The sequence below is a fragment of the Emydura macquarii genome, unplaced genomic scaffold (assembly GCF_026122565.2).
Source record: "Emydura macquarii macquarii isolate MOO-44397 ecotype Brisbane River unplaced genomic scaffold, CSIRO-AGI_Emac_v2 contig_320, whole genome shotgun sequence".
Taxonomy (NCBI): Eukaryota; Metazoa; Chordata; order Testudines; family Chelidae; genus Emydura; species Emydura macquarii.
The window spans coordinates 8,279,583-8,351,671 of record NW_027130457.1 but is presented as its reverse complement, the minus strand read 5'-3'; positions in this window follow the sequence as shown (position 1 = coordinate 8,351,671).

The window sequence follows — 72,089 nt, the reverse complement described above, 5'->3', positions numbered from 1 at the left end:
CACGCTCTCACTAGCTAGAGTACTGCCCCTTTAAGAACCATTATCTGGAGCCTAGGCTGTTATAGGTGGCACCAGGGGTGTTGCTGGCTCAGCTGTCCACAAAAAACCAGAGCACTATAATGGACTCCATCACAGTTTCCCTCAAGCCAAACCCATGAAAAGCAGATCTTGGCATAAGAGAGAATCTAGGCTGGAGTATTCAACAATTTAATTCCTTGTCTAAATATACTTGACTGGGTGTACCAGAGAAGGGAAAAGTTTACAAGGTGCCTTTTTCCCTCTAGTGTACTCATACAAGAGACCTTAACAACATCCCTCACCTTGAAGTCGTGTAAGCCCTTTTGGCCCCATGTGTTTATTTTTCAACAACGTAACTTCAACCCTGATGAAGCTTGGAAAGCTGAATGGAGTTTGCAAGAAGTTACAAATAAACACCTTGTAAAAGATCCAACACAGAAGATCCCTGGCTTCGATCTCCCAAGAAGCTCATGGGCAACACTAAACCGCATCCGCACACACCATGGCAGATGCGGATACTTGCTGCACGCATGGAAAATTAAAGACTCTCCAGTGTGCGACTCTGGTCACCTAGAACAGACCATGGAACGTATAACAACTCAAAGTATTCACAAATACAAAGGAGGTTATCACAGAAATACACTCTGCCAGTCCAGATGCAATTATTTGGCTTAATTATCTGAATGTAAAATTATAGTTGTTGCTCTACATTTACATCAGCCATATGAAGACAATGACACAGGAGACAGGCATAGACAGACTGTGCGGGGCTGTGCAAGATAGGACTACTAACACTGCTAGCAGAGACCATGGCTAGGTGAGGGAAGAACACGCCTCGCTCCCCAGATATCTGCACTGGAAGGAGTTCTGGCTACATTCATTTAACAGCTATTGCAAGAAGCAGATCCCAGCACAAACCCCAGTATCCTGGAAATATTACACCTTCCCAAGCATCCAGGATTCCACCAGGACACATCAGCTCAGCCATGGAAGGCACATAATCGAGCCAATAATATATTGCTTCACTTAAAGCACACTGTTGTTACAGTTACATCTTTTTTTCAAAATTGGCCTCAATTGATTAATAAAAAAAATGTCAACTGATTTTCAGAATTAAATCAGAAAACATATATCATTGCTGTTCATTTTATTCATAAAAACTGTCACTCTCAAAATCTTAATACACTCATTTTTTCTAGGGAGATTTTGTTTCCAGTTGTGCTCTGACTGAAGTCAATGTCAAAATTCTCCTTAGGGAACACCACAACCACGAGGGTGAACAAAGCTAAGTACAAAGGATCAGATTCTGCTCCAGCTAACATCAACATTGTCTTTTTAAAACCCTTAGCAGAAGAAAATGATGACAATACACAACTACTTTTGTGGTCCACTTTGGAATAATCTAGCTCACCTTATTGAACAGTTGCCATCTTGTCAAATGGCTACGTAGTGTATTGTGTTGGCATTATTTGATATTGCCATGATTCCACGACAGTATGGATCTTTAGAAGTCAGCAATGATAGAATTCATGACAGTCTTCTGCTCCATTCACTCATCTGTTTATTACTTGAGCTAAAAGACAATATTTTATGATACAATTAGGGCTTTTATTCTCTATGGGCCAGCAACCCCCTGCATTAGTTATCCCAAAGCATATTTTCTTCTTTTTTAGTATTCACAACTATGAATGCTATGGTCATAAAATTACTACATGTTATTTCACAGGGATATAAATTAACAGTTTAATTTATTTATACTATAAATACTTCCTAAAAGCAGAATATGCAGAGGGAATCTTTAAACAAAAGCATATAGCATTAAGGGCTCAAGAGAGCAGATCCTTTGAAACTGCTGATGTAAGTAGGGACTACAAGGTGTGTAAACAGTTTGCAGACCAGGGATCCAAATACATACAGCAACCTTAGTAGTTCTACTGAAGTCAATGGGACTATGCACACAAGTGAAGAATTTATAAGATTAGACTCATTTTTCAAGCAGTCACAGGCAGAATTTCAACTCCCTACCATAAAATCTACTGCAACAAATTGTATTACATAGACCTGCTATATTTGCATTGAATATTAAGAACTGCTAATTACCTTTTGAAGTTAATATTTTCCGAAAGAATTTCACTCTAATTTAAATGCAATAATCTATCATAGAATTCTTCTAATGTTTCTTCAGTGGGAATCACAGAGTATCTGTTCCTCTATACTGTGCACTATGGGACAATAAAAACAACTCTTTAACTGTAGGAAGTGGGAAGTGAAAAAAAATCCTGCAAGACAACAGGGATGAAAAAGCCAGATGAAAGACTGAACCTGCACACCATTTTTTTCTTTTGCTGTTTGATACTTCATTGTTGGAGACTGCCAAAGGTAAAAAGAACTCCATTCATTTTTTGTTCAACAGAGATTAATTTTCACAGTAAAGTCTCCATGGAATCACTCATCATTTTGATAAGTTACTAGGTGGAACTGTTATTTACTCTATTCATACAGTCAAGCAGCAAGGCTCATTCCTCACTTGCACATTACAATTTACATAGCAAATATTAATCAGCAACATTCTACCCAGCTTCATGTGTAGTATAAGCTACATTTTGCTGAATTATGATGCACATTAATAAAGTGCAACTCTGGAGAATTTTGATACATCACTGGTGGCATTCTGCTTTTTACTGATCATACATTAAATCATGTTAGGGTGGGCAATACCTCTTAAATAAGTAAAGGTTTATTTTGCTTGAATAATTAGTGCTTTAACATGTTTTACTGTCTACTACCGATCAAAGCTCTGATTTAGGAGAAACACACAGTACACTCTATATTCTGCTGCCCTCTGGCTGAAAAAATATGCTAACAATTATTAAGTACTATAAATATTCAATGTAAATATATTTTTTTTATTTTATGACTTTTTGCTAGTTAATTCATAGCTGCAGGGAAAGTGTTAAAATCATAATAATTTTCCAAACAATTAAGTGTTTAATTCTATCACACTTACTCACACTGATTAAGACCTTACTCTGCAACTAGCCCCATTGATTTCAGTGTAGCATCTTAGGGTAAAATACTATTTAGCATGAGTAAGAAGGGCAGAATCAGGCACTTAAGTTTAAACTGTGATGTTAGGAATGGGTGACCTCAAGCAATTCAAGGTTCTGAACAGCTTGAATTTTTTGTTTGTTTGTTTGGTGGGGAGTGAGCTAATATTCGTCTGAGTTTGCAAACACTTTTGTTTCCATAACAGAAATGCTAATTTAAATCTTCCTGCCTTAAGAGTGATTCAGTTTATAAACAACTTCTCCCCACCACCCATGATTTGCTAACTAAAAGGAAGATTGCTACATATTAAAAAGAGGTTTCCTTTTAAAAAAAATTAAATTAATAATAAAAAACCCATCACTCCACTAGGCTGGCTAACTCATATACATATTTAACTTCATTGAATTCAATGGGAGAAAGAAAAAAAAGCTATGAAAAAATTCAGTGTAGGGCCTGATCTATCTAGATTTTTGCAGCACACTCCTCACCATGATATCCAAGTGCCTTATTCTGTTTTTGTGTGTGTATGCTCGCGTGCCCACATTTGTGTTTTTTTCCTTTTCCCAATATTTATTTATTTCAAATTCCTCTCACTCCAATTTTTTTATTGTGTGGAAGCCAACTCAGATGTCTCTCCTCCCAAGCTGTCAGCATGATCCAGATGTGTCTTATACTCTGGTTCCTCTCTACTCCATTTTTCACCCTATTTCTGCCCCTCCCCCTCACAAGAATTTTCTAGTCTGTTCTTTGTCCTGCAATCTCTGCTAAGAGCACAAACGCAAATAACACTCAGTTTCAACTTCAACTTTCAAACATGTGTAGTTCAACTAGGTCTGATATTAAGAAAAACTCATTTTGCCATCTCCAGGGATGATTCCTTTTTGTAATTTTTGTATGTATGTTTTATTCTTTATTTCAGTTTTCACCAAAGTTTACCAAAATCATTTTCTTCTAACACTGAACTAGGAATTTTTTTCTGAATTCTAATACCATATTATCCCTAAAGCTACTGTCTCTCTGCTCTATTGGATCAGAAGTGGCAGATAAGGTTACTACAGCTATTCATGTAATAATGTTTGTGATGTCTTTAAATTCATGTTACAGACTTGAAAAATGAAGTACTCACAGCAGCTAGTTGGAGATGCCGGTCATATAAGGTTTCATGCTGAAGTATGACTCGGTCCTGGAGCTTGGATGAATGAAGTCAGCCAGCCCAATCTAAGCCTATTGCAAACAATATTGCCCGTTCATGAACAAAATGCTACAGGAGGTCAAAAAGACACAGCACTTCTTACTGAAGCAAAATGAACCTGATAATGTAACCGTTTGAAAGTTGGCCAATCAACTGAATGGAATTCCACTACCTCACCAAAGCTTAAACTCTATCTCTTCCAGGATGGTAATGAAGGAAGGAAGGTGGTATGTGAATGTGTGTTTTGGAGAGGGGAAGAAAAGCTTGCTGCTTTCCCCTTTCCTATCACCTTTCCTTTCCTATCACCATTCCAGGTGGAGCCCTTCCACTCATACTGGTCTAGGTAGATGCAAAATACTCATTGATACAAGCAGATGTTCAGACAACAGAAGGCAGTTCAGAACCTCAGTCTAATCCATTCACTCTTCAACAATAAGAAGTGGGGGTAGGAGCCTCCTATTTTTGGAATTATTTTTTTATTTTTAAATACAGCATTATTAGACCAATACTGGAGTAGAACACTATGTATAATGGTATCAAATAAAGTAAACACAATTAAAATTTGAGCAAAAGTTCATGTTGCGTTTGTGTGAGACACAGACATTCATTAGCTTCTACTACAGTCTCTGATTATGAAACAAATGTGTCGGTCAGAACCAAGCAGTTTCAAGCCACTTGATCACCTTATTGACTTAATAATCTACTGATTGGCACCTTGTCAATTAACACCTGTGCAAAGTAAGCATTTTATGCCCCCTTTTCACTTCTATATGCTAGTTCATGGTTTTTCAGCTCTCATTGCCCAATTTTATGATTTACTATTACTACAAGCAGAGAATTTCATATTTGCAAAATCACTGTTAAGAGAGTTTTTCTATGTCTGTGTATATGTAAATAGTTGCTAGATACAGTGCCAACAGATGATGCTTGAGAATACGTAGCATTGTTAATGGTTTTTACCAAGCTAATAAGTTTTGCATGTACTGGAAATCACTTTCTTTTTGCAGTTCTTTGTATGGGATCAACATCCACTACCAAGAAAACTCTTCCACCAGCATTAGTCATTAGTTGCTGGATGATGTTGTCCCATGATTTTAAAGTGAAGAAGCTCTGTTATGTGTGGGAGTTGAAAAAGCAGAGATGTGGCGTATGCAACCTTGTCTGAGCTACACTTTTGGATCACACTAGCATTTGAATAGGTTAAATATACTTGGTGTAATGACTGATTAATGGATGTGAACATTACAAAACCCAGATTACTTGGAATTCTGCGGTTGCTTAAATAATGCTACAATAACCGTATCACTTTTGTTTATACTGTCACAGAAATGCCACTTAATTCAGTCATGTCAGAGTTCTTCCCATGCTCTGTCCTCAGATTCTGACATATTCCTCAACAACAGAGGCTTTAAAGGAAGAAAATCTTTTTCTGCCATTTTAATTTACATATTCATTTTCTAACAGAAGTCTATCACATCTCAGATTTTCTTACTTACTTCTATTCCTAGTCATGTTACACTCTGATTTTGACCTAATCAGATCAAACAAAAATCATATTGTCAAACCTGCAACTATTGCATGACATGGCAAAAAAAGTGGAATTGGCCTACACATATTCTTAAATTCTACTTCAGGACAAAAGTGTTCATTTGTTTAAGGAAAAACAATTTTGCTGTCTCACTTTGCTCTCACAGCTGGACCTTCATAGAGGATGATCAAGTTTAAGATACAGTATCAGAGACAATAGACACGATTATACCAGTTGTACATATGGATAAACTAAGCCAAAGAGACATTAGTTAATTTCTCAATGCCATAGCCCAAATCAATGGAGGAACTGAACTCAGTAACTGAAGCCAAGGGGCCCAATTCCAGCCCTTCAATCACTAGACACATTATATATGAGTGACATACATTCTTGTAGTTTTCCACCTTCGAGACAACACACCGAAATAACATGAGCAGTCCCATGTTTCAAGAAACAATGTAATAGTGTGTTAATTGTTATGAAGGAATTGAATACACATTCTTCCATAAAAGTCAAATCAAAATGACATCAGACAGTTTGTGCCTTTACCTTAAGTGGCACTTGAACAGCTTGGATGGATAGATAAGACCCCCCATTTTGTAATATTCAAAGAAAGTTAAGTTATATTGTATGGATAGAGCAAAGAAAGCCACTGAGCCCACAGAATTGCCTCCTAAAGAGAACCTTTAATAGGACTTGTTATTTTAAATTTACATTAAAGTTGTTATTTTGATTTAATTTTCTCAGGGACCACAAATGAGGGGGTGGAAAGAGTGAAAGCCAATTCTAAATTAAGTATTTATAATGCAGTATGAATAGAAAGCAATCAAAATTCAAAACTGAATTTATTTTAATCTTTTTGGCTGTCAATCTATGCTAATCGGGAGCTGGGGCTACAATCACCTCCACTGCTATTGTTATTCCTTAAAATGTACAAGGTTAGAAATTTTACCCATTCTTATTGGAATTGAAATGGGTATGTGTAATAGAAAATGTTCACATTCCGATTCTAAAAATGTATTAAATAGTTAATCATTTATGCCTCCCCCCCACACACACACATTTACATTTGAGTTTTAAATAATTCATAAGGAACATGGGAATAATTAGTTTAACTTGGTTTTGATTTCACTGGACACAACTTTGAGAATAAAACATTTTGCCAAAGGAAAACAACTTCTTGCTACATGTTTTTGAGGCAAGCCTCTCATTTTACAGGCAAGATGAAATATTTTGCACAAACAGAAATTGTAACAGGCAATTGACTTTGCATATGGTGTATTTCTCTTTCAACATTTGTAGGACACCAATACAATATATGTGGCTTCTGACACTTTGGTAGTACATTTTACATGTAAAATATACATCAGATTTTTATGATTCAAAAATAAGACCAACATAAAAAAATGCAATGTTGTAAAGATGGTGGCAGCAAATAGATTTTGAAAGACCAGCTGGATGATGACTAGAAGTCCCCCATGGTCCTGCTTTGAGGTCTGTTCCCAGCAGTTAAAACCATTTCCTTGTATTGTTTTTGACAAGCATAACAGTCTGGTAACAGGTGTGAAATCTGCTTAGAAGGAGAGAATGAGAGAAAAAAGATGCAACAAAAATCTGGCAGGCTGGACAGAATCACATCCTTTGTCACTTTGATTACATTTTTGTAGACAGCAAATTATGTATAAAAATGAAACTACATATTTTACAAAACTAATAGATACAGATAAAAATCATGCTTATTTTTCAGTTTCCAAAAGACAATCAGTACCCAAAGGATTAAATTTATGACTTACTATCAAGCATCAATGAAGGAGTTGACAGGATTAATATCACCTTTAGGGGAAAAAAAAATCTAAATAGGTGTGGCATCTTAACTTTTCAACAGCCAACACCACATACCCACTTTAGTCTTTCATGCACCACTGACAAAACTGATCTGTCAAGTTCCCAAGAATACTGGGAAAGAAAATAAATGTAATGCTTCTTAGAATGCACAATTGAAAAAAAAATCAGCAAAAGCAATGGGTGACAGAGATAGGAATAGAGACTCCTGACACTCAAACTCGAAACTCATTTTGCTGAGACGGATACATGCTTTTTTTTAAAAAAGCCTCCAACATCATGATCATTTGAAAAAACAGAATTCAGGACCTTCTGCTTCCAAATATTGAGCCCTTTCCATGTAAGCCAAGGAAGAAGCTGGACCACCTGGACTCTTCGGATTTGCAGGATGATCTTTTCCTATTAAAATAAGGAATTGTGTCATTTACTTTAATTTGAAGACCTGTGGAAGGCATCCTCAAGTGGAATATAAGATCTCACACATTAAAGCAGCTGTGACACATTATTTCTCATACAGTTTAGTAGTGAATAAAAACTACTAGTCAATACATTACACCCTTTCGGAAAAACACAAATTTTATATGAGAAATGGACCATGTCCTCTTATGAACTTAAGTCAATGCCATCTATGACTTCACACAGGGCATCCTTCACTTGGAGCCTCCATGCACATACACACATGACTTCTCAGCTACTGCCACTAATAGACATCATTTTACGTTTGAACCCATCTCCCCTGTGGAGTTCTTGAAATTCCTTATTGCTGCCTTCTTTTCAGTCACTTTTTGGTAACAAGTAGATTGTTCATCAACAAGGGGGTTCATCAGGGGCTCCAGACCTGCCACAGGCAAAGAGGGAATCACCAGAGCCTGAGGTTGAGCTGGAAGAGGGTGCTGAAGACAAAGAAGGGGCTGTTGGGATTTTTCTAAGTGGAGGAACCTGGCTGGAGATGTGGAGAGAGGCTGGGTGAGCTCCAAAACTTACTTCACATAGAGACTCAAAACACAGGCAGGGCTGTGCTTGTCCTCATTGATCTCATTTGTAAATTATGAGAGTTTGTCACTGTGATCTTTTGAAGGAACTACTAATGAAACAAGGCTTAATCAGATAGTGTATTCCACTGAAAAGTTTCAACTGAATTGTTCCCCGTCTTTTGTCTATGGCAGATGACAAGCAAGCATCTCTGCTTCAATGGCAGCTCCTTGGCATACACCTATTCAAAATTAGTACAGAAACCAAAAATAAAAATCCTTCACCCAACATTTTGCTTTTATCTCCAAAAATTAAGTCTACCTAATGGCAATTAAAACTGATCAGTTTCCTGAAGTAAACAGCCCTTAATGTCAAGGACTGTATACAATGTCACTTGGTACAAGCCCTTTTTTCAGTTAACCATGCTATATATTTTTATGTTTTCAGTCTAGTTATATGGTTCGTATATGCCACAGCTATGTAGGGGGAAAATATGAAAATGGTAGATTAGAATGATATTCCCATTTAGCATTGAACTGGAGGAAAAAGTGACTCCAATTTGAAGAGATGCAGGTCATTTATTAGAATATCATGGTTAATGTCAAATAATGTGGTAAGCTGATACTGACATTAAGTGGGCTTGACTGTATCATCATCATACTATTACCATTATTATTTGAAAGCATGTATTATGGTTTTAGGTCAGATTGCTCCAATTGTCAGGGAGCTGATTCATAACCTCATTTCTCCAAGTAGTATCATTATTATTGGGTAGATCTTTCTCTAAGGAAAAGAAGATTGGCAGGTCTGTGAGTTTGACTTATTATTCAGCATAACAAGTACTACAGATAACACTATAGTATTCCGCTTGTAGAAAACTGGATGATCCTTACAGCCCTTTTCAATAGTCGCCCCACACACATACACACTTCTCCTGTTGTACTATGCATGCTGATTTTAGTAGCAGCCAATATGCTAGACCAGTTTGTTAGAGATGCAGGCAAAACAAGAGATTTCTGCTTCAAAACAGATCATTTCAGCTAATTTCTCAGAAGGTGCTTTTACAATTATTTGGTGATGCCTCTCAGTACCCTAGCTGTACAGTAGGAAGTGAATGTAAAAGCGAGTAAGTGCCCTGGAACCCATGTCACTTCTTCAATAAGCAGTAAATAGATCCAAATGCATTAGTTTCAGGAGGTCTTGCTCTAATCAGTTTTCTAGTTTAATCTAATGTGGCACCATAGAAGTTGGAAATTGTGCCACATTAGCATTAAAGGGGAAAATACAAGCTTTATGGGTTAAAGTCAACAGCATAGCATGTTTGCAGTTTGAAACAAGCTCCAGACTTTATTTAACATCATTAAATATATATCAAATGCAAGTTCATGTCTACTTGTGACCTGGCGAATGGAGCCTCAAAAGCAATATCAATAAAGATGGCTCAGCCTCATAGGAAGGGGAAAAGTCAAAGAGCTTTAAAAAAAATACCCTTGCTTTTGATGCATCAATACTTTATAACTCAAGACAACTACTTTACAGTCACATCTGTGACCAGAACAGATGGCACCAACAAAATAGTTAATCTTGTTTCACTGTGAAATTGGAATGAGAAAAGCCAGAGGAAATTTAAGGAATGAGGAGTGCTGTGAAAATCTCAAAAGATCACAGGTTTAGTGCAGTTCAGACTGAATAACCACCGAAAAAACCTCTAAAACACACCAGTCTGGGCTAAAAATTCAATAGGAAGAGACTTATGTGAAACACTGCCTTCCCTTTGGGCCAAAAATACCTTCCTTGCTGTATTTCAATTCTTCTGCTTCTGGCTTCTGAAAGCTCAAAGAAAGTGACAGTGACACACAGGACAATAAGAAAATGGAATCTGAACCTTTTTGAATCTCAGTAGAGGTTTGTGTAACATACTGACTAAACATTTCACGCTCCTTCTAGATTATGTCTACACCAGAGGGATGCTATTTTTTTAAACCTTGAGTTAATTTATTGCCAGTTTACTCCAGATACATAATGTCTTTGTAAAAGCTTGTCCAGACACTCCATGATGGTTTGCCTCAAGCTACAGACATTTGTAATTTACTCTTGGGATCAGTCTAGGATCAATTACAAATATTAGTCGCTTGGGACAAATGAGTGGGTAGCATCCAGATTAGCATTTACAGAAGTGTTAGCTACCTAGAGTAAACTGGCAATCAATTAACTCAGGGTAAACTAAAAAACCCCAGTGTAGCCAAGTTCCTAGTGATTTGTTCGGGGCATAGGAACTAACTACTGTTACCATTATTAGCATTACTTTGTTAGCTTAGTCCTGTCCTTTGATGTTGATGGTCCCTGGTTCTATCCCTCCATAGGAGTTGTTTCATTTGAATTATGCTAGAGTCTAGAAGTGGGTCTGTGGAAGAACAGGTTTAATGTATAAAAGCTTATCAATAATAAATTATCAAATTGTATACAAATAGAGTTCCAAACTTCTGGTGCAAGTATATTTCAATGCAACTGTTACATGCAAAATGTTTATGGCCAGAAGAAAATAGGCGTATGCAATTTGCATGTAAGAGCTGCATTGAAATGCATTTGAACCAGAATTCTTCAAATGACAATTTTCCCACCTTACATCATTTTAATAAAGGCTATAATGTACTTTGATATCATTTTACAAACCCTACAGCTAAACTGGAACATTAATGAACAGCTAGCTATAAGCTACTATGAAACAAATTGATTGCATATACTCCTAAATATTGATTACTTCAGTTAAAGTCTGTAACCAGTGGCAGTTATGGTGCTGTAACCATTAGGCCCAGTTTATTGCCTATTTCACCAGTGAAATATAAAAAATTCTTGTGTTAAAACACCCACCAGTCTGGGGTGCTTGTAAACGTGCAAATATTTTGCAGACTTCCTGCCCATACCCTTTTCTACATTGCATTTTCCAGTTTACTTATATCAGCTTGCTTAAGTCCCTTTTCCAGCTGTAAGCAACGCTCAAACTGGGAAAACAAGAAACCGAAGCATTCCATTGCTTTCTTGGATGGAATATCACATTTCTTCAGCGTTGTCCTTTTATTAGCCAGCAGCAGTAAGTGTGGCTACGACAATTTCTTTTGGATCCCAACTGACATATTATGTCTTAAGTCTCTTTAAGATGTCAACTAGCTATCTTAAGACCCAGTTCAGCCACTTGTTTTGGAGTTGCTCATTAGTAACCCCTGAGAAACCATACCTGTAGTTTTTAATTTTAATTTGCAGAGTAGACACTGATTACTGGAGTCAGAGTCGGTCATGGTTAATCAATGAACTAGTGCCTCAAATGAAGGTTTTTAAAAATCAGGTTGTATATGTTTATATACTTTCTGCAATCATTTGAAAAACTTCTGGTTCTCAATCCTCAGTCTTTGATCTAGCTGTTTTGTACTACCTGCGATGTGTAAAGCAGACCGAAAGCTGCCCTAAAGGCCCAGCCAAGGATTGCCTCTGAAACGGGGATTTTCAGGTGGCAAAGAGAAATGTGTTGAAAAAAATGCGTTAAAAAGTATTCATGAAATAAACTCACCAGTTTGTGAATTGACTGAATGGACTTTGTTAGCACTTGCCCTCCCCATTGTTATGTTTCTTACCCTTGGATGTATATATATACCGCCTATCTGTGATTTCCATTTCATGCATCTGATGAAGTGGGTTGCAGCCCATGAAAGCTTATGCCCACAGAAATTTGTTAGTCTTTAAGGTGCTACAGGACTCTCATTGTTTTTCCAATTTAAATAGATTCTCCATTATTTGTGATTTTTTTTAATCATCTTCAAAGAATTATGAGTTTGCCTAACCCAGGTGTTTTGAATACAGAAGGAAGATAAGGCAAATTATGACAATCAATTCTTGCATCCCTATGAAGGACACAACATTTTATTTTACAGAATATAGCCTTCTTAGACAAGAACAAAGTCAAAAACAAGAACAAGTCATTACCTCGTTTTTAATACTATAAAAATATAGAAAGGTGGAATCATAATCTACTCAATTACAGTCTATATTTAACTGTGATTATAGAGCAACTGCCACCAATAATTTCCAGCCACTCAAATAAATTTGGTTAATTTACAGTTATTGGAAGAGAACAGCATAGCAGGGTGTATAGTTATGGTATGATTGCATCACAAGAGTTTTGTTATCCAAGCACCTTTACTTGTCCCAGGCATTTAGCTATTAGATAACTACTGTAGCATTGTGAGACCTGTCAAAGAAGTTCTTAAAGGTTGCCAGACATATGATTTAGGAATGAGAGTAGTTTAAGCTAAAGTAACTGAAAGGTCAAAATGAAAAATATAATAGATCAGAAGCCAAAATAAACCTCTGGCTTTGTTTTCATTATCTAATGGATCCATTTAACTTATTCAGTGAAAATGATAGGTATGTAATGAGTTCTGCAGATGAATCAGCTGTGTCACACATGCAGCTGTGTATATAATAGAACTAGTTGGGAATTTCCCTCAGGAAAGGTGTTTTCTACTAAGTAAGAGTTTTCTGTGGGGGAAACAGTCTATTTTGCCATAATTTTTCAATTTTCCATCAGGAAACAAGATCAAAATTTTGGTTTCAAACCAAATTGAAATATTACATTTGGGGTCAGTTCCATTTTAACCTGCGTGTGCCTGAGCTACTACAATGTCTTGTGGAACTGCAGTATTGGTGACTCCTGCCCCCATTTTTCCCCAATGGAAAGGCTTCCTGACCAAACTATGTCTCCCACGATAAACTGTGATGCTCCTCCCTCTGAGCTGCCTCTGAGCATCCTGGAAGTCCCATAATTACTGCACATTTTTCTCAATTTGGTATTCAACAAAGAGTTTTAATCAGTTGACTTTTCCCAAATCAGGATGAAACCAAGGTTGAAATATCAGAAATTCCTGCAGGATAGAAATTTCAATTTTTTGATCAGCTATAGTATACCTTGCATGGAAGCATCTGATATGGAGTTTGCTAGCTATCTGGATTCTGGAGAAGGAATGCAGAAACAATTCTGGTACTAAGTGAAAATTCTCCTTTAGCATTAACATTCTACCACCACTCAACCACCCGCCCACCCCTCTCCCCCCCCCCCCCCCCACACACACACGCAAACATACTGTCAGTGAACAAAGGGCACTAAAATCATGTCCCATCCTCCCCTCGCCTCCATAAATACTTCACACTTGATTTTACAAGAGTCCGTTTTTATTTGGCAGTAAAACAGACAGCAGGTCACTAGCATTACTCATTAGTAATATTTCTTCTTTTCTCAGGTTAGGAGCCTCCCCCATAATAAGTGGCTACCATGCAAATAAGAAACCAGAAGCCAGGGAAATCCAGGTTTTGAGTCCTAAAAACTCAGGGATAATGTACAAAAGGTGGAGAAGGAGAATTGGGAGTATAGAATATTTGTACATTAAATGCCAAAATCTATTTTTAATATTATGATTCAAATTTTAAGAGTCGGCTTTCAGTGGCCTATCCTTTCTGCTCTTAAAAAAATACCAAGAGGTATTTTGAACCTACAAAACTTGATGACACATGGAACAATCCAAGTGAGAGCAAATCAGGACACTGCTGAGATGCGCAACCACATTTCAATTAGGGAAACAGAGGAATCAGTCATTGTGCTCCCCAAACGCACAGAAGTGACTAGTCCATGCTGCTGCATGGAATGCCCAAGTGGGGTTTAAAGATGGGGGTGGGAAGGGAGAATGCTTTTCACCTGTGCAATGTTCAAGGACAATCTTTGCCAGTGTTACCCAAATAGATTATTTTAAAAATAGAAGTCAACAGTGGTGTTGGAACAATTTTTATAATGGGGGTGTTGAAAGCCATTGAACAAAACCGTAAACCTTATAAATGATGGAAATGATGTTAAACCAGGGAGACACTACTCCCAGCACCCTTGGAAGTCAGGAATTGCTATTGATAATAACAACACAAGACCATTTTATAAAAACAAGTCAGAATAAATATTTTCATCAGCTCTGAACACAGAACTTGCATGCAGAAATATCAAAATGTATTCTGCTGAAAGGGAATAAAAGTGGTAGCTCAAGTGCTTTACAATGCCAGAGTTACACGTAAAACATGTACTGATTTTCTTGCATTTTCAATATTTAAGCAATTGAAACAATCTGCTATCCCATTTAGAGCTAATGCAGCCGAACTGCAGTAATAGCAAGCCATCAAAATAATCATCCCTTCCAGTGTTGGGAAATCACAGTAATGAGCCTGAGACAAGGTGGGTGAGGTAATATCTTTTATTGGACCAACTTCTGCCGGTGAGAAAGACAAGCTGTAATAAGCCTGTCAGTTGAAGTGTCATTGGAGTGTCAGTTTGATGCTTTTGGGGACTTCTTGTGGCACACAAGCAAGTTTAATTGAGATACAGTGGTGAAGTGTTCACACTCACCACAGTGAATTTGACAGATCCCTACTATAAGACCTCATTGTAAATCGTCAAGGAGTTGTCACTTCGCAATGAACTTGAGGAACAGCTGCCCCCAAAGACACTGGGACTGTCTCATCAACTACATTATCCATAGACAACATATGCACTAGTAATTGAATCCATCTTAATGAACAGTTTCAAAAACCCCAGTGACATACATCTTCTGAAATGCAGTAAATGTCAATGTATCAAAATTAGCAAGATTAGGTCTCAATTATGTCATCCCCAAGAAGTATCTTTAAGATATTCACAGAACCACTTCGAGCTGAGAGGAGCACAACCCTCTATGGCTGCTATGTTGTTTACACAAAAGTTTCCTCGTTTCATTTCAACTATGGTAAGGTACAGGAGACAGACACAGAGCAAGTCCAGTCTAGTATTTCATATTCAGACACAACTAAACTGTCACAGCAAATCCTAGCTCACATTTTATTACCATACTGATTTTTTCCTCACCCAACCCATTCTTTTATGGATTTGTGGAAACAGCACAAAAACTAGAAGATACCTCGCAACAGGAAGGATTCATACTAGCTATTGGATTAAGACATCCTGGCATTAAACAGGCAACCTAACATCCAGACCAAGTCAACAGACTAACTTTGCAGATGATATGTGAAGACAAACACCATAAAAGCTCAGCAGAAGACTGGCACCTGACCTCTAACAGTATTCTCCTTTGTTTCATCTGTAACAAATCATTCATAAGCTATCATGACCTGTGCTGTCAACATTAGAACCAGTCACCTAAAAAGTTAATGAGAAACAATCTTGCACTTTAGTCACTGGAGTGGCCTGGTGGGAGTACCATATATTCTCCCTCAGATTTTGAAATACTTAGGTTTTGTTATCTTTCAGGTCCATTGCCCTGCCAGGACAAATAGCCCCTCACATCCAACTGCAGGAGTCAGTGAATGTCCATGATAAGTACATGAGATAACCTTTCCCCATCTCTAATTTTACCCAAAACACCAGATTCAGAACATGGCCACCCCATGACATTTTCAGATGAGTCAGGGCCTCCCACAACACCATCGTGAGGAGTTCAGTAGGATGTACACACAGCTACATCTCCTTGCCTGTCCCTTTTTGGGTCATACTGGCCTAATAAAGAGAAGGAACCAACTGTGTCAAAGTTAAGTCCTCCATTGTTGCCCAGTGAGCTCTTAGTTATACATGCCATGTCCGGGGTCTGATATCTTATTAGACCGTGGACAATGGGTGGTTTATTAACCACACACCTTGCATATTACAACATGAACTAAAGACAAGGATCCTCATTTAACATCCTGTCAAGAGATAAGATACAGCCAATTACATCAAAGCAAAAACTCTCTTCCAGGTGTGTGCCTAATAGATCAAGCATTTTTCCCTCTTGTGAACTGCATACAGTCACCGGGATTGGAGAACACCATGGCTTTGCCAACCACACATCCAAAGACTTCTTATCTCCAGCATACATCAGTTTTGTTTTGACCTCTCAGCCACCCTAAAGTAGCCACTGAAAGAATGCAGCTTTCTCTCCTAGGTGCCCAAGTCATTAACCCCTATCCAGACTACTAAAACTAAAATTATAACTAATCATCTCAATCACTGCCACATAGCACCATTTTAAACAAAATTCCACAATATACCTCAAAAGAGGAAACTCTCCTCAGTTATATCCTAACTAACTCCAGCAGACAAAGTTGGTGAGATAATATCTTCTATTGGACCAACTTCTGCTAGAGAGAGAGACAATCTGTCAATAAGCCTGTGAGTTGAAGTGTCAATTGAGTGTTGGTTTGATGCTTTAGGGGACTTCTTGTGACACAAGTTTATTTGAGCTAAAGTGGTGAAGTGTTCATTCTCACCACAGTGAATTTGACACATCCCTACTGTATGACCTCACTGTAAATCGTGAAGGAACTTATTACTTTGCAATGAACTTGAGGAACAGCTGACCCCAAAGACATTGGGACATTCTCATCAAATACACTATCCACAGACAACATAAACTGATACTGTACATTGATATCACCTCCAACTTCAAAGCCGTCTGGACTCCTCATCGGTATGCAGCTGATTTAGCAGTAGCCACTTTTCCTTTTTAGTATCATAAGGGATCCTGACAACATTCATGTGAACAGCATTTTCACTTCCATGCTGTAATTTTCAAAATTGCCTTAGGGTCACCCAGCTCCCATTAGGATTCACTGGAAGTTGGGTGCCTGACTCCTTTAGGCACCTTTAAAAATCCCAGACCCAAATGACCACTTATCACCTCCTTTCTACTACCCACAGGAGACATTTTCCTTCAATTCACTTTAGTGTAGTCATCAAAAAGAACTATTGTGTCACAAGAAACCACTACCACTATAGCTACCCAACCAACTAGCCAGAATTTACGATTAAAGATTTTTTTGTTTAAGCAAGCCATTCATATTATTTCTGCAATTCATAACTGCATGTTGATTTTCTACTAATCTTACAGCTACTCTCTGTTCTTTCATAGCTGCTTCTGTTGTTTTAAACTCTTGTCATATAATTCCAAAGTATCAAGAGGTGAAAAGGTAGAGATTATGTTGTATCCACAGTTCTATAGGCGATATGGCTGAGATTATTGTACAATCATTTGGTGTAAACTGTGTGGATCCAGAGACTGTATAATCTTGTAACACAGAAGAACCTCACATAAACCCAATCCTGTTGAAACAAAAAAAAGCATGGACAGAGCTAATCCTTTGTTGTATGCAGATATGAGTCAATGCAATTTGCACAAGTAAAACCATCCTTTAGAGATGAAATAGGAGCCATCACTTCAGCCCATTCACATAATAGAGATATGGGATTTGTACAACAGCAGATGAGCACCTCTGAATGTTGTATTCTATTAAAGGTCTTTTTCTGAGACCATTATATTTGGCTTTTAAGAGGCCATTTGTATATATTACCGTAATGAAGCCAGTTTTGTGGGATGCTATTTTGCATTTGGAAACTAGAAATATGTTGAGCTATCATTTTCTATAAATATGTATAAATGATGCTGTAATGTTTCCCTTATTGGAATTATGCTACCAATAGCTTATTTATATTTTCAAATATTAATCAGCTGAGTCACAGGAGTTCTTTGTAACCAACACTGTCAATCCACTACTCAACCTAGTCAGAGTGTGGAGTTCAGCTTTTTTGTCTATTTTACATTTTATTTGTAATCCCAGATGCAGATACAACAACTGCAGGACAACATGAATGTAACTCATTCATTCTTCATCTACACCGTAGCAGCAGCAGCTGCAAAGCGACATAACTATTCTGGATGACCAACAGCATGGTGAATTAATCCTACATACCTCCATTCACTTAAAGAGAGTTGAGTATCTCACTAGGAAAAATGTTCATGCTATTTTGGATCCTTACAGTATTCTGATACTCAGGAATCAAAGATGTGTCAAAGTCAGACAAACTAATCTTCTCTGTTTATGTTTTAGTTAGTGTCACCCACTGAGGTTCTGGAGCAGCTTTAAGATGCCTCCTGTGAGTTGGACCCATGTCTTTCCTGGCTTGGAAGGACAATGGGAGAAGAGAAGGAAGATTTACTGCATCCATTGTTGTTGAAATATGTCAATTATTCCCTATGGGACTAGCGGGGTACTTTCTATTCTTTAAAAAGCTATTTTTGCAGCCAAAAACATATAATTTTTGATGTTGACAATCTTGCTAACTTTAACATTGTAAGGTTGTGGAAGAGCAGCTCTGATTGTTTGAATACAGAGAGATACTTGATTCTGGGCATGTTCAGTTTCTGTACAAAATATCCCCTCTCCTTGACACACAGACTTGGCTGAAATTTGTATCATCTCTAGAAAAAAGCAACTAATTAGTATTTTCATGAATGGAAATTACCACAAGTTTTCTCTACCAAAATAACATAGTCTCTCTAATAGAAAACTTATCCAAAGAAGCCTTCTCTCTTTTTTTTTGCCTTCTTTTTTTAAAAGATACTTTTCAAGAAACAAAATGATGGGAAATACAGCCTTCTTACAGCATATTGAATAAAATACAAGGATTCCAGCTAAAAGAGGACAGTGGGGTTGGTAGGAATTTTTTTATGTACCCAAAATAAATCTAGTGATTTCTGCTTAGAAAATCCCTTTAATTAAACTAAACTAAGAATTATATTGCAGCTTCAGTATATTACAATTTTAAAACACCATTCTTAAGACATTCCAAAGCTCAATCAAATTAAAGACAACAGTTATTCAAAGAGTCTAACAATTTTAGACCTATTAAAATTTTTCTTACTCAAAGATAAACAGGACCAGATGGCAGGCAATTCTAAGCTCTCAGTAACTACATGTGACAAAGTAATTTGAAAATGGAAGCATAATCTTTTCCCATTAGCACCCCTAAACTTTGGGGAATAAGGGAGTTACAATGTATGGCTATTTGAAGAAAATAGGAGTTTTGACACAAACTTTTGGAGTTTTATATGATCCTTGCTGGACTTTAGTAGAAGTGGAATGCATTTTGCCAAACATATCTGGAATTACTTTGCAATGAATTTATCACTCGTTTTTAAATCAAATGAAGTAGTTTTACTGATGATAGACCAATCTGGAATGAATTTTGCAAAACTGTTCCCAAATGCACTATCCCCATGAATCTCAGCATATCCACTTTATACTGTAGATTGATTAAATGACTGGAATTGAACTACTTTTGCTCAACTGTGTCTAATATAGGTAATCTCTTTTAGTTTGATATCTTTCACTTGCTGTCTGCAAAACTTACCAAAGCTATTCATTGTGGGCTGAATTTTATGGAACAGAGCTGGGAATAGGTAGTCATATATCACTTTTATGCTGCAATTAGCTTGGGGCCAGTTTGGCTTCTGGTGCACCTTCTAGTACCTTCAAGGCAGTTGCAAGATGTGACAGGTAGTGACAGCCTCTAAAAACCAATTACCTACCTGTAACTGTTGTTCTTTGAGATGTGATGAAGTTGTGTATTCTACGTGAAAGGTGCATACACCACGCACCAGAACTAGACAACTTTGCCTAGGAGTACCTGTAGGAGTGGTCTTCATGCCCTGTGGCTGTAGCCCCTCTTCTGGCTCCATAATTGTGGCACCACCCTGTTCCCCTCAATTGCTTTGCACCAAACATCAGAAGTGCAAACTCTGATGCAGAGGGGCCAGAGGGCGGGCGGTGGAATACACTTCTGCATCACATCTTGAAAAACAACAGTTACAGGTAGTGAACCATTTTATCTGCTTTAAGTAAATGCTGCCATGTATTCCATGTAGGTGACTCACAAGCAGTACTCACAGGAAGTGGCGCTCAAAGTCTATTTAAAGAAGGACTGCAGGATGGCATTCCCAACATTTGCATCTGATCTGGATACAGCAGTAATGGCATAGTGGTTTGCAAAAGTATACACAGGGGACCAAATGGCCAGCCTGCAAAATGTCCAATATAGGAATGTCATTTAGAAATGCTGTTGACATCACCTGGGCTCTCGTGGAATGAGCTCATACCCCCTAAGGTGGTGTAGCCTGGGCTACTTTGTATGTTGTCATGATACAGGGAATTATCCACCTGGAGATTGTCTGTGAAGAGACTCCTTGACCCTTCATTTGGTCCACATATGAAACAGAGAGATGCGATGAGGAACAGAAAGGTTTCGTTCTGTCCAGATAAAATACTAGACATTGCCTGACATCCAAAGCCTGGAGACACTGCTCCTCTTGGGTTGAGAGTAGCTTTGGGAAGAGCATGGGTAGATATATAACTTGGTTCAAATGAAGTTGGGAAATAACCTTAGATAAAATCTTTGGGAGTGGCTGCAAGGTCACTTTGTCTTTGGAAAATTGTGTGTAAGGAAACTCCACCATGAAAGCCCACAACTCATACACTCTCCTTGCAGATATTGTCATAAAAAAGAAGGCAGTTTTCTGACATAGAAAGGAGAAAGAAGAAGTTGCCAGAGGCTCAAATGGCTGTCTCATAAGAGCCACTAAAACAGTATTAAAGGAAACATCTCTTTAATCAGTGGGTGCAAATGAGTGACTCCTTTCAAAAGCCTCACTGCCATGGGGTTTGAAAACACTGACTTCCCATGGATGAGTGGAGGAAACACTAAAGTCACTGCCTGGTAAACTCTCAATAAACTAAGCAGAAGGCTGAAGGTGCAACAGATACTCTAAGATATCTGGCACACAAGCCCTTGTTAATTGCGCTCCCTGAGCTAACAACCATATCGAGAACTACTTCCACTTGGCTGAATAGGTCGCCCTGGTGGAAGGCTTCCTTCTTTTAAGCAAGACTACCAGACTGCCTCCAAACATCATTCTTTTTCCTCATGTAATCATGAAGGAGCCATGCTGTGAGATGCAGGGAGCTGAGTGCTGGATGCAAAACCTAACCTTGATGCTGAGTCAGGAGGGTGGAGTGAAGAGGAAAGGATATGGGAATCCAGACCGATAATTGCTACATGAAAATAAGTATCCTGAACATCCAGGGCAGTGAACTAGTTGTTGTGGCTTAAGGCAGGGGGATTGTTGCCGGGTGATCAACCAGAATCTCATGTTTCTGATGTATTTGCTGAGATTGAAGATAGGTCTCATCCCTCGCTTGGGCTTGGGAATCAGGAAATACCAGTGTAGCTGCAGATTTTTGTTTCGAGCTATTTGAATCTGCTAGGCAGAATAATCAGGTAAATAGGGTTACAGAAAAGCCTCAGAAGGGGTTTAAAATTACAGCAAAACAACAGTAATTAATTAGATAAATAGAGAGTGGTGTCAGTATCTGAACATTCTGTGGTATTTAAAATATTGAGACGTTTTAGGAAAAGGATCTTTAGGATAAAAATTAGCAAGTGAATCTGGCGTTGGCAATTAGAAAATAGCTTCCCTCTCTGTTCACTCCTAACTCCCGGCCCCTCCCCTGTCCATTTTGACATTCTGGCTCCTAACCTGACCCCTCCCCTACCTGAAACTGACAGCTATAAATAGAGAGAGAGAGAGCGCCAGCTGGCGGCAGGCACTTGGTAGAGAGCTGAGATCACCTGAGGAGATGAAGAGCTGAAGATCACTTGGAAGAAAAGAGCTGAAAAGAACCGCGACATCCTGAAAACAACGGAACAGTGGTGAGCATCACTGCAGCAAAGGTGAGCCTTAGGGGTTGGACAACGGGGCTAACTGAGTCCCCGCTCTGTGTCCAAGCCAAGGCGATCCTTCCATTAGGAAGCTGCACAGACGCCTCTGGGCTTACAGGCAATAGGGCTAACGGAGTCCCTGCTCTGAGTCTGGGCCTGAGGCAACTCTCTCAGCAATCCTTGGACAGAGCAGAAGGACCTTCCCTGACAACTAGAGGGATGTTCTAAAGGTTGTGTAAGTAAAAGGCCCCCTGAGTTTGCATGTCAATAAAGTTGGATGCTTGTGGTCTGAGAGAGATTCTCCCTCTCTACCCATCCAGCAACCGCTTGGCCTCACGTTTGCTGGATGATAGATGTTTATGATAGAATGTTAAGTATATTATCGTTAAATTAATAGTGTTATAGTGTTAAGTTAGCATAATAGCATTACTCAGAATATTCTTTTACCATATATGTTTTAGTAGTCTTAAGTACTTTCTGTACTGTATACCTTCTAATAGTTGTAGTCTGTTAAATGTTTTTTTCTATATAGAGTTATATTATTATATGGTTATAAACCATGTTTGATTTCCATCTCTTTCTACTTAATGTAACCATTCACTTCTAAATAAACTTGCTATCTGTTTTTGAAGTATCACAGCTTATGTGTTCTATCTTGATTGGAGGCTATATCTGGGTCCTTTCAAGGGAGGATTGTCTCCCTGGAAATTCCAACAGAGCGAACTACCATATCAGTAATTTTTAGGGATATTCCTGTACTCTCAAGTTCTCTTGGTAATAACAAATTAGCTTCCCTAAATTCATCTGGTAACACCAGAAGTAGAATCCTTGTCCCGGATGCTGCAGGGGAACTTCATCTGCAGTCCTGAAGGCCAGTGGAGACTGAACCTGCTCAAGTAGCAGTGTCTCATTAGAGGGGTCCCTGAAGAGGGACAAGGCAGGGAGGAGGGATGGAGAGGAACGGTATGGCATAACCCAATCTGATGCTGCTTAGGATCTAGTTGTCGGCTGTAATTGAGTTCCAAACACTGTAAAGACTGGCCAGCCCTGTCCCTGAACATGGGGGACAGGGAGAGAGAGGTCACTACTGGGTTACTGTCTCAGACATGAGTCAAAACAGGCAAGGTGGAGGGGTGGAAGGGAGCGGCTATCTACACCCAGAACCAGAGGACCTCCTGCTTTGGGCTATGTGGATATTTCCGGAGTAGTCCCATTGCCAGACAAGAAGGGAGGACTGTCCAAAAAAAAAAAAAAAGCTGCATGACCAGAGTATATACTCCCAAAGCATGCAAAGGCCTTTAAATGAGTGCAAGGTTATGTTAGTCTTTTCTGAAACTAAAACGTAGCAATCAAATGGTAAATCCACAATGTCTACTGCATGTCAAACACAATGCCCGAGTTCTGTAGCCGTGATGTCCTGCTCATGGTTACAGCTGATGCCATAATCCTGGATTAGGCATCCACCATGTCCAGGGCTGCCTGCAACAAAATGTTAGCCACCAAATGGCCCTCTGAAATGAACACCTTGAATTCTTCCCTGGAGATTTCTGGCAACTTCTCTATGAACTTATATGTGGCCACTCAGTTAACAAAGTCATATTCGGATACCAATGCCTGCTACTTCATGATGCATATTTGCAGTGTCAAAAGACACTGCTCTCCCCATCAATTCCATCCTCTTGGACTCCGTCTTTGGTGTCAATTTATCCCTTCCCTGTCAAGCCCTGTCATTTGCTGCAGTCACCACCAGGGGATTAGGGGATGGGTAGGTATAGAAACCCTCAAACCCTTGCATGGAAACAAAGTATTGTTTCTCTGAACACGTCTCTGTAGGTGGCAATGAAGCTGTGGTATTCCAAGGGCCTTCACAGGCTCCAGGAAAACTTCATTTATCAGGAAATCTACTCTCTCTGGAGCTGATGATTGGAAAACATCCGGAAGCTTATGTGTATTTTCCTGGAGGAATTCCCCTTGGATACACAAGGTACTGGCCATGAACCTGATGAGGTCCTGACATGCCTTAAAGTCATTGGGCATCAAGGGAGAGGAAGATTCTGGCATGGTACAATCATCTGGGGAGGATGAAGAGGCAGTTTGCTGCATCAACAACAGATCCGGTTCTTGTACCATGGGTTCTAGTCAGAAGACCTACATAGGACCAGAGGGAATAGACTCAGCAGTCATGAGAACCACCATTGGGAATGGTGATCTTGGTCTGGAGTGGGTTGAAGAGTGAGACCTCAGGGAACAAGAAGCATCCCAGGGATTCCAAGGAGGCCAGTGTGCATACAGATAATACATTGATGGCCAGTAGGCCTCAGGCCAAGAGCCTCTATCCTGACTGTGGGACAGATGCCAATCTTGGTACCGATAATGACCTGAAGGCAATTTCTGGCATCTATCCAGAGAGAAAGGGGAGGACGACCCTGGCCTGGATCTTGAAGAATCCCAGAGGTTCTGTGGTGACAATGGGGGAACCAGCCCTGATGGGGCAAACAGTCAGTCAGACTAGTCTCAAGCCCAATAAGGAGGTGGCATCGGTGCCAAAGAGGAGTGGAGGCACTGAATAAGACACACTTCCACCCACTACTGGACCAGGCATCGGCACCGAGGCCGGTACTGAACTTGATGAGCTCTACTGCCAAGAAAATGATGTTGCCAGAGGATGGCCCAGTGTAGAGGGGAGCCTTCAGTGCCAGCCTCAACTGTATAGTCTGCAATTCAGGCAGTGGGAGCTGAGCTGCTGCTGGACTTAGCAGCTCTGTGACATGGCCAGAAGATACCAAGAGTATGAAAGAGGGCAAGTCAGTAGACACCATAGCACTGGAGAACTCCTGAACCTGGGCTGAGTCCAGAATTGAAAGGTAAAGCAGGTCTGATGCCACCCAGTATGCTGATGGCATGGAGATGGTCAGTATTGGTGCCAATGTTGTCAGTACCGGACTCAACGGACTCCCCATGGCTGGAAATGGAGACGATGGCATGGGCCCTTGCTGCTCTCAGTATGGTGCTGGGGAGTGGTTGGCGGGACCTGCTCCATCACGTGTGTTGAAAAAAGCATAGTTCTGATTAGCACTCCTGAGGGAGGAGGAAGAGGAGAAGGAGTCTCCAAGGGCCTGTTCCAGTTTGTTTGATGGGACCTTTTCCTCACCACACAGAGGAGGATGAACAATCCCTTTTCTTCTTGGGGGAAATGCCAGAGCCTGAAAGCAGGGGGCATCACATGCTGGGTCCAAAGGCAACTGCCGATCAGACAAGGGTCTTCATGCCAAAGTGGGCCTCATGGCCTTTTCCAGAAGGTGGTACTTCAACCACAAGTCTCTCGTTACTAGGTTCCTTTGTGTGAATGCCTTGCAGATGGAGCACTATCTTTAATGTGTCCCTTAATGAGACACAATAAGCACCTCATGTGGGGTGTCACTGTTGGAGTCATGATAGTGACCGATAGTTATCAGCCCTTATATAGCCAGGGAAGAGACCACAGCTGCAGGGTGTGAGCATCACACTTACAGGTATTGCTAGGCAAAGTTCTCTGGCTCCGGTGCACAGGGCGCACACATCCCACATAGAATCCATAACTCAAAGAAGAATAAATTGTTCCACCAGCTGCGGATTACCTATACCAGCGAAATCTGCAAGCAACAGTTGGCTGTCTGCACTGCTCTAGACACACAAACCAGTGCTACCAAAGCAATGCAAAGGTATAGACTAAGAAGTGCCCCTGTATTTTCTATGGTTCCAAGGGCTAATTAAATACCAGTGCATGTCACTATGAGAGTAATGATGTTTTAAGTTCCAATTACAAAACAACCCCTTTGCTTTAGACTTCTGAAAAAAAAAAAATTGGCACATCCTCCAGCTTTCCTCAGTAATGAAAATGGGAATAAAGAGAACAGTTACTAGCCGGAAGAGAGATGCAACTAGCAGTTATCAGTTGCAAAATGGCCACTTTAGAGCTGCAGTTATTTGATTCTCCCAAATTTGAAGGGTCAGCCCCAGAAAGGAAGGCTGAGGAAGAGCACTTCTAAAAAGGCAGTCATGCAGTCTAAGGAGATTTAGTAAGTCCCAGGAAATTGTCAAGGAAGGGCTGCCTTTATGTTGTGCTTGTTACCACTATATCACAAAGAATTACATATTTTCCTTTAAGTAATGCTGCACTGTGCTCCTGAAACCAACATAAACCACATAATTCTGCCATTAATACGGTTATGGCTCAGGTGTCACGAGATGCTGCTTTTACACTTAAGCTTCCGGTTTATTTTTCCTAGCACGGGTGCATATGTTCAGTCTTAGGGAAGACATACTGTATATTAGTTTTGTTATGCAAAGTTCTGAGGAGAGGAAACTGCATGAGCAGCAAGAGAGTTATTATCTGCCTTACCCTCTGGCAGAGTTGTTCCTGGAAAATAGGTGCTGGTCTTGGGCTGAGATTCCTTAGAGAAGGGATTCCCTGCTTGCCATCTGACCACCTTTGTTCCAGGTCCAGTATGTGTGTGTGTGTTTTTAATTAAAACAAATTACAGTTCAGAACACACCCAAGCTCCGTGCCAATGATTTCTTCTACTTGGGGAAGTCAACGTGCAAAGCCACTCGATACCTGCTACCAGTCAGCAGAGAACCCACAGTATTTGCCACTATTTGTCTATCTGAATCAGTTTGCTCTACAATCCATTAACATTCCATGAGATCCACGCCACTGCCTTGCTCTTCCCCAAGCATGTGAAGATATGGCTTTAACATGTGACATGCTTTTGATCAATAATTTAACCAAATCCCAGATGGTTTCCTGGGCAAGTTTCACCCTAGTTGTGATCAAGAACATGAATTATGGAGTAGAAGGCTGACGAAATCCCACCTCACCATTGAAAGATCAGTTAAGCTGGGTCACCCACCCGCCTGAGCTGTCACATAGGGGTGTCCATGCAGGCACAAAACTTAACTCCACACTAGCGTATATAGGAATAGAAAAGAAAGTTAATTGAGGTCGGGGGGGTGGGGAGCACAGACCTGTGAAGACACAGATTCACTGGCCCCAGTATCCTAACACTGTAGGCATGGAAGGGTTGTGGCCATTATTCTACTCCATAGTCAGCAATAGTAGCAAAGGGGAAGTTGCTTCATACTTTGGCCCTGCATTAACTGTGTGTGAATTTCACAACCAACCACTCAATCCACAAAAACCAGTACTGAGGCTTTATAATGATAGACTAAAGTTCACCCCAAATTCCTAGCCTGACAGAAAACCTCTGGTTGCTATTTTGGTAAGTGTTATATACCTCAGACATAACAAAGGTTATACTATATTCACTCCTGTATTAATAACCAGAAGGCTAAGTTTCAAGTCATCAGATATTTGAGTTGCATATTGAATCCAAGAATGTGAATTTAACCTACAGATCTTGTATATGAGAATACTTTTCTAGTTCATTATTATGTGGCTGAAAAGATAATACTATTAGGTTAGATTAAGTTAAATAGAAGACTAAAAAAGCTTGATCATGACTATTTCCACGTCACTTTCCAAAGTTAAATAAGTTTTTAAAGCCCTTTAATTTTAATTATGTAGTCTTGTGTGGGTCAGCGACCTGCCTTTCCCTAGAGATGAAGGATTTATCTAGGTAGGATCCTTACACAGAAAAAGAGAGAGATCCTGTGCATCTTAAATGCTTTGCCACTGCCTCTCTGGTATTATTTCTGTGAATGAACAAACAACTTCAATGCCCAGGTCTGTCAACCTCATCTCTTCCAAAAAGATTAAATTAGGTCTTCAATAAAATGAGACTTGTTTTTATTACTGCCCATGTAGTATGGCTTTTTAGTTCTAAAAATGTGGTCAATTTTATATCAGCTTTCAAAGCATAGGTCAGCAAGCAGCCAGACATGGGTTTTTTTTTTCTCTTGTGCTATTCAATCTCTCTCTCTCTCTCACACACACACACACACCTTTGACACCTATAGACCCATTTTAAAAATGGAAGCATTTTGCATTACAAGGACACAATGCTTCTTGGTTCTGTATTCTACTTATTAAATGTTGTCCTTGACCATAAATTATGAAGAAAGTCGTGAAATTAAATTCCTGGGTTAAAGAAAATGGGATTGCATTTGTACCATGTTGTATTAGCACACACTGATAGCTAGTGCTAGTGGACCTGAGGAGGAAGAGATGTATGGAAAGTAAAGGGAGATCAGATCTTATGTGATGATCCTTAAAGCTGGAACTTCAAGTTAATCTATTGTGGCAATTTACTAGGTACTGTATCCTAAACACATATTTTTTTCACTCCCAGGCTCAGTCAAGTGTGTCTCTTTACTAAAAGCATCCAATCCCATGGTGTAGTGAAGTAGAAAGCTGAACTTACACTTTCAACTACTTCTTTGACGTATGTGTCTTATACATAAATATGAAACGTAGTGAACTGTCAGAGAGTTTAGACTCCAGTGAACAGGGGTGGCTTTAAAAGCTTATTATGCAAACATTCTGAATTTGAATTCCTTTAACTGCTTGACTACAAATCAGGCAGCAGTTTTCTTGTCTTTCTGAGGGTGACAAGGCTTTACTCCCCAATTACCTGCTGGTGTATACAGTGTATCAAAAGGCATTAAAACAGGTCACACATTGGAGTTGTACCATATGATGTCATGGTACCTTGTGGTGTATCATGACAGCATAACTCCACAATCTCACAACACCCTGTTCTCTTTCATATCCACTCAAAGATCAGAGTACACCAGTTAAGACAAAGGCAATCCCTTAAGCATGCATTAATGTGAAATATATAATAATATTAAATGTCATGATGGTTTGGAACAAGTTTGGCCTTCAATCATTTTGAGGAGAGTTAAGAAAAACATCTTTGTTATAAAGTTTACTTCACATTTGTGAGTAGTTTTAGTCCTAATTAGCGATGGATGACCTAAAATCACTTCAGAGTTTCAGCTTGGATAAGCCCCCAAAAGTTTGGATTCTTGTCTATAGCTTATATGAGCTTTTGGAGGTCTTCAAATATAACTTCATTCCCTCTTTGTCAACTTCCTATCATAAGATTTTTCTCTTTGCCTCCAACTCCTCTGATTTCATACCCCTTTTTCCACCTACTTAGAATGCATAGCTGAAATCCTGGTCCAAATTTGAAGGCTACAATGCACCACACACAATGGTCTTTCTTTTCAACTCACCTCTTCCCTCCTGCAAAGAGAATGACATAGGTTAGGATGTGGGGAAAAGAATTTGACTGGAATAGAATTCTATATGTAATTCTCCATTCACACTGTTTGTTTCTTCTTCCCTGATTTATATATGTAGGTCACTAACAACACAATAAGCTATTGACTTGTAACTGACTAATGAAGCACAAATCATAAATATACACAATTCATGAGCAAAGTGCAGTACAACATTCTTCAGCAAATAACTAATGAATAAATTTGATAATTTATTTAACAATTTGCAAACAGACAAAAAAGCAGTATTTGTTGAATATATAGAGTATGAGGTTCAGTCATCATACACTTTAAAAACAATTAAAAGGTAATAGTGTAGAGAGAAAGCTCGTGGGCAGTGAATCATTTTATATTGATATAATTTATAATAGAAGGATGAGATAAAATATGAGGAAGGATTCAGAGATGGCAATGTTGATGGCTGAAGCTCTCTCTCTCCCCTGGTTTAAAAACCATCTATGGAATCAAAAGGTTTTTAATATAATGGATGGAGGGATTATCCTCTTGTTCTTGATCATCAAAACACAGCTGTGCACAACTGCAAATTGGCAGACCAATTTTAAGTCACCAAAAAGGCTCAGGTAGCCATCCAGAGCACTGCGTTGGACAATGTGTCTCTTGCCAATCTCTTAACAAAGATAGTCTATTTCTGCAAAAACTGAGATGCATGGGGGAAGAGGAAAGAAGTGTTCCTTGGATGGAGACACACAAATTCTTTAAGCTTTGCTGTTGGTGGTAAAATTAGCTCACAAATATGACAAATTACTGATGCATATATATGTACTAGCAGTTTTCAGAAACACTTGGTTGCTATTCTCAGTAACTACTTGAAGTTCAGCCTATCCTGTGAAAATCAAACTGCACTCTTTCCACTTCATATATTTTCATTTATATTCACCAACACCACACTGCTTGGAATCAAAGCTTATTTTCTACTATTTGCTTTTGTCAGTGATAATGCATGAAATAAGCTGGTGAACCTGAAATACTGGGAAAAGCAACAATATTTTCCCCTCCCACAGCCCAAGTAAACTGACTGTGCATGGCATAGATGAGGAGTAAATATACATACCATACATCTATAAATTTCCTCACTAAGTGGATTTTTCCACTTTTCCATTTACAATATAGACCCTATTTTTAATCATTTTTTTTTCTTGACAGGAAAGGTCAATATGTTCAACTTCCAAGGCAGGTTGGAGAATTTATCATGAATTCCAGACTTTTCATTTGTGGAGTTGCCTTAAGGTAGCTGTCACTGCCTGTTGCAGCTTCTGTCTCTGATGCACCAGCTTTATTTAACTGTTCAAGAATATCAAGTATTTGTAAAGCTTAAGGGCTACCATATACATATTCTCCTAGATGCATCCAAACTAATTCCTTCCACAGGGTTTTTCCTAGCAGGTCTTGTGGGTGATGAAGGATAAAGAAAAACACAAATGGTAGGTAGAAGGGAGGTGTCTCTGATGGTGCGAGCACAGTGTACCACTTTGTAAGAGACGAAAGATGATCTTGTGGTTAAGGTTGGGAACTGAACAAAAACAACCTCAGACTTCGTGTGTGACCTTTGACAAGCCAGGTATTGATTGATAAATAATCCTTCCTCTTAACCTTTTTTCTTGGTCTACTATCTAAGCTTTTCAAGGCAAGCATTGTTTGTACAGCAACTAACAACTAGAATCTGATTAGATGGAGCATCCAGACACTACTAGAACAGGAGTAGTTTGTAACTGGCTGGAGAATTATGTTCTAGGATGAACTTTGGGATAAAAATTCTGCCTAACAATAATTTCTGAGCGTGCACTTCAGTAATTGGCAACGTGGTTTCTGTCTGTACAGCCCTATCTCTGCTCTTAAGATGACAAGCTAGAAAGGATTCAAAAAAGATGTATAGGAATAATTTTAGGTCTGGAAAATATGCTTTTCAGGGACACACTAAGGAAGCTCAATCTATTAAGTTTACTCAAAAGAAAGCAAAGAGGTGCCTTGAGCATAGTCTATAAGTACATACAAGGAGAGAAGATTTCTAATAGCAAAGGGCCCTTTAGTTTCAACTTGCAGACACTGGATCTCATTATGCCCTGGTCTGCTAACTTGACAAATTCAGACCGGAAATAAGACTCAACATTGTTCCAGTGAGGGTAGTTAGTCATTGGACAAACTTACCCCAGATTCTGTGGATTCTCTGTCATTTGAAGTCTTTAAATTTAGAACAAAAATTATGGACTTAATGCAGGAAACATTTGAGGAAATTCTATAGCCAGTGTTATGCAGGCGGTCAGTCTAGCTCATCATAATGTTTCCTTCTGGCCTTAAGATCTGCAGATACACTCCATTAAAGACACTTCTAATACTTTACAGAATGTGCTCATAATTTATAAAATGTTTTGGGATCCTTTGGGATGAAAGCATTTATGCAAATGTAATGTCATTATCACAATATTCGTATTCATATAAGTTCCAATCCCTTCAGAGACAACAAAATTAGTAGATTCAGATGCTTTTCCCCACTTGCCTAACTTCTGTGTCATAGAGATGCCCAGAGCTCCTTTTTAAACTCCCATGATCCTTCCAATTTTATTTCCTTAACTCTCTAACCTCTAAAGCTCCATAACATGAGGACATGCCTCAGGACATACAAGGACTGGACATGGCTGCCTCTGCAACCTATTAATGCTGTGCCCTTACCAATGCACAATGTTCCTTTTCTTCAACTTGCACATACTGCATCCACAGTTCTACCATCCCTTTTGGCCTGAAAGCAGAGACTATCTACCTTCCTACAGATTACTCAATTGGAAGATTAAGAGTTTGTATAGTGTTTTTGGATTATGTTTCTTGGATTAAATATTTAAAAAAAAACAAAAAAGCCTTGCCATTTGATATAACCTAAGACATTCTATAGACAAAAAATGTACCATGGAGGAATTTGTGAGCCAGGGATACACAGTCTCCCTGACATGGATGGTTTAGCAATACCCAGGAATGGGGGAGGAATCCCAGTGGAGTTGGGAAATCTCCCTCATCCTTCTTTTCATGTTTGTTTACATAGTAAAACCACACTCTGGAGGTTAACATGCTATCTGCTACAATATCTGCATTGCGGTCAGTAAGGTATCAGTAGGATTGTGGTGTAATTTTTGGTTGTTGTTGTTTTTAAGAATTTGGCATGGAATCCAGGAAGTGTACGTTACAAAGTTTTGTCTCCTGTATATCTTCTGTCTAGCATGTTCTCCTGAGAGCTCAGAACTTACAGTTCAACTGCCTAGTCCCTGAGACCAGTACAGATCTCCCAAATTCCTCCATAGCTTAAACACACCTACCCTACAACTAAAACCATGTGGTTGTATGTCCCACCATCACCATCTGGTTCCTTTGCTTTGTTGCTGGTAATTTTCCAGCTCTAGCCAATGTCTTTGGCATACTCCTATTGCCTGGTCATAGTATAATCATTAAAAGTTAAATGCTCTCCATTGTATCTAGTTTGGGAGAGATGTGAATACAGGTTTGTCAGAAATGAAAGATACACAGATATAAAGCTATTCCACGAAACAGTGAATTTCATGAGGACAACTTCACAATATCAACTAGAATTCCTAAATTGTACAGAAAGATTCCCTGAATAGTCACAAAGTCAAATTGTCAAAAACCATAAGAATAGCTGCAAAGTCCACATTCCAAATGAATGCACACAACCTCTTGGCTGTATGTAAGGATAAAAAGCTGACTGGTCATTGCTATTACATGATTTTCCAATAGCAAATGGAGTCCAGCTGAAACCCTATATTGTGAACCTAATCAAACACACTGTCAGAGAGGACAGCACTTATTTTTCTCACCATATTCTGCAGTGCTCCTCCCAAGCCAACCCCAGACATGGACGAATATGGTAGACGATTTTGGCTGGGTAGAGTTGAATATGAACATAGAGTCATTATCATCCTACAGAAAACAGTTTGTAGATCTTGGGCCCAATCCTCCCTCACCTTGCATTTTGTGTACCCATTTACACCTGTATAGAGTGTATGTTAAATGCTACCATCAGCATATGGAAGTGGAGATTTCTGATTTGACTTCATATTAAACCACTTAGAATAATGTAAATGACTATACAAGGTTCATGGTGACAGAGAATCAGGCTTCTACTTGCTTCTACTGTTCCTTACTTATTGCAAGGAATAATATAATACAACGTAAGAAATTAAAGTAGTGATCACATATACATTATTTTTGTAGCCCACACAGATATTGAAATACCAATGTCACTTAAATCAACATAGCAATATTTTCTTTGTGGGGAGGGATGAAAGGGAAGGTGGGGGAAGAATAAAGGAAGTCAACATTTTTGAAAGAGTAAGGTTCCTGGGTTTCAGATAGGAAGTTACATTCCAATGTACTATACAGTAAGTGAGTGAGAAAAAGTGATTTCACAATCACTTCTCCTTTTTAGAGGGTCTTTCAGCCATCAGAAATTTTTACAGTCACCTCTTGGAGAGAAATATCTGTTATTCTGAGAAATTCCTTGGGTCTCTCTCTCATTTTGGAACTTCTTGAGGGCAAAAGATAGCTTTGTGGCTAAAGCCAGTGGAACTTCTTCAGGTACATTCTATCTGCCTGCTGCCTAAAATGCTTCGGAGTTATTTATCTTCAGTTTCACCTACCCATGTTCAGATGTCACCATTCTCCCCTATAAGTTCAAGCACAACACTAGGACTCATAAAATCTGAGGTACATTTCAATCTTTGCCACAGACTTCACATATGACCTTGGGCAAATCATATCATCTCTACTTATCTTAGAAAACTGTAAAAATATGTCCCTACCTCATGAGAGTGAAATTTTAATTCATCGATGTTTGCATTTGCACTTGTATAGCACTTCTATCAGAGTTTCTAAAAGCATAATGAAGAAATTATTAATTTTATGTAATATGCTCACACTACTAATTTATATATGATTTTTTGGGGATGAGAGGTGTGATGTCCATCCATCACCCTCTTCCCCTATCTCCCCTCCCCCCATCCTCTCCCCGAAAAAAAGAAAAAAAAGATTCCTGTGCAGCTTTTATTCACATTTGCTATCCCTCAGTCTTGAGTTAGCTGTGCTCCAGTCTGTTAACCCACTTTGTAACTCAGAGTAGCTAAAGTGCCGCTCTAAATTTATACCAACTGCTAATGGGGCAAGGGGACAACACGACACCTAGGGAATCTCTAGAACACAGTGAAGCCATGACCATTCCTTTTAAACTCAGTCACAGGGGAGGGAGATATGGTGTAGGAGCCACTGTACCAGCTCTGTGCCACCAGAGGAGGCCTTCATTCTGGGGTGTTACTCTTGTGGTTGATTAAATTGCATTTATGGCTGCTTTTCATAGGAAGAGCTACATAAAATGGCTACCATGCAGCAGAAGCCATTGTAAGATATCTTTTTATATTTCAGCACAGAGTCTTGCTGCAGGATTTGCTGGGATGCCGCATGCTGGCCTCTGAAGATTTCACTGTTGACTAGAACAAACATATCTCAGCATCTGTTTGGCTCTGTTACTGAACTCGCTCAACCTCAGAAGTCTGTATTGAGTGTCCAGGCCCGGTATGCATTTCCTTCACTAAGACTGATTTAGACAATTACACCTCATTCAAGGGTCATTTACAATCTTGTTGAGGTCTGAGCAAATGCTCATTTTACTGTCAGTTTGGTCTCTCAAGCAGAAAAATGTATTTTTTCTTCAAATTATTCAACTCTGAAACAATTACAGATCATGTTTTGTTTTCAGAAAGTGCAGTTTTCTAAAATATGCAGTGAAAAAACATTTCTGTTCCCAATGGCTGTTTAATCATTGTATTCGTTTGTGGTGTGTAGGTCAGTCTAATTGCAGGTCTCCTATCCTTCCAATGGTAGAGCCTAGCCACATCATCCTTCCTCTGTCCCAGAAGCGAACACTCTCCAGCTCTTTGAGGGGAGCTTCTACAAGTGTTATCTTAACAGCATTTTTCAAACTTCTGGAGATGGGAGGGGTGTGGCATGTGCATGTTTTATCTTCTCCATCTGCCATGGAGCCATCCCATGGCTCTCACCTTCTTCCGCATCATAGCATCCATCCATCTCCTCCTTCCTTACCACCCACTGGCTTTTTGTTCCATTTCCTCATGCTTATAGCTCTGATCCCTTTATAGGTCCCACCCATTCTACCTGCTCCTTTCCACCTCAAATTCCCCCTACTTCCACCAGCACAAATCCAGATCCCACATCCACACCCTCCCCTTGTCTCCGGCAACATATGCTTCAACCATGGCCATGTTTTCATCTTCACCCTCTCCACCTCCCAGAGCTGTCACCCCCCACCCATCACCTCCTCCTCTTTTGTGCCACCACTCCTCATTCACACTGCCCCCCCCTTTCCTCCTCCCATTCTCATGCTCTCTCTGGAACACTCGCTCTATCTCATAAGATCTCAGTTATCCACAGCCTCTTCATCTCTCACTCCCTCCAGCTCCGGATCTCTTCTCCTGATAGTTCCTCTTCAGCTGCCCCGTCTTACAAAGCCCTCTTTTTCCTCACTCCCTGCCTTGGATCATACCATTGTGGAAGTACAGGCTTCTCTCCCATTCTTGCCACTTCCAACTCCCCCTCCTTCCCCTTCCCACTCTTTCACGTATTTTGAATAGTATTGCATCTGACTCGTCTCTCCTCTCCCACTCCATGTTGCTGTCATTTACCATTCATGCAACTCCCCCTCAGCCTTCCTTTCTGATTTTGATTCCTGGCTCTTTCTCTTCCTCTCCTTATTATCTCCTACACATATCCTTGGTGACTTCACATTCTATGTTAATAATCCAGCTGACCCCTTAGCTGTACATTTGTTCATCCTCACCTCTTCATTCAACCTGCAGACATGGTTCAACTCTCCCTCTCACCAAAAGGATCATTCAATTGATCTGGTCTTCATTAAGAAGCACTGTTATCTCTCTGTTGACAAGTTGCCCCCTCTGACCATCCTGTTCTCTTTCAATATTGCTCATCAGCTCACATGCACATGCACGCACACTAAGCCTTGTCACTCAGGCCTCCCAGGACTTCCTGGCCATCGGTGCTGACTTCTTGTCTGCTCTCAACCCTCCTTCCTTTCTTTCATTGATATGGTTGTTGATTCTCCATGCTTCACTCTCCTGTACCCTTGACTCTCTTGCCCCAATCTCCCATCACAAGATCAGCCCTGTCAATTGCCTAGCCCTGGGTCAATCTCAACATCTTCTTCCTCAGCTTCTTCTGTTGCACCATGGAGCGTCTCTAGCCATAATCCTGTGACCAGGTTGACTTTGTCCACTACAAATTTGTCTCTCCTCTTTCAGTTCTGCCATCTTCCTAGCTAAGTAATTCTATTTCTCCAATTTAAATGAACCTCTCATCTGTAATCCCAGGTGCCTTTTCACCACCTTGACTCACTCCTTAAATCCTCCCCTCCTCCTGCCTCCACTTCTCTCTCTACACCAGGATCTGGTCAATGGAGAAAACTGAAGAAATATGGCATGATCTTTCCCCTCCTCTTGTACCCAATTGCCTTCCCTTCACATCCTACAATTTTCTCCATTTCCCTGGTAACAGACACAGAAGTTTCTTTTCTGCTCTCCCCATCTAACACTTGCCCCAATGACTTCATCCCATCTCCTGATCTCCCTTATGCCCACTTTTACTCCTCCCTTACACTTCTCTTTAAGTTCTCAGTCTCCTCTGTCTCTTTCCCCTTATAGTACAGGTATGCTTAGTCTATCCTATCTTAAAAAAAATAATTTTGACCTCACTTGCCTTTTCAACCCCATCTCCCTTTCATCTCTAAGCTCACTGAACACCTTCCTTATGATCACAATCGGAGTGTTTCTCCCCCAATTCCATCCTAGACCCTCTTGAATTTTGCTTCCACCCCTTGCACTCAACAAACCTCTAATGACCAAAGCTCATGACCAGCACTCCATCTTCATCCTTCTTGACCTGTCAGCTGTCTTTGATACAGTCAACCATGCTCTTATTGAAATCTTGCCCTCCTTTGGCTTGTATGACTCTGTCCTGTTCTGGTTCTCCTCCTAGCTTTCTAATCACTTCTTCATTGTGTCTTTCTGAGGATCCTCCTCAACACCCCCACCCACCACCTCAGCTTTCTGAAGGGGTTTCACAGGGCTCTGTCTTTGCTTGCCTCTCTTCTTCCTCTGCACTTTATCTCTGGGTAATCTCATCTGCAAACACAGATTCAACTACCATCTCTATGTGTATAATTTACACATTGACCTCTCTATTCCAAACCTTTCTCCCTCTGTAAAAACAAAAATTTGGGCCTGTCTCTCTGACATCTCCTCATGGATGTCTAGCCCACAACTCAAGATTAACATGACTACCAATAGAGCACTCAATCTTCCCACCCCTAAGCTCTCCTTGCTACCTTCTTTCTTCATCACCATGGACACCCCAAGCATCCTACCTCTCACTCAAATTCATAAACCTGGATGTCATCATCTATTCTGACTTCTCTCTAGATTCTCACATCTATATTTGTCTTCCAGATTTTCTCACTGGGTCAAATTTGCATTGCGTTGCCCACATAGACAATATTTTCCAGTTAGAGGAGTAAGTCTTCTTCATGGAGAACTTTCTACTTTGCAGTAGGATCTGTTGCATTTGTAGGGAACAGGCTTTGATACCACTCAACAACGAACAGCCAGGGTCTACATGAAATATCTGACCATGGTTTTGTGATATGTCTGAACAGTCTGGAAGTGGTAGAGAAGGCTGAATAGACATTTGGAGAAGATGTTAGCCAAAACACCCAGCCAGCAAAGTTAAGATGCCCAATAATAGATGCAGCTCATGGAGTGTAACTATTGTGGCCCCTTTATCTCTTCTAATCAAGCCCAGTAGCTCCTGACACTTATCCTGAGGGAGTTGCGATTTACCTGTCCGTGTGCCTATCTTGATCCCCAGGTAGGTCAGTGTAGTGAAAGGCCCCTCTGTTTTTTCCTTCGTGAGGGGTATCCCCAATTTTTTAGCAAAGGCTGTAAGATGTCCATCAGGTTAACGCACTTGTCCCAATTTGTTTTGCCCATGAACAAAAATCATTTAAGTAATGCACTGCCTGCCACAAACCAGCTTTCCACATCATTGCCCAGTGTAGCACTGTATTAAATTTCTCAAACACCAGACATGACATTGACCTCCAGTGAGCATAGCTTTATCAAAATAAAATTGTCCCTTGAAAGAGAAACCTGAAAATACAAGTCAGAAGAATGCACTGGCAGCAGTCGAAAAGCAGACATGATGCCTCACTTGGCCATCGGTGCTGCTGAGCCACAAGACCTAACCACGCGCACAGCTTCATCAACAGAGGAATAGCACACAGAATACAAGTCTGGGGCTATTCCATTGTTAACTGAGCTACCCCACGGTTTTGACTGGTGGCAAATTAAGCGATATTCACCAAGAGCATTCTTATGGCACAAAGCACTAGAAAACTTGAGGGAATGCAAAGCATCCTCTATATATTCAATTAATAGTTCTGTTCCTTCAAGAGCAAATCCTCTATTGTGGCTTGTAGTTTTTTTTAGGAATTCAAGAGACCTGCAACCATGAAGTTCTATGCATTTACACAGTGTTGGCCATGGACCTAGCCAATGTGTCTGAAGCATCCAGGTCTACATGTAGCCATGTCTTTGCTACTAAATGGCCTTCCATGAGGATACCTTTCACCTCATCTCTGCGTCTTGTGGGAGTTTAGATATAGCCCTTTTGCCAGATGTTATCAGCAGCGAATAGCACCAGGTTTAGTTTTCTAGGGGTTCCTTCTAAAGACTTAAATAACTTTGATTGAGCCCCCACCCAGCCACCATGGGAGCCCTTGATGGACAATACTTCCTCACTTGCAAGCATGGAGTCCAGGGGTTTAAAACAAAGAAAACTGTATTGGGGAGAAAGCAAGGGGTGGAGGACAACCGCATAAATATGGGAAAAGTAGTAATTAATAACATAACAATATTAGGTAAGACCTTCCCCACCACCAGCACCCACAGTATCTTAACAATAGTCCCAACCTCATTCCTTCTGGTCGTTGGGAGTGGATGGTGCTTTTGAGCCACTTCCCTCGACCCGAGCTCCCCACTCTCAGTGTCCTGTCCTGGGCTGGTGAAGCCCAGAGATGCTGACAGGTCTGTGCTGCCCAGGCTGCTCTGGGACTCTGGCACCTGACTCAGCTGAAGTGATTTCAACTTTAACAGCTGGGTAGGGAGGCCCACACCAGAGTCCTTCAGGGAGACTGCCGCTCTCTCTGCGCCACCCATCAGCACCACTCTGCTCTGTCTGCTGCTTTTCAGCTGTCTCAGCTCAGCTCTTTAGAGGGATCTGTGGTACCTAGTACTCTGAACAGAGTCCTTACCACCACAGCAGCACTCCCAGCAGAATATAGATGCCTCTTTCCTCTCTCTCCCACTCTCCAAGATCACTTATGTAACCATGCCTGACTGCAGCCTCAGGTCAGGGTGATCCCCAGGCTCATTTGCCGTAGATCCTTATCTCTTCATTTCCCAACCGAGTCATTAACACTGTATAATCCCCAGATTCAGCACAACTATATTTTAACCAAAATACCCTGAAATGCCACATCACTGAAAAGCAAATGAGGCCTGGACCATTCAGTCAACACCCCTTGCTTTCAGAGAACTCCCTCCCCTGTGCAGCCTTTCCAGCTGGAGTTCTCAGTCAGCCCTAGGCCATTCGTCTCTGTTCACCAACCGATAGCAATGGTGAGCTCCCAACTCTGCAGGGTTCAGACCACAGGGTTTACACAGATCCAAAAGGAGATTACCTTACAACAGGGTGTTATATTTCACAAATCAATCCTGCTCTTTGATGATTTGAAGCTGCAGTGCTGTTGATAAACAGGCCCTTCCTCCTAAACAGATCCAATGTGGGGGCGGTCTTTGTCTTCAGAGGTGCTTTGTCTGCTTTGTCTTCAAGTACAGAAGAGACAATCAAGGAGCCCAGCATTCGATGAGTACAGAACTGACCGAAACCCTTCGGGGCACCTGATATCTCTTTTCTGCTCTATTATCTATAGGAAGTCAAGTGGCTGGTGTAACCCACAGAGCATTGGCTGGGTCTAGGACGCACTCACTTATCAAGAGAGCTATCCTAGCTGGAGTAGAAAGGTGCAGAATACTAAAAAGCTTCTGAGCATCCCCCCCACCCCCCTTTATGACAGATGGCTCAATATCCAGTGTGCCAGAAATGCAGAATAGCAACCGCTGCAATCATTTAAAATAATCCAAAGCTGGAGAAATACCTTCTTCTGGGGAAGACAGTGAAAGGCCCTTGAGAGATGAAGGATGATACTCCGGAAGCTCTGGTGCCTGTTCCTCAGGCATTGTTCTTACTTCTCTGTCAGGAGACTGGGATTTGGCCATAGAAGTGGATGGGTGTGGAGTCTTTGAATGTTTCTTGGACAGAGACAGACTCCTGGAGGCTCAGGATGGGGGTCCCCAGTGTTACTAGTAGGGTCATGGTAGCACACTGCATCGATAAGCCTGGCTCTGTTGGGATTGACAGACCGCAACCACGCAGATGGCAGATGTGCTGGAGCACTCAAGTAAGAGCCTCTGCTGCGAAAAGATGAGTCCCACCTGGGAGATCTAAAAAAATAAGTCTTCTTGCTGGATTCAGGAGGAAAAAAAAAGTATCCTAGTGAGGGTGATAAGGAATAGAGCTTGAGAGAGAGTGCCAACCCTTGGGGAGATCTCAGAAGTATTCAGCAGTATGGATTGCAGGGCTCTCCATGTCAATGACTGTGCCAGGGACTAAATGTCTTCTCTAGAAAGAAAACAACACAGGCCATTCAGAGTTCCACGGATGATGTGGACCTCGGGGGTTGAACTCATTGCCTAGGCCATTTAAGACTTATGCACCTTTCATAGTGAACAGGAGACTGAGTTAGCATGACTAGCCTCTAACATAAGGAGGGGCTTAATTGTTTGTTTCCCTAGAGGTTTGGGCCTTTCATTATGAAAACAGAGGGACCAGTGCTGGGAACCATGTCTGTCCCGCTGTTCAGACCTTTCCTGCCACAAGGAGGAGGCAATCCTGGGGCAGCCTTCAGTGCTAGATCGTTGACTGGTGCACAGGCTCTCTTGCTGGATGCTGACATAGGGAGTTGTGTGTTTGTTGGACAAGAATTTAACATAGATTGGATCCAGGCTAAAAAGTCTCTCTTTTCAGAGTCTACAGTATCCCTCATGGATTGTTCAAGGAGGTAAAGCTTCAGACAGGCATCTCTAGACTTCCTCATCCTCACTGGAAACATCTGGCACATATCACCATCGATCTGGGATGCTCTCATCAAGGCAGAACAGGCAGTGCCTGCGTCCATAGGCAAGCGGGATTAAACCACTGCAAAACTGGCACTGTTTGAAACAAAGGCTTTGAATCTGCCATTAGGGTGCAATAGAAGAAAAAAATAGAAGATTTGGGGGATGGGCAAAATAAAATAAAGAGAGGAAAATAGGGAAGTGAATTCCTAACTAACTAGCTACTGATTATAAGAGAAATCTGCTCAGGATTAGCAAAAGACCACCACCAGCTCCATCTTGCGGCCACTAACAATAAGAGGGAATAGAGGGTCAGTTACAGCCATTCTGCCCTTTGTAACCTCAGGTGGGGGTGGACGTGAGGACATCTATAGTTCAGTGCAGCCCAACAAAAACCGCTATTCAAAATATTCCAATCACACACCCCAGGGGCACAGTGGGGATCCACACTAACAAGTGGAGCTCTTTTTGTCATTGACATTCAACCACATATTAACAGCATTATGAGCCTGATAAAAGAGTACTGAGAATCTTTTGTCAAGGAGGAACTTTTTTGGAACCTACCAATTCTCTCTTGCCTGCCCAGTAGTTTCAGCTAAGATCAATTATGCTTTTAGTTTTAATCAATTCTTTAAAAGTTACTTCTCCACCTTCGTAGCATATTTGTTAATGTACATTGCGCACCAACAGGATTATTCTGTACAGTACACTAACAAATATTCCCTAATATAAGGAGTTGACAATTTGCATGTAATTAATCAAAATAAATTCAGCTATTCTCTAACAATGTTAATTCTTTCTTTATTTTTGTTGTATTCAATGATGTTACATGCATTTTCAACATTTCCTAGATCTTTAATGAAGACATATTTTTAGATTGCTTCCCAGATTTATTTTAAACTTTAAAGGCCACATCATTTCAATTTTGAATTACAATATATATATATATATATATATATATATATATATATATATATATATATATATATATATATATATATATATCTATATATCATTTAACTAGAAAGAATCCTTCTAATACTACAGAATGATTTTTATAGCTGCTGTGATGAAGATAATGAGAATGATGAATAATAGATGGGAAACATTCATGAATATATGAACTCCTGTTAATGACTTTTTGGACTACATTAGATGTGGATATATATTTCATAAAACCAAAAATGTATTGTAATTTTATACTTAGGTACTTAGTGCTGTGGGTATTTGTTATATATATTGTTTGATTACAAAGAAGAAGGGGAAAAGATTTCAATTTGATTTTCCCTCTCTCCAACCCAATAACCCATGCCAACCCACAAAGTACATTCTTGCACCTCTTCAGATGCAGTAGAAAAACTAAGTTCTATAGAAACAGGATTAATCCCAAAACTGATTTAAGGAGGAAAAAACACTGACAACAAATTCTAAAGCTGCTGCTGGGCCAAACTAGGAAGCTAAATTCTCTTTTTCTACCACTAAAGGAGTGTACAAAAAAGTATATCTTTATTTGCCAACACCTCAGTTTTGTTTTTCACCCACATCAGAGCAAGGTACACTATACGTTCCACTGCTTTATGATTCTGGTAACTGTGGCAGGGAGAAAACAGAACCATAGGTTCAGTCTTGGCGGATATGGTAAGTTAGGAGAGAATTGATGTTCAACTACTTTGATTAAACTATATTTACTTCTACATGTTGGGTCTAAAAGTATAGGATCACTCATACAAATGTTTACTCGTGAATGCTCTTTACCCACAACTTTAGCTTCTGCAGAATTAGCACTGAAATACATATTAATACGTGAATGTTGCAAGAGAGTGGGTGAGGTAATATCTTTTATTGGACCAATTTCTGTTGGTGAGAGAAAAGGTCAGGTACTACACTGGATTTCTGCAGCATTTTTTTTAAAACTACAGTCCTCATAAAAGGTGATCCTCCTGCTGAAATTTCAGGTTTTTAGCAGTGAGGTTACCACTCTTTGAAGTGCTGAGCATCTTTACTTCCTATTTAAACTATTGGGAATTAAGAACACTCTGCACCTTCTTAGCTCCTGATACTGTGGATTTGAACTTCCTTTATCTCTTACTTGATCATTATTCACATAAATTGTTTCATCAAAGTCAATACATCTCTTCACTTGAATAAGGATTGGGCCGTTGGCCCTTCTTGTAAATAAAGGACTGAGATCTGATGTGGCTTTTTTCAGCTACTTTGTTTCTTTTTTTGTTTTGGCCTTTTCTTTCTCTCAGTCTAGTTGTTTGATTAGAAGTTCTAGGCCCAGATTTATTTTTCTATATATCAGTGAAATAGAAGAGAGAAAAGTGAAGAGACCTAAAAGAAACTAGTTATTCCAATTAACAGTTGGAGCAATACTAAAGAAAACACCATCATTACATACAAGCAAGTAGTATTTTGGTATCAAATTTTGATTCTTAACTGTTAGAAATAGGATAAGGGTGACCCTGAGAATTAGAAGACTTGCAAAGTTGTCAAATTGGTTTTCATATTCCTAATGTCTGAAAAAGTCTTCTTATAATATACACGAATGTTTCTCTTATTCTTCAAAAGTGAGTCATTTTCAAAATGAAGTCATTGGCTTTCTTCCTCATCAATTGTACACCATCTTCAGCTAACTACCTAAGTAAGAAACCAGCCAGAAACATCTGGGCAATTCTTTTAAAAAACAACCTTAATTTTGATCTGACCCAGAAACTGCTTTGTTTTGCATGTTTATTTTCTGGTTTAAACTTAACAACACAAACCTTCCAATATATTGTATGAAAATGTTTATAATAATTACCACCTCTGTAACGTTAACTAGGTAATACAACTGAGTTTTCTTATCACAATGGGGGGCAATCATTCAAAAAACAAACACTTACAAGCCTGCCTGAACATGTTTGGTGGCAGTGTAATAAAAATGGGATCTGTTAGCCATGCTAGGTCCTGGTTTAATGAATCAAAGGGAAGGACTGTAATAGAGCAGGATTCATTCTTGTGTTAACCCTAGAATCTGTGCCTGCTGTGTATTAGTGATCAGTGAGTAAGAACATAGGGACAGAATTAAAAGTAAATAAGCAATACAATCCACAACAAAACAAAACAAAAAACAAAACAGCTATTCTTCTCCATAATGATGTGCAATGCTATTACTTAAAGTAACGATAACGTTTTTCACCAAGACACAAGACTGATCCTGCACCCTCTGAAGTTAATAGAAAGTTTGTCTTTATTACTCTACCTAGTCATTTTATCAATGCTATTGTTTTGCACAGAATTACTGGCTTTATCCAGATACTACTAAAAGTTAAACACTCAAGTCTGGAAATGCAGAGGAGTTTGAAAGCTTGGTTTCCACACCACCCTTTCTCCCCACCTTGCCTCCCTCCTCTCCCTTCATGGCATAGTTCCTTTAGGACCTGTGCATCCATGTCTTCCTCCAACAGCTCTACAATAGTATTGGCTCTTGAAGAGTGTGGAAGACTGGAGACACGGGTTCTAGCATGCATAGCAGAACTCACATAGGTTGATTAATTAAAAGCTTGCAATGCTTCACACGGCTTTGTTCCACAGGTCAAGGATAGAGTATAGTATTGCGCTACGTAGCACAGGGTCCATGGAATTTCAGGGAAACCCCACAAAGGGGGCATCAACAGATCAAGGGGATTGATTGAGCATACCACAGAGGTCCTAGTTAGGATCCACAGGTTCTAGAACTTCTCCATTCATGGAGCTTGAGGGGAGCATTAGTCCCTTTGCATTTATTTTCTCTCCTTCCATTTCCCACTTATTTTCTTTTGGTTTCTTCTATCTTCCTAAATGTAGACTGGCCCTTGTATCTTGGATCCTATGATAAAGGATGCCTTTTTACTAACCCCTAGCCTGTATCTTCATCCACTCTGAATCTAGGATCAGGCCTAGACTTTTTGTTGTTGTTGTGGTAATTTGAGAGGTCCTTCTTAGCAAAGAAGCATGGTAACAGGCTCGTGCATACTCTGGGTGACTGAATGCACTTTTCCATCTACTCTAAGACACATTAGCAGCTTTCTGCTTTCAGAGACATGGTTTTAAATGTATTAGTTAATATATTCACTAAATGTCAGTATTAATCATAATTACTCATGTTTGCAAGTTTCCTACTGTTTTTATTTATATTTAAAACCTGCATTTCATTTTATAAGGGCTGCAGGGTTCACATAGAACTTGCAAATTCTGAAGAGAGCTAGGTGGTTGGGTGGAAAGCCTCATCAATACTCTTACCTCCTGCATTTAACAAAACACATTAGCCATGGGCATTGATATAAATCCCATTGTGAACATGCAAATTGATTTGCATTGTTTCCTTGATTCCTATTGCCATCTCGCTGCGCAAAAGTTATATAATCAGACAAACCAGTAAGTTTCAAAAGAGTAAAATATTAATATCTGGGTAATCCCCAAAATGCATCAGTGGCATAGTTGTTACAGGAGTTGCACCCCAACATCAGTGAACTGAGGTTCTCGCACCAAACACTTGCTAAGTAGACCCTGACCGATTCAAAAGTGAGGGAGCAAAGTACAACCTATGGTTCATTATTTTCTTTTGTTTCTTTCAGGTTAAGGGGAATGCAACAAGGAAAAGGGGAAATGAGCCAGTTAGAGATCTTGGACACAATGGATAAAAAAGCACCTTGGGAGCTGAAGTGTGAAATAGGATTTACCCACCAAGAAGAAATCAACAGAGGCTCTGAGAGCTCTTCTCAGGGAATATTTTGAACAGCAGGAGGAAGATGCAAAGGGAAATGACCATGGGTTGGGAAACCAGCCACATCATAATCCCCCTCAGGAGATAGCCACTCAAGTAAACCTGGCCAAATTGCAGCTTTGCAGGAATAAGGAGAAGTACAAGCATCAGGTTCAGATGGCAGAGCACAGACTTGGAGACAATGCAGCTATCGAGGAGGCAGAGGAGTGGGCCCTCCAGCAATGAATGGAGTAGATCAATGCGGCCCAGGCCAATGAGTAGGTGAAGAAAAGACCCCACCTGTGACGAATGGCAGTGACTGAAGCAGAAGAGAGCACACAAGGGGCAAATGAAGGCACAGGAAATGTAGCTCAGGATACTGGAGGAGCAGAATGGTATTCCCCAACCCCTGGGTAATCCCCCACAGAACTCACCCAGCTGGGTAAGTCTGTGCCCACCTTTTAAAGGCTCTGACTGTATTGAAGAATATTTAATTGCCTTTGAAAGAATACACAGGCCAATGGTTTCCTTAAGGACATATGAATGCCTGTATTGGTCCCCAAAGTTTTAGGGAAAGCTTACCAATTTTTGCTGACATCATGAACCGGGGGAAAGCTATGAACTTGTTAAATATAAGGAAGCTGTGTTGCTAAAGTTTCGAATTACACCAGACTCATACCATATAAAGTTTAGGAATCTAAAACAGCATGACAACATCAGTCATGAGGCGTTTATGCACATAATGTGTGATTCTATAAAACAATTGATAACAGGTAAAGGGACAGAAGAAGACTATGGGAAACTGTTTGACTTGTTTGCCCATGAACACTTCTTTAATGGGTACTCAGGTGAAAGCAGAGCTGCCATATGAGAGAATTCTCCTGAAACAGTACAGGTGGATATTCAGGCTGCCAATTTGCATGTGAAGGCTAGAATGGGTATTGAATAAAAGCCCCAAAGGGAAGGGCAGGGGCCTAGTATAAGGGCAATTCCCCAGATTTGCTCCTAGAAGGAAGGAGGCAAAATATACCCCAAATGGGTATCCTCTAAGCAATCCCAGGTACAAACCGGTTGCCCAGGATGAGGCCCCATGAAAGTACTTTGCACGTGACTCTGCTGAACACAAAGAGGTATTGCCCCAAACAAGCCCCATCCTGAGCAAGTGGGTCTAATGTGAGCTAAGAACCTCAGCCCTAGCTCCTAGTGCAGATACACCCATAGAGAGTACTGGAGAAGAGGTCCTCTCCTTGGATCTTCTTGGAAGAGGATTTCCTTCCCTCTTTGTGTGCTGTTTTCTACCCTTCTTGTGTCCCTTAACTGTGCCTGTCAGATCTGGATCAAGATCACAGTGCTCGGGGGCACACTTCCCCATGCCGCTGCCTGACATTCAGAGGGATCTACTGAGCCAGGGTTGGACTGTGTCACATACCTGACAATTTCAGCTTGGAAAGGATCAGCAACTTTGAGGCAACATGAGCTTCCCTGAGGCAGTACAGGGGCACTCGGCTCTGAGCAGAGAGGCCCAGGGACAGAAAACAGTTCTTGAAACCTAGGATCTTGGGCATAATAGTCACCACATCACATAAATGGGTGGGAGGCAGGTAATGGGTAGGTGAAGACCCCAGCCCCTGAAGACCAACCCAAACTAGCTACAACTATAAAAACTATCAAAAATTTAATCTATCTAATATTTACAGGTTGATGGGGATGAAGGCAGCAGAAACTGCAGGCACTGGGAAGTTTCTGTCTCAGGCCACAGGCAGTAGGAAAGAACTGGAGAGACAGTCAATCCACACTGCCCCTTATGCCCTCACTTCGGAGCATGAGGAATAGATTAGCGCAGATGCAGACCAACAGATATTACTAGAAACATTTTCCAGTCTCAGACAAATGGGCGTGTATGTGCACCCACAGTGGAATATACATAGGGACCATCACTTGAAGAAGAACTGAAAAACTTCCTTACTGAATTTTCTCCCTAGATATATTGTGTATGCATACCGGTTTGTTATGAAAATCAGCATTGCTTTAAAAAGAAACACACACAAAGAGCTTCCTTCGAAGCAGACATAAGGAAAAATGTATCTGTCAAATACTGATGGCACCAACTTTGACAGTCTCCCAAAAAAAACCCTCCAAAAAACAAACAAGCAAACAAAAAAAAAAGTTATTTCTTCTATCCAACTTGTTCTTACCATTTCTGGCATTAAAAAAATTCCTTAATTCTTTCTCTTAGTCAGAGTGTTTTCATTAACATGTTCACAATTAAATATGAAGCTTTCTAATGAGCATGCCATCTCCTAAACAATAAGCATAGAATTGTATTTGCATAACAATTGCAACAAAAAGTAAGCAGTTGTTTCTGTCCTGTAAAGAAATCTGAAGAAAAATAAGGATCTTGATTCTTCATTAGAAGTTAATAGTAAAACTCACTAGGATTTCAATGGGATTGGAGTTATGATAATGCTTAGTATTTTTGAAAATCCTATGTTGAATATCTGAATTATGAGATTGGCAGATAGTAGGCATAGTCTTCTCCAGATTTATTTTCTTTGGTAAGAAAAAATAATGGTACAACAGTGCATGCTCATGCAGTCTCCTTGTTCCAGAATTCTATTTAAAATTCTACAGAGAAGGACCGATTCTTATTTTCAAAAATGTTCTTTGAAGTGAAAAAATACACATCTGGACCTGGACATGTTCAGCCTTTTAGACTCATTTTGTTTCCCATTCTCATTGATCTAGCTAGATATTTTTACTTTAAGTATTTCCTGATCAATTTTGTGCTTTCTTCGATAGCATAAGGAACAGAAGTTTTGGACAGAATTCATGCAACGAATGTGGCTCTTTGGAGAGTCTAAATTGTTGTCCTTTGTATTTATTCTGCAAAACAGCTCTTTAAGCTTTCTTAACTGATAGACTATTATTCGGTCAGCTTTGTTCCCTTTCTTATAAAAGGAGTATTAGCCAAGTTTCAGTTCCCCGATAGTTTTCATTAAATCCAAAGGTAGCCCCTTCTCTTCCAGCCTTTTACATGAATTTTACATGCATTTTAATCTATGAATTCGTCAAATTATATATCTTCTCTAGTTTTCTTATTTGGCTGGTGATGTAACAGATTTTACCTCACAATACTACTTTGGATGCTTCCCATAATATTGAGTAAGTAGCAGCACTACTAGCATTATTTGCCACCTACTCCAACATACAATTTTTCAAATTAGAAGTTGCCCATATCTTGTAATATAATACTATTTAGGATCCAATGTTGATTAGCTTCTGGGCCCTTGGAAACTCATTCATACCAAAAATCAGTGCATGATTAGGTATTAATACCAAACTTTGACAGTCCACATAGATTTATATTCTTGGGGGAAAAACATTTTTATGATAAAAAAAAAGGACTCTGAAAAGTCCTAAAATAATAATCTGTGATATATTTGACATCCACCCATTGTAGCTCCATAAAAGTTTGTGGCAGGATAACAGCTGAGTTATCTTAAAACCCCATTATCCATCAATGTTTTTATCTTTGTCAGTGTCAATCACTCGGTTAAGATGTCTTATTACATAAAGAGGCCCCCTTAACATCCTTAGTCAAGGTCATGATCTTGTTTGGGTAAGACAGTGTTCTCATTTAGAGCATGCAGATTTGTTATACTAATTATCTAATCATAAAGCATACTCTGGAAGACTACATCATTTGGCTTCTCCAATTAGTCTCATTGGCCCCTTTAATTACAATATCAACTCTTACTCCCATTTTTAAGGGGTGCATAAACTTCCCCCAGCCACAGTTTGTTATTTTAAAATTTCTTCTTTGGAAAATGGTGTCTTTTGCAGCTATATCAAATGAGGCCTGAGATGTGTTCTTACAAGCTGGAAAGGCAATCCTCGGAAAAGAGAGGTTTTAGACAGAAGCTCTAGAGTGAAGTAGAGAAAGACAGATACACACTTTATGGACTTTACTGGTTTTTCTCATTCTAATGAAATTTCTTATGCTGTATTAGCAAAATGTGACCAATTCTTTAATCGGGTCAGTGATGAGAAGGACTTAATTTTTTTCAGGTGGTTAAGTACTTGCTTCCTCTTTTATGGATTATTCAGTCCATTTACTTTCCATAATGCCTTATGAAATTCATCTATCATTAACTTAATGGAATCAGATCTTTCTGAATCAAACTGAGAAATTAGGTGCTAGGTTGAAGTAGATAGCCAAGTTTTATAAAAACAAAACAAAAACAAAAAAACATTTTGAAACTGAAATTAGAATGCAGATATTAATGTGATAAATCATGCTGACATAATATACGGTTGAGCCATTAAAAATGTCAGCATTTATCAGCCATTCCCACCCACCTCTGCAATTCTAAACAGGGTGTAGATCTGTGTAATATCAGATTCTCACATGTGGCAACTGTTGGCAAAGGTGGGCTCTTTTATGGTAACCATTAAATGATAGATAGCTGGTACTGAAATGTTGATATTTACTGTTACAGGTGCTGATGACTATGCAAGGTGCATGACAGTTGAAAAAACAGGCCAATTTTCTGTAGTTTAGGAAATTCTTACAATATCACAATAATTTTGATTACTTTTAAATGGTAACAGTCATGAAAGCAGGCAGACTCTTTCTACATTGGATCACCTTGTAAAACCTTTCAGTGGTCATCATTTAAAAGATGACAGTGCACCCCCAAATAAATGACATTTTACAGTCTTGGAACTTTCTTAAATGAGACTTTCACTGATGGCCTGGCTCATGAACTTCCCAGGTACTATGTGTACATCTTTCTAGATGTCCAGTGGAATCATCTCCTACAACTCACTGACTTTAGTGACATGACTTGATCTTGATCTTGTTGTACAGTTTACAGAGCATCAAGGGGCCAGGTGTTCACCCACACCCCAATGCCTCCTGTGTCACCACAATGTCTGGCCCCTGTGTCCAGCAAACAGCATTAAAAAGGAACAAGGAAAAAAGCACACTGCAACCGTATCTTTTTCCCCCTCAACTTTTGGATTGACACTGCAAGCCAGTCTTCCCTCCATAACTAAGGAACAGCGTGACTTCTGCAATCACAAGAGTGGATGCTTCACCCACTCCTGCTTCTCCCATCTTCTGCAGTGTCTCATCATGGAGAGAGGCCAGACACCAGGGACTGGGAACTGTAATAAAAATTTGAAAAGGTCACCAGGAGAATGGGCTGCTATTATCTTCTTCAGACAACCAAACAGTTCCTTTTTCCTTCCCAGATCTGACCACAAGAAGCCAAGCACGTGTACCCCCTTTCCACATGGCTACTATTTGTAAGGAGAAGGAAAGACAGAGGCAGGAGGGTATTTGCACAAGGGTGAAAACTATTCTTTTCCCATGCAGCCCTTTTAAGAACCCACTCCCTCTCTTCATCCCTCCCTCCCTCGCTCTGGTCCATGCAGTATGAATGAGTGCTGGCCGAGAAATGCACAGGCACAGGAGCACATTGTCTGCTCTTCAGTATGCTATTAATTCTGCTACATGTTTTACTGTAGTTCATGTAAAATCATTGATTTACAGCCATGTCTTGCTTGGGGACCATGCTGGGGTGGAACAGGGAGGTGCCACTTCAGGCATACATTAGCAGAGCAAGAAGGGATATTTCCAGGGACTGTGGGATATATATTGTAACTAACGAGCTTCAGATTCTGATTTCTACAGTTGCTCAGGATCATCCTAAATCTCCTTGAGGGAGAAGGGGGCTTTCTTCACCAGGTAGAGGTGCAGAATCACTTCCTCTGAAGTCCATACTGCCTCCTTGTCTGCCCCTGATGGCCATCCCACCTTATAATGAGGCCAGTAGAGTTGAGGAGGTCATGAGTCACTTCAGGCTCCACACACTGGCAGCCCTGGACTCCAGCTCATCATAGCATAGGCATTGTTGGAGTCCTTCACCCTCCCGTGCAGAAAATTCCAGCTGCTTCATGCACTCCCAGCACTGGGACAGCACTGGGAGGAGAATGCCTACCTCTTCCAGCCTCTGTAAAATTTCCCAGTGCAGGTGACTGTTTCTGCCAGTCCAGACGAAGTTATGGAGCATAGTGCATTCTGTCCATACATTGATCAGCACCTGGGTGTGTTCCAGAGACTGGCAGAAGCTCTTGGAACATGATCCATGATCACCTGTGCGGATAAGTAGAGTTCACAGGAGAACTCTCCTGAAATACCCAGTGCAGGTCACTACTACTGCTGGCAATGGGGGTTATGAGTAGGTCAGAGACCTTTGGGTAAGGGTCAGGCAGCCCAGGAATCATTGCATTCTGGGAATGGCCCTGGAGGACTATCAATATCCATGAGCTGGTACACACCCATTGCCCCCATGCACACTGCACTATCGAACAGATACAAGATTGTGCCACAGCAGAGGCATGTATATACCCACATCCCTCATGCATGGTACATTTTGCGCTGTGCACTCTCCCTCAGAAATATTCTTCAGGGCTTCACATGTGGACAACATAGGGATTATGGCAAAATAATGCACATGTGCCCATGTACAGTCCCCAGCATTGACATAGCATATGATGCCCATATTCATAAGTCTGATGCTTCACAAGTTATGCCTGATAAGATGACAAAAACAAATCATTGTAAAGGCTTTATATATAATTATACTGTCTATAAATTGGATTGCAACTCCCTCCTGAAATTCTTTGTTTGCAGCCCTGCTGCTGGTGTCAGACTTAGATTATTTAGCTGTACTAACCTTAGATCTTCATTATCTTTTTGTCAGAAAAAAAAAAAGACACTGAAGAAAAAGAAAAGAGGGATCCAAAACAGCAGCTGCCCCATGGTCACCTGCCTTTGGAAAAGTAAATGCAATCAAATTAAAAGGTGTTTTTTCCCATCCTGGAAAATAGGTTTCCAGCAGAATAGCTCCAGTAATCCACATCAAGTGATACTCTCTCCACAAATGACTTGAAGAAAAATGGATGAATCAAGAAAAAGGTATCTTGTGATAAGCAGTTATACCTGCTGGTACACAGGAACCAGAAATGCAGCTTCACTAGAATAACTGGCTCACATCAGCTAGTGATATAGGACATATGGTGTGATATATTTGGTAGGTTACGCATTACTGGAGCTACTCTTATAGAAACCCAGTTAGGCAGAGAAAAAGACTTTTCCTTCATTAAATACTTCCATTAATGCATACCTATGGACTTTAAAAAGCAGAACCAGTTAGGAAAGGAAGAAACATATCTTGACTTTTTTTAAGGTGTCTGCTGAGGCTCTACCATTCAGTCTATATTACTCCAAAAGTTCATCCACTCCTTTGCTAATAGCTGATTTGCAAGCCTCTTCTGCTTAGGCAATGTGCCACCCCTAAGCAGTTTCAGCCCAAGTGGCAGCCTGATCCCCAATATGAAGAACTTTTATTGATGAAGGAGTTTTTATTCTTGGAGAATATCTAAAAAATAATCCAACAAGAAAGAGATGCTTTCGAAGTTGATATGACTTTTGGGCTGCTTCAAAAGGGAAATTAGTTAACTGCATGTTTTGTCCTTTCCAAATACAATTTAGAGCCCTAGACCATACTGAGCAACTGCAGGGTCTTTTCTTTGTCATATATCTAATTTTAGAAAATGACAATACTAGTTGATTAATGGGAAATCCCTAATTTTTCTTGTACATGAGGCTGGGAACAATTCTCAGGAACACTGTCAGGGCCAAAAGTAACAAATAGTAATTTTCTTAGGAAAGACTACTATTTCTCCAGACTCCTGGCTGAGAAACAGTCAATTATTTTGATAGCAAATTCAAAAAGGTCTGACTACAGAGCTTGGGAATATGTCCTATGTTTGCCTGAGAGAAGGACAGACATCTGTAAAGCATGATTATGCTCTAAAAAGTGTTTTTAAAAATGTTGTTCTAGGTTTGATGAATATTGTGTCTCAGTTATGCCATACATGAACAGTTTATGACATCGCATTCTGGATGAGATTATACCGTTTTAGTTCTGATGAGGCCAATTATTTGATGCATGCCAGAAGATGAAGATTTACAGAACTTTATGATGCAGAGCTCTAAGTCTGAGTTATAGTTCCTTACTAAGTGAATGACTAAATAAATTCCCATCATAATTTTTTACTCCTGTTACCCCTGCAGAGCCAAAACAGCTATGAAAGTGCAAGTCAAACTATTTTCTGACTCATGCTTCAACACAACTATGAATCAAAATGGCCATCCATTTCAATGAGAGTAAAACTGTTCCCTAAACTCAAACAGCAGATTTTTATTTCTAGAAAGAGCTCATGATCTAGAAAGAACACTGCTCAGCTTCCAGATACCAAGCAAAAGATCTGGACTGGCAGAGGGGAAAACAAACTTGTAAACCACTCAGATTTACTGAGGCCTAGTCTACACTACACAGATAGTTTGACACAAGGCACCTTACCTCGACCAAGCTGTGGAAAAGTGTCTTCATTTACATTTCGCTCCCCCTGATGTAAATACCTGCTACACAAACTTAATAACACCACCTCCCGAAGCAGCATAGGCTCAGGATCGATATAATTCGGTCTACGCACTGTCAGTGTAGACTGTTACTGGCCTCCAGCAGCTGTCCCACAATCCCCCACACTGACCACGCTGGTCACTGTTGTGAACTCTGCTGCTCAGGGATCAGGTAAACGGGAAGTCACCTCTCCCCTTTAAAACCCTGTAAATTTTTGAAATTCCTTTTCCTGGTTGCCCAGTTTGGCGAGCACACCTAGCAGCTCTCCACTGTTGAGTGTAACTGCCCAGCTGACGATGCCAGCTACAGGCTGCAGACGCACTCCTGCCTAGAGAAGAAAGGACGTGTTGGATCTCCTGGACCTAAGATAAGTTGGCACAGAGCCACCGCAGTTATTGCATCCCTTGTGCATGTGCACACTACGCTTCTTGTGTCGTCAGTGTGTGTCCTCACCAGGAGCGCTTGTATTGATACAGAGTGCAGTGCACTGTGCAACTTACCACCTTTCATCACAGGGTGTTTTGGGAAGTTTTTGCAATGCCTCATGGGGCAGAAATAAGTCATGGAGGGATGACTGGGAGCATAGGGTCACCTTCCCATAATGCAATGTTTTCCATCCTATAATTTCATCTGACTCAATATTTCACACCACCTTTTCAAAATCCCTGCAAACCTGCATGTCCCTCATTGCTGTCCATCTTGGTGGACAGAAGCATGGAGCCTGCACAACTCTACACTATTGTCATGAGTGTTGCAAGCACAGGGTGCCTGATTCTGCAGTATTTATGGAGGCATGGGGAACATGATGAATCCTTGGAAGCTCGATTGCTGTGGGACTTAGAAAGAAACAATTGAAGGTTGTTGATGGCATTCATGGAGCAGCTAGAGATGATGGAGTGACACCTTGAGGCCTGCGAAGCAAATACTGACTGGCGGAATTGCAGTGGCATGCAGGTTTGGGATGATGAATAGTAATTGCAGAACTTTTGGATACACAAGGTCACATTCCTGTATCTGTGGGCCAAACTCACCCCAGCCCTCTAGAGCAGGGACACTAAAATAAGAGCCACACTGACCACTGAGAATCGAGTGACAATTGCACCGTGGGAATTTGCAACGCTAGATTACTACCAGTCAGTTGGGAATCAATTTGGAATCGGGCCGTTGTCATGCACGTGTGTAGGGATATTAATCGCCTCCTGATATGCAGGACCATTGCTCTGGACAGCGTGTAGGGCATTCTGGATAGTTTTGCAGCAATGGGTTTCCCAAACTGTGGTGGAGCGTTAGATGGCACACATCCCTAGTTTAGCACCAGACCAACTTGCCACAGAGTACATCAACAGAAAAGGCTATTTTTCTATGGTTATGTAAGGTGGATCACCAGGGATGCTTTACTGATATCAGTGTGGGCCAGTCAGGAAAGGTGCATGGCATGCGCATCTTTAAGAACACAGGCCTGTTCAGAAAGTTGCAAGCAGGGACTTCCTTTCCTGACTGGCAGATTACCATTTGGAATGTTGCAGTGCTAGTAGTTATTCTGGGTGACCCAGCCTACCCCTTGTTCTCAGGCTCATGAAGCCATACACCAGCCACCTCAACAGCACCAAGGAGTGCTTCAACTACAGACTCAGGAGGTGCAGAATGACAGTTGAATGTGCCATTGGTCAGATGAAAGGTCACTGGCATTGTCTACTTATGGGATTGGATCTCGGTGAAAAACATATGCCAGTGGTTATAATTGCCTGCTGTGTTCTGCATAATAACTGTGAAGCAAAGGGGGGAAGTTTCCCCCCGGGGTGGAGTGTGGAGGTGGGGCAGCTGTTTGTTGAATTTGAACCACCAGATACAAGGGCTATTATGCTCAATGTGGAGCGATACAACTCAGGGAAGCTTTAAAAGACCATTTTAACAGTGAGCCAGAGTGGAGTGCATTGCTGTACTGTGCTCTACTTGGCCTTGCTGTTTTGCAACCTGGTATGAATTTTGTAATGATTGCTGTGTGTGTAGGAAAATAACATTGTCAACGCACCTATTAATATTGTCTGTGAAGGATGTTATGAGTTCTGTGACAAAATGAAGTAACAGGCAATTGGTGCCAGTCAGATCTGCTCAGCACCAGACAGCATATGTTGTGAATGAATAAAGATTAATCTTGAACCAAAATAACAGAATTTTCTTCAGTAACATGAACCAGGCAACTAAAAACCCCAAACATTTTAAAACTTAATAAATTAAGGGAACATAACTTATGAAGGGAAGAAAAGACATGCCCATTTCAGGTACATGCACACCAACTTTGGCTTTCACAGGTCAGTGTATACGCCGCTGTGATTGTCTTTAATATCCCCAGAGATGGAGTGGTAAGGGCAATGCACCGACCCCTGATACCACGTGGAGTGCTGAGGAGAGAGGGGGAGGGATGTCCCAGTACTGAGGTCTCTAGGGAGGTGAACACAGGTTTGTTGAGCCTGCAGGTCTGCCAGAGTCTGCAGCATCTCTGTTTACTGCCTAAGAAACCCCATTATGTCCCGGTGCATCTCCCTCTCCTTTTCCTGCTTGGTCACCCAGACCTCCCTCCTCTCCACTCTATCCTTCTCCATGCTGCCTTCAAGGGTCATCCTCCAGCCCTGGTCTCATTCTCTGATGCAGCACTGGCTTGTAGGATCTCCTGAAACCTGTCATCCCAAGTACACTTCTTTCTCCTCCTTATCTGACTCAGGTGTTCCACAGGTGTGGAGAGGTACTTAGAATCCTGAACTCATTCCCTTTGATCCCCAAAAGTTGTAAGCACTACATTCTCACTTCTCCTTGGGATTGATACAGCACAGCACCAGCCACGGTGAGCTTGACTCTCGGGTGGATGTTAGGGAAATGATGGGATAATACCTCACCGGCATGAGAATATTTGTATAGGGCAATGGAACCTAATACTGGCACCATTGTCCACAGGTGGTGGTGATTTTAGGTGAGCTCTCACACCTCAGGATAACAGTGACAGAAAGAACACAGCTACTTCTCATGTCCCGATGTGCCCTGGCCTGTGTACTGCAACAGTGCCTGCTTCATTAATTGCTGAGTTGCGGGGGAAAGTGTCCTACCGTGAAGGAAGAAATAAGACAGTCCACCCCAGAAACCTTTGGCAGGGGATTGCAGAGTATCTCCAGGATAGTTTTGGCAAAATCTCTATGGGGGATTCACAGGACATCCCGGTGCATATAAACAAACTGCTCCACGTGTCCCCCTCTGCCTAACTCTAGAGGGGAATGAGAAGCTGATAGCAACTCTACCTCTCGTGGTTGTTTCACTACCTCTTCTAGCACAAGTAAAAGAGTAAATCAACAGATGTGGCCTGCTACTTGAGGGTTCCATCTCTGTAATTTATTAATACATAAATTTGTATTGTATACATGGCCAAAATCACTGAGACAATCAAACTCTACTGTGCCACTGACAGAATTACTCTGCAAAACATAAACGTTATTTGTACTTCTGTCTGTAAAATGGGTTTTATTAATTCTGCCTCACAAGTGTGTTGTGAAGATTATTGTCTGTAAAACACTTTAATAATTAAAACATTACTTACATGTTCAGACACATGATCTTTCTAAAGAAGGAAGGGGTCAGAGCCTAACCTAGGAAATTTAACTGTTTGAAGCCACATTAACTTGCCCAAAAACACAAATTAAGACAAACAAGACAAAACACTTATGGTCTCTCTCAATCCAAATAAGATTTCAGTCTTTCTATCTTCTGGTGTGCACCAAATAACTAGTCTCATCTGAATTAAAAAGGTATAATCACAACCAGAATGTGACGTCAAATTGTTCATGTAATAGCAGCATGAAGGATGAAAGCATCATAAGCTTCTTGGTCAAGATATAGTGTCCAAAAACCATTACCCTCTTCTTCACTAAAATAGTGATACAATATAGATTGTAGCCTGCCTTTAGAGATCTCAGAAAGAGATGGCATCCAATTATTTGCCAGACTGAAAACCTTGCTACAGACAGATTAGGCACAGCAAGAAACATAGGTAATTCTGTAGCTGTCTTGAGCTGCAGTTTTTATGTAGTTAGTCCAATTGAATCAAAATGTATTTTTATTTTTCTTCCTAGTAATAGTTGCATCTTGGAGGATCTCCTATGTTTTTGGCATGAGCTCAATTTTCCTGAAAGATCATCTGGAGGCTAAGGTCACTTTTCAGAGACAGCAGATACTTTCAGCGACAAGGCACATCTCTTAACAAAGCAATCTAAACTAGCCTGCCACTGCACTTTAGAGGATCTTGGTCTCTCTGTTGCATTTTCAGCCAAAAAATATTTCACATCCCAGAAACTTTTCTTTTTCCATTATGGTATGGTTAGAAATGGTGCTGTATAAAGAACAATGTAAATAATAAAGAAAAGCAATAAGAACTCCTGACCTATGAAACATACATTGCCATTTATCTCCATGCGCAACTCCAACTGACATCAATCTACTGAGGATCAACAAAAGCATATAGTATTTGGAGCAGAGCGCCTCAGCAACCTCCCTCGCCTGTAGTTCAATAGCTTTTTCCTCCTGAGCTATTCCTGTCAGCTGAGTTTAGTGTGATATGGATCCTGTTCCAAACAGTTGTATTTAAAGCTAAATTTCTTGAAGACAGCAGCATCCAGTTGTTTCCATCTCAACAGCAAACAAGCTGGCAGGGGCTGTCAGATTAAATATCGTGGCTCGCCATTACCATTTTGGAAAAACTGGAGACTGAAGAGAGAGGGTGTGCTCTCTCATATATTTTGCACATCTGAAAAGGCTCGAGTCTTGGACAGCAGTGATTCATCAGCCATTTTGAAATGATTAAAGGAGCTCAACTGATCCCCTGTGGTTCTCAGTGCTAACCTTTTTCCTTTTCTTAAGAGCAGAGTGTGACACAGATGTCTGGTCATGATCTAGTCACTGCAGGCAATCTGATTCTCCCCTAACAGGTGTCCTTACAAGCATCTTGTATCTTCAGTCTTCTTTTAGCCTTCTATTGATTGGTATTACTGCTGCAGATATCTGCAGGAAAGCTGCGATTTGAAAACCTGCTGGAAGGCTAAATAAAGCCCCATATTATCAGTCATATCAATTGCCAATTTACATGCAAGTCAGAATCTTCAGATTGTCCATGCAAATACTAAAATTAATTTACGATTTCATTGTGCCACATGTTAGCCTTTGAGTGGCAAGCTAAACGGTTTGACTCAGAGACCTAGCTAGATAATTTTGGAACTAACATACATGCCCATATTTCTAGGGGAGCACATTAGTCCATTTTTGCAATCCATCTGAACATGACCAGAACCCACTTCATCCTATCTCTAACCTGTAGCTTTGTTGCACCAGTTCACATCAGGAAATCACTGGCCTTCTCCACTTCCTGGCATACTCATGTAAGTCCTCTACACCTGTATGAATTGTGCGTGACCCAGTATCACAAGTGTAAGCAAAGGAGAAATCTAACTTCATAGCAATTTAAACTCACTTTACATTCACTAAGACTAAATTCTAATCTCAACAATATTAGTGAAAATCAGCAGTGATGCCTCTGAAGTCAATAAAGTCACAACAGGAAAAAATGAGGCAAGTGAGATCAGCAACAGGACCACTTCACACTGGTGTAAATAACTACATGTGAGCACAAAGCAACCAATAATCAGACACTACAGCTTCATTACTTAAGGGAATCTGGTTACAGACTGAAGAGCAGATCTTCAATTGGTGTAAACAAGTAAACTGTACGTATCTGACTGTATGTATATTAATAGACACAGATTTTCTTCAGTCTTGAATTAAAATTTTGGATTTCCATTTGCACATATATTTTAACAATAAATGGTTGCTTTTCCACATATAAATGGGATAATTCAGTGTTATTGACTGAAGTATTCCTGTGTGCCTAGCACTAGTTAAGCCATATGGATAATGCAAAAATTATATAGCCTAAAAAAGTTTGATTAGTACTTTAACAAAAATCTCAGCAAAACACGTTACCCAATGCCCTTCAAGAACTCCATATGAGAATAAAAAGACAGTTTAGCTACCCATTCTCATGCCCATTTTCAGTGACTTATTTATCATGCCACATAAAGGAATAAATCTGAACTCAACATACAAAGTGCAGACTTCAAAGAAGTTTCCACCAAGTTTTTAAGGCAGCCACATTTCTCAAGAAATAAATATTCTAAATTATTAACTAACTCTTGATCTTTAAACTATGATGCTTGACAGCAAAGAATGTTTTTAAAACCCAGCCAAAAACAAAAAATGTCTTACACACATATTCATCCTGTTCAAAAAATAAAAATAGCTCTAATTATTAATTATTATTAATAATAATAATAATAATTATTATTATTGTTATTAAGAATCATTCTTTTTTCTTTGGAAGATGTCTTATATGTTCTGCATTTTATAAGCTTCTTAATGGTTGGGTATATTGATTATCAATAAATATTTCAGACTGCAGTGGTCAACAAAAATTCAATCTGCTTATTGGCCACAGCATCAGGAAAATCATCAGCAATATAATTAGAATGAGCACACAACGGGCACATTCACAAGTGACATTCACAAGTATTTACAAGAATGTTTATTAATAATTTTGTTATGCAGATAAACAGTGCCACAAACACTGATGTTCAACAGTGGACAGAGATAGGGCTAAACAGTTTGCACTATGTCTTAAATCGATACAAGGGAGCTTAGGTCAACCTAGCTGTGGAAGTGTCTTCCCTTAAACTTGGCTCTCGCCATTGTAAGTGTCCTGCTACACCAATTTAATAACACCACACCTGTGACTGGCATAGACTGAGGGTTGATGTAGTTAGGTCGACACAGTATCAGTGTAGACACTGCGTTACTTACATCAACTGTCACTGGCCTCCAGCAGCTGTCCCACAATCCCCCACACTGACCACTCTGGTCAATGTTGTGAATTCTGTTGCTCAGGGGTCAGATAGACAAGAAGCCACCCCGCCCCTTTAAAGCTCTGTGAATTTTTGAAATTCCATTTCCTAGTTGCCTGGTTTGGCGAGCACATCTAACAGCTCTCCATTGTTGAATGCAACTGCCCAGCTGACGATGCCATCTACATGCTGCAGATGTGCTCCTGCCTGGAGTACACAGGAGGTGTTGGATCTCCTGGGCCTGTGGAGAGAAGAGACTGTGCAGGCCCAGCTCCGAACCAGCCGTAGAAACGTCAACATCTATGAGCAGATTGCTATGGGGATTCAGGAGAAGGACAACAAGAGGGACCAGCAGCAGTGCTGCATAAGAGCCAAGGAGCTGCAGTAGGCATACCAGAAGTTCAGGGAGGCCAACAATCGATCTGGTGCAGAGCTGCAGATCTGCTGCTTCTACAAGGAGCTGCATACCATCCTCAGCAGAGACACAACCAGTGAGATACTTCTGAGGATCCTGAGTCACAGGCCTCTGTGGTGAACATTGAGGAGGAGGAAGAGGAGTATGGGGGACAGGTGATCTGGGGATCCAATTGCGCAGTGAGCTAGGACCTGTTTTTGACTCCTCTGCAGTCCAGCCAGTCCTGACAACTAAGCACCGGTGAACCTGATGCAGGGAAAGGAACCTCTGGTAAGTGTGCTGTTTACTTTGAAATACATTGATGCCACCCCTAAAGTAACAGGATATCTGTTCATTTACTCATTTTCAGTTATGCTAGAAGAGGTAGTGGAATAACCAAGAGAGGCAGAGTTGCTATCAGCTTTTCATTCCCCTCTAGAGTTAGGCAGAGGGAGGCGAGATGGAGCAGTTTATGTAAACTGAGATGTCCTGTGAATTCTCTGTAGAGAGTTCGATGAAACTTTCACAGTGGTACTCTGCAATGCTCTGCCGAAAGTTTCTGTGGAGGGCTGCCTTATTTCTTCCACTGCATAGGACATTTTTCCACACCACTCAGCAATTACTTCAGCAGGCACCATTGCAGAACACTGACTATCAGCATATGGGCCTGGGCAGTATCAGGAAACCAGCAGCAGCTGTGCTCTCTCTGCTTCTGTTATCCTCAGGAGTGAGATATCAACTAAAATTACCATAACCTGTGGAAAATGGTGCTAGTATTCAGTTCCTTTTCCCTATACAACTAGAATCATGCAAACAAGCTATTGCCTTATGTCCCAAACTTCCAGAGGGCACACTCACCATAGCAGGTGCTGTGACTGGTGACATGCTCGATCCATCCCAAGCAGAAGCGAGAAAGGAGTGCTTACAACTTTTGGAGAGCAAAGGCAGTGAGTTCAAGCATCTTAAGCTTCGATTTCCATCATGAATATACTGACAATGGTACCTCTGTATGTTATATTTGCAGCTGCTGCCTTTGTGGCTGTCAGGGTCTCCCCCTCCACGCTTGTGGAACACCTGAGCCAGATAAGGAGGAGAAAAAAGGAGGACTTGGGATGACATGTTCCAGCAGATCCTGCAAGCTCATGCTGCGTCAGAGAACAAGCACAGAGCCCGGTGGATCACCCTTGAAGACAGCATGACGAAGGACAAAGGTGCAGGAAAAGGAGAAGGCCCTGCATGCTTTCTCTTTTATTAATGTTTGTGAATGATATTATAAGTGCATTGACAATGTTGGATTCCTACACACAGAGCAATCATTACAAGATTCATTCTGGGACATAAAAGAGAAAGGCCAGGTAGAACACACTACAGCAACACACACTAATCTGGCTTACTATTAAAATGGTCTTTCAAAACCTCCCTCTGAGCCATATAGCTCTGCACTGAGCTCGTTACAGCTATTGCATCTGTCTGTTCACTCTGAAGACAGCTGCTCCACCTCCACCCTCCACCCCAGCAGAACCTTGAATTGTTTCTTTCCGTGTCCCACAATAATCTATCCTCCAAGGAATCATCATCTTCCCCATGGTACCTCTTGCAGCTCTGCAAATATTGCAGGATCGGGCTTGCAACGCTCATGACAATAATGCAGAGCCATGCAGATTCCATGCCTCTGTCAGAGATGGTGGACAGCGATGGTGCAGGTTTGTAGGACTTTGAAAAAAAGACACAAAATATTATGGGCTGTAGATGAAATTAAGGGATGGAGAACACTGCATTATGGAAAGTTGTCCCCATGCTCCCAGTCACCCCTGTGCATCTCATTTCAGCCCCATCAGGCATTGCGCTAGAAGGTGGTGAGTTGCACAGTGGAATGCCTACCCTCGGTGCATTGCACTCTGCATCAATACAAGTGCTCCTGATGAGGATGCGCACTGCCGATACAAGGAGTCAAGTGTGCACAAGCAATTTAAGAACTGCGATGCCTGTATGCCAACATTACTACGGTCAATATAATGTTGTAGTGTAGATCTGGCCTGATATTGCTCACATCTAATCTCTTGCTGAGGAACTTTGGAGTGTCAGTCTATCTTTTGCATCATCTTCATCATTACCACCACCACCAGTGGTTGTCATCCTGGAGTCTCCCTACGAGTTTCCACGTCAAGCACACAAGCCGGCCATCTTTTAACCCGAGTTATGCCAATGCCCACTAACATTCATACACATACATAAGGGTTTCAATCTCTTTTTCCACAGCCAACTAATTTAGGGGTGACCCATTTTTCTTAGGCTACCTCAATAGTTACTTTTTTACCTATAAATATTTGTCAAATAGTTACTATAGCAATTTATGGTCAGTTGAAAATTCCCCAGATGTTACTACTGGGCATCTTGTGATATTAGCTGATGTATTGCAGTGTATTTTCCAAAACATCAGCAATTAACACATCTTTTACTGTAATCTTGCAATTTATGGATACAGAATCATCGCTTGCTGAATTAGTCATGTCAACCTGTTTCAGACCAGAGGTCCTGTTTGGCTAAACTGAATATCTTACAGGCCTGTGGCCTGTGTTACAATATTAATTAATATACATATTTTACCTCTATATCTTAACCATATCTCTCTGTCATTCTTATTTCTTCCACCTTCCTCTCTCCTGAGAAATGGAATTACATTCCTCACTTTAAAATGTTTCCTATCACTCAAAGTGAATCCAAGAAATCGGTCATGGCAGATGAGAAAGGGACAGTGTCTGAGGGGTGTACTGAACTTGATCGTTAAGAATGAAGGGTACTATTAATATATAACACACCAACACCAACTTTGATCCAAGGATCTCAACATGCTTTCCTAACATTAAACAAATTAATCTTAACACCCTGTGGCGGTAACAATTTTTATGCTCATTTTACTTCAAGGTTGAGCAGACTGTTGGAGGGATTACTGATACCAAATGGAATCTTTAGCTTCCAGGTTGTCGGTTCAAATTCTGCTCAGGTCAGTAGTGATTGACATTACAGTTGTTGGCTGTATGGTAGATCCAGTTAAGATCCCACATCATGTACACCACTAACAAGTACTAAGCATTACCGTCATTGACAGTCGCCAGAGGAACACAGGGATTGAAAGGAACACCAAAAATGAACTAACCTTACCTCTAAAGATAGTCCCTCCAAAGCAGCATTGACACAGACTGGCAGGAAGCATCAGGAAGTCTGCAGTACTGGTGCTTATGCCTTTGCTGAGGACAGAGGACTTTTGTCTCCAGGCTTATCTATCCACCTTTCATGAGTGTGACCTTTACATTTTAAAAATAAAGCTATGCTAAAAAAAATAAAGAAGAGGCATATGCATACTGGATTTTGCCATTAGACAACCATCCAGAAAATTATTATAATAGTGAATGACTTATTTCCTGTTCAACAATAATGCTACGAGTGACAAAGGAAAGGCCATTACACTTAATTTCTTCCATACACTCTTCAATACAGGATGCAGTGCATCGTAGTATGAAATAAAGGCTACATTGGACAACTGTAATTCTGGAAACACTTTGTGGGGGCGGATTTCAAAGTGTAAAGAGAGATTTGAAAACCCAAGTGCATATCTGTAGAAGAGGTGGCAGAAGTGGACACCAATGAATAATGCCAATTGGTAAGTGTAGAAATACAGCCATATTATTTTTCTGATAAGAGTTATCAACTTATGTCACTGTGTGTGTGTGTGTGTGTGTATGTGTACGTGGTCAGGTACCTGCCGCTAGCCACCATCAGATTGCTGTGAGATGACTCCAAACCTCTGGGTCCCTGGATCTCCAAGTGTTTTAAGCCTTCAGAGCCTGAACAGAGTCCAGCGCTGCCCCAATCTTGCAGTCCGTAGGCACACTCTAGGGGTGTGGATCCTTTATTTAGTTCCCCATCGGAGAACTGGGACCTGCTGCCTAGCTCACCCAGGTGTTGACCCTTCAGTCTTCCCCATACTTAAACACACCCTCTCCCAGAACCCCAGGAAAAGGTCTAAGCCTTCAGGGCTACTGTTTATCTTTCTCAGCAGTCATATGGTAATTGTGAAGCAGATTACACAATCACAAACTGCACAGTCAAACACAATTGCTCTTTTATGTGATTATACAAAGCACAAGAGAATACAGATCATACAACATAATAAATCCTATGTAATAAATCTTTACTACCTCACCCTTCTCTCGGGAAACGATCTGTGATCCGGCAGATTGTTACATGCTGGGCAGTTTCTCCCTCATGGAATCTTCTTCTTTTTGCCAATGTGACCCCTTTCATCCCTTTCTCCAGGCTTCTTGTTCCTTTGTGGCTCTTATCCAATTCCCCTGTGAGACTACTTATTTAAACCCCTAGCCTGGTCAACTGGCTTTTTTTGTTCTGTGTTCAGTAATTTTCCATTGCTCCTACCTTCCCCACTCCCTTCACAACACAGGAGGGGAAGTATCTTCTCCCATCTGAGCAAACCCACTTAGCATAACTATTATGAGCAAAAAAGTCACATAAAGTACCTTCCTAATTCCAGAGTCCGGAGTGTACTTGCTGCACAACGGATCAGCAATAGTAGATCCACATACATATAGGCTTTCCATAACACACTAATTTCATGATACAATTTCATAATATCAACCAGAATTCGCAAAGTTTCCAGATCACCACATCACAGCCTCTTCAATTATATTGGGGGAGGACTCTCAAATCTTGAACCCCCAAAAACTTATTACCTCTATGAATATGGCCTACCTTCCTTGAACAGATTATTTTTTCACCCAATTCCTGGGACATTGGCTATGTAAAGGAGTTGATTCTTCCTCCTCCAGATGGAGCCTGACCAAGGTACAACTTGGTTCCAGTTAGTAAATTGGCAGCCTTTTTTTCTGAAGGCTGTTGGCCAGGAAACAAACTTCTTTTAACATTACAGGGAACACCCCCTTCACCACCACCACCTTCTTGACCCCAAAGTGGTCAAGTCTGGCCTTCCACATTGCTTGAACCACAGGGTTGAGGGATTTGGCAATCCAAAGGACATTAGAGGTCTCTGTGCCACTTTAGGAAATATAACTAGACTATATATCCCCTTGATTATTTCCATCTCCGCCTATTGCAAGTTGTGTGCGACTCTAGCTGCTCTATTTTTCTTTACAAGAGAAAACAGTCATAACCAGTTACTGTGATATTTGTGTATGGAATTTCAAATGTGTGAAGTTCCAGCTTTACTCTATCTATATCTCGCACTTACAAAAGCAGATTTTGAAATCTTCCGAAAAAAAGTTTTGAGCCCTATAAGTTTAGTGAAAAGGGTGCTCATTTATGAACACAAAATTGGTATTATGCAGAATATGTTTTGACCTATTCTAATAAATCAATCAATCTAGATTAGAACTTGTCTACCTGGCATGTTATTGCATGGAAAGCCAGTTGAATGTACAACACACCAGCTTGCCACATAGTTATGTACCACATGGACCCAGCTACAATATAATGAAAGTCCTGGAGTGCAGTTTAGCATACTGTGATTTGAAGTAACAGTATGCTAAACCACACTCCAGGGCTTTCACTGTGTTACCCCCTGGGGTGCTGTATATTCACACCCTGGCTAGCCACAGAGTAACTTGCTGTGTAGCAGGCTTCAAGTCTTATAGTTTTGATTCACAGGCCATAATGTTCTACGTTAGGCACCTAGAATTCATATTTAGGCTCCTATATAAGTGGCCTGATTTTCAGGTGTGTTGAGCACCCTGCACTTTTATTAGACTCATTTAGAAATGCAGTAGCTCAATACCTCTGAAAATCAGATAACTTATTTAGATTTAAGGCACAAGTTTGAGAATGTTAGCCTCTTACTAGTTGGGATCAAATTCTAGCAGTTAAGATGATATTTATGATGTAAATATTTCTTAGCTTTTGCTAGATTTAACCATGATTTTCATAAGAAACATTAAGAAATGTATCTTGTTAATATTGGTCCATTTGCTGAAAAGTATTGTTAATTTATGATTTTCCTTTGCCTGCCGTTTACTCCAAATGAACAAGTTTATTCTGGCTGACTGCTTTTCCTCTGAGACATCACGAACAAGATAGCCAAAGCCCATTACTCACTCTAATGCTGAAAAATGAATCCTAAATGACAGAAAAATGTTAGACATTTTAAGTCGCAAATATGACCAACAAAGCTGGGTAAACTGGTTCAAGCTATATCTACTGTAACCCACACTTCATCTGAAAGAGAATCTTCTTGAAAGCTGTAATAAGTAGCCCCACCACTCTAACTTATGAAAGGCTTGAAGCTCAAATTTATGTCTGAAAGACTGCTGGACCTATTATGGATCAGGTAGAGGCAAAGTAAGTCAGTGGAAGAAAGAGAAAAAAGAGGGCCAAACATAAATAATGAGTTCAAACCAACAAGATACCAAACTATAGAGCAGGGGTTCTCAAACTGGGGATTAGGACCCCTCAAGCGATCACGAGTTTATTAGGGGGGAGGTTTATGAGCTATCACTACCCATGCATGCCAGGGCTGCATCTGTCAGCCTTGTGCATGGCTGACACCCAGAGCCCTTCACAGCTGGGTAGCCAGAGAACAGAAGCTGCTGACCAGGTGCTCTGAAGGCAGTACCACCCCCAGCAAAAGTAAGGGTGGCATGGCATGGGGGAGGTCATCCCTTTTGGTGGGAGGGAGGTCATCACAGCCTGAAATATTTTCAAACGGGGTCCTAGCAAAAAAAGTTTGAGAATCTTACTACAGAATCAGACAACATGCAAGGTGAAAAAAAGTAGAACCATCTGTTAGGAGGAAATGGGATAGCAATAAATGGGTTAGTATCAGAAAAGTATCCAATTTTTTCAGAGTTTGCCCATCAATAATCATGACCTCTATGAACTCATCACATAATTAAAAATTAAGGTCAGCTTGGGTACAAGTGATCATGACAACCACATTTATAATGTGCAAACAGAATAAAGTCCAATCCTGTAATATATATACTTCATGCTTTAAAAGGGCCAGTTGCATAAACCTGAAAATTATGAGCCATATCAGATGGGATTAAGAATTTAATCAGAAAAATGAGAATTATTGGGAATTGTTTAAAAACACTTTAGTAGATACTCAATAACCCACCATCCCTTGGTGAAGGAAGGACATATTGGTTTAAAAAAAACTGGTTTCGTGTAGAGGAGAAGGCAGCTATAAAACAAATTAAAAATATACGCAACAAATGGAAAAAAGGGGAAGTTGACAGTAAGGAATATAAATCAGAATTTACAAATTGTAGAAAATTGATAATAGAAGCAAAGGGAAACAGGGAAAAATCTATGGCCAGCAAAGTAGAGGACAATAAGGAGGAGGTTTTTTTAAATACATTCAGAATAAAGAGAATCCTAACAATGGTATTGGTCCATTACCAGGGGGAAATAGTAGAATTATCAACACTAATGCAGAAAAAGTAGAAGTGTTCAATAAATATTTCTGTTCTGTATTTGAAAAAACAAAAACAAAAAACAGATGATGTAGACACATCATATGATAAGACACTTTCCATTCCCCTAGTCTCTCAGGAGGATATGAAACAGCAGTTACTAAATTTAGATATTTTTAAATCAATGGGTCCAAATAGGTTGCATCCAAGAGTTTTAGAAGAGCTTACTATGGAGCTCACTGGACTGTGAACGTTGATTTTCAATAAGTCTTGGAATGCCAGAGAAGTTCCAGAAGGATGGAAAAAAGTTAGTGTTATGCCAATATTTTAAAAAGGGTTTGCCAGTCTGACATCAATCTCAGGCATGATAATGGGACTCTATTAATAAAGAATTAAATGAGGGTAATATAATTAATGACCATCACCATGGGTTTATGGAAAATAGATCTTGTCAAACTAGTATTACTTTCAATAAACCCATGGTGACAGACATTAATTATATTACCGTCCTTTAAATCTTTATTAATAAAGTCAAACACGATATAATCAATGCCCGTCAACATAGGGTTTATGGAAAATATATCTTGTCAAACTAATGACTTTTTTATGAGATTACATGTTTGGTTGATAAAAGTAATAGTGTTGATGTAATAGTTATACTTCTCTAAGGCATTTGAGTTAGTACCGCAAGACATTTTGATTAATAAACTAGAACAATGTTAAATTAATATGATACATTAAATGGATTAAAAACTGACTAACTGATAGGTCTCAAAAAGTAATTGTAAATAGGGAATCATCATCAAATGGGTGCATTTCTAGTAGGGTCCCACAGAGATCAGTTCTAGGCTCTAAGCAATTTAACATTTTTATCAATGACCTAAAAGAAAACATAATAACAGCTGATAAAGTTTTCAGATTACACAAAAATTGGGAAAGTAGTAAATAATGAAGAAGATAGGTTACTGATTAAAGAAATCTTAATCACTTGATAAGCCAAGTGCAAGAAAATGTGTTTTAATATGGCTAAATGTAAATGTCGTTGGTGATCCCTCAGGAGTTCAAAGATGATTGTCTTCCTATAAAATAATAGCCGGTTCTCGCTGATGGATCTCCAGATGACTAATGAAATCTCTCTGGGATCCACAGACCTTGTCACAGTTGGGGCATACATTTCCTAATGGAAGGGGCAGATCTGGATTCTTAAGTCAGGCTGCGGCATGTTCTTTCCTCCTTCCCCATTTCTCAGTTTCCTGTTGTCTCCATTGGATCTCAAAATATTGGCATCCTTGCCACAAAGTCTTTTTCCATTTTGGTGGACTGAGGGCTTGGGTTTCCCATGAGTTTATATCAATATTGCATTTCTTCATGTTGGCTTTGAAGGTGTCATTGAAGCATTCTTTTTGCCCACCCCTCAACCACTGACCATGGCTCAGTTGAGAGAACATGACCAGCTTTGGGAGTTGACTTTCTGGCATTCGAAGAATATCACCAGCCCAACGGAGTTGGAGACAAATGACCATAACTTCAATGCTGAAGGTTTTGGCTTGGGACAGGCCACTGGTGTTGGTGCATTGGTAATCCCCCTTGACTCAGAGAATCTTTCGGATGCAACGTTGATGGTATCCTACTGTACACGACCCAGGTTTCGGCACCATACAAGACAGCAGGAATAACATGAATGCATACACTTCGACTCTTGATGCTGATAATGAAACAAAAGAAGGATCTATGCCAACCTTGACCAAATTCTTTCTGCCACCCCCAAAGAGGACAAGCTCATACTAGGTGGCAATTTTAACACAAGAGTGGGACGTGACTTAGAGCTTTGGAATGGCATAATCAGAAAGGAAGTAGTAGGAAAGAATACCATTGGAATTGATCTTCTCCTGACCAAATGTGCAGAACATAACCTAATCACAAACATTATGTTCCGAGAAAAGATCAAGTACAAGATACTGTGGGAACACGTGTGATCTAAGCACTAGTATCTTATCAATTATGTCATTATCTGTGGTCGTGATCGTGAAGATGTTTACATCACCAACGCGATGGCTGGTGCCGATGATGGTTGGATGGACCATTGCCTTATCTGCTCCATCAAATTCTCACAAAAATGACATATGGATTAAATCAATGTGACCCCACTGTACCCCATGTACACATTTATGGTGTGATTGGTGTATCATTCATGTTCATTCTTATAGTGTAACTGTGTATTGTCTAATGCAAAGTATGTCACGTAAGGTGGTTTTGGAATGCTCATGGCATACTGAATATTATTGTTATGATAGCATGTTTCCTGCAATGTCATATGTATGGTTAT